General features: G+C 39.0%; 1 protein-coding gene across 1 annotated transcript; it reads right to left on the bottom strand.

Moving 5' to 3' along the window:
- Positions 1-23,772: 23,772 nt before the first annotated feature.
- On the bottom strand, positions 23,773-55,212 carry LOC143028343 (uncharacterized). Its single transcript, XM_076190283.1, has 3 exons — positions 55,059-55,212; positions 34,393-34,554; positions 23,773-25,517 (listed from the first exon to the last, which is right to left on the bottom strand). Exons 1-3 carry the CDS (start codon positions 55,065-55,067, stop codon positions 25,230-25,232), a joined length of 459 nt encoding a protein of 152 aa, XP_076046398.1. The 5' UTR covers positions 55,068-55,212; the 3' UTR covers positions 23,773-25,229.
- Between the last annotated feature and the right edge of the window lie 16,877 nt (positions 55,213-72,089).

The following is a 72,089-nucleotide window of genomic DNA, read 5'->3' as shown; positions in this document are numbered from 1 at the left end:
GCTGTTAGGTTCCTATGGCTTTGTAGTTCCCTCTTGGCCATCGCTCTCGTTGCAATGGCCAAGATCTCAGTTCGGCTCGGGAGGACACCGATTCCGCCTTCCATGTCCCTGTGGCCGCTCTTCTGGCCACCCTGTCTGCCGCTTCATTTCCCTGGATGCCGATGTGTCCCGGCACCCAGTTGAGGACGACTGATCTCCCTTGCTGACGGAGGGCCTTGAGCTGAAACAACAGTGAGGTCATTAGTTTTTTCTGGTCATTGTGATAAATTTTGGATATTAATTGCAACAGAGCTAAACTATCTGTGTGCACAACTACATTACGTTGGTGGGTGTTGAGAGCATGGGTCAATGCTAGACCCACTGCAACACCCTCTGCTTGCGTCGAGCAGCGAGTGCCCAACACCCTTACTCCCTGTTCCTCGTCCTTCGTGACAAACGCTGCACCTGCCACGTTGTGTACGGGATCCACGGAGCCGTCTGTAAAATAGACGACGCAGTTTTCCTGGGCGACAGATCTCATTGTGGCCTCCGCATCCGCCCGCAGGCGCGGCAGCGGCGTACCGCGTCGTGACGCCATCACACTGATTCTGGCCGGTGGATTCTCCCAGGGGGGAGACTGCACATAACCTTCCACCGGCACATCCCTCCTCTTCTGAAGGATAAGGTCATGCAGGTGAAGGTCCCTTATGCGGTGTGCAACCCTCGCTGACCACCTCTTCTGCGGGAAGAGATCCGGATCTTGCTGGAGGGCGCTGATTAGCCTTCGCCGCAGGAACGAGTCATGTTCTCTCTGAATGACTCTTATGGCGAAGGCTACCACCAATCCTGAGATCCTCACACTGATAGGCACCAGTCCCGCCTCTTGCTGCATATTGGCGACCAGAGTCCAGCGCGGCGCGCCCAATATTACGCGCAGCGCCTGGTTCTGTACTGTCTCCAAGTCAGCCAACCGTGTTGCGGATAGACCAGCCAGAGCACTGCTGGCATAGTCTATCACCGGTCGAATTGCGCTGACGTAGAATGTCCGGAGGACAGCGCAGTTGGCACCTGCCTCTCTGGTCGCCAAGGACTTCAAAACGTTAATCCGGCTGAGGACCCTTCCCCGGATGTATGCCACTTCAGTCCGGAAGGACAGCCTGGAGTCGAGCCAGACACCTAGGTACAGCTACACAGAAAACTATCGTTAGTAGGGGTGTCGAAACATTCGCTAATGAACATAACCTTATGATACCGAAGGGTTGGTATTTCTGGGGTTCGAATTGTTCGAATTCTTTCTGAATGAATATGAATCGAATAATAGTTCCGGAGTTCATATGGATTCACTATGACATGATAATCTTATTTCCGATGGAGACTTCAACTTGTCTCAAATAGTTTCGTTGTTTTGTGTCAAAATTATTAGCGTGATTTACTAACGATAGTTTTCTGTGCAGCTGTACATGTGCGTGCTGACCCACTCTACCTCATGTCCCTGCAGCAGAAGCCTGTCCCTTGGTGTCACGCTAGTGCCAAAACACATGGCTTTGGTCTTTGGTGGCGAGATCTTTTACATGCGGCGGAAGCCGGTATATATACTCGTGGGCAAGTTACCTGTGGTGCGTAATTAGATAATTGCACTGGGTTCGGTCGGGTCAAGCAGGGTCGCGCTGGCAGAGAGCGTCAGGTGGTGGTCATCAGTCACGTTCCCTGCCACGTGACTTGTCGCGGCGCCACGTGGTTGTACAGACCAGTGTCTATGTGAACTTTGCTTTATGAGGCCACGAGAGGTACATGCGAAGGGGTGACGTTGCTGGAGAATTAGAAGATTAAAATTTGTTGAAACTTATTGATAAAAAATGTTAGGCTTGGCAAAACAAATTTTGCGCTATTCCAGCCAAAAGTAGTACATGGTTCATAGAGGGTTTTGAATTGTACGGTACCAATTGTAAGCCTTGTCCCATGTTTTATATGGCACTAGAACAAGTGAGGTTAATTTTTTTTGTAGGTGTGTGGGTATATCCACAGCACTCTAAATAAACACATCCATGGTTCTGCAATCTTTGAAAGGGCACATGTACGTAATCCGTAGTTATTCAACATGCAATCAAAGAAATTCTGCCTCGTAGATTCAATCATCGGCGACAAAATGTCAACTGCGTCCGAGTGGGGATGAATATTGAGGCAACAGTGAAGAAATAGAAGTACCATGAAATTACTATAGGAGGTCTCTAGCTGAAAGAAAATCTTGACAAAACGAGAAGTAGATAAATAGTAGAGAAGGAAACTAGTGTTGGATTTGAGCCAATATGTTCTGGAATACAAGTAATATGCTCAATTAGTTGTTCCAGTTATTTTTAGGTTAGCAAAGTTGAAGGCTATCTCATCAGCTGGACCATTGAGGGAAACCAAAACAGTTGGTGAGGATTGAAATAGATTCAGATAAACGAGTGTGGGATATAAGGTCTTCTACCGAGGAATTCATAGAACAATTTGAATAGTCTTTGGTGATAGATAAGGTATATTGTGCACATAGGTATTTAGTAGAAGAAATTTTAATTTGAGCTAGGCTACATGGTCGAACATTAGGAATATTCGGGTTAGAAAACACGAGACAAGGTCATGACAAACATATGTGCAGCAGCCAGATTTGTATTAAAATGAAAATATAAAAACTATATATGTAAATAGATTTCGATAAAACCAAACTAATGTGTATGAGCAGAGAGGAGAGGAACGTAGAGGATGTGTTTTTCGAAGACAAGAGAATAGAGGAGGTAGAGAGTTTCAGATATCTAGGTGCAACAGTAACAAATAGAAACGAGATGAAGACAGAAATAAATATAAGAATCGCTTCAGCAAACAGATGTTATTTTAGCCTTGTACCAATATTAAAGAAGAAAAGCATATCAAGAAATACAAAATTAAGAATCTACAATACAATCCTACGACCTATAGTTTTATATGCAAGTGAGACACGGAGCTTAACAATACAAATGGAACAAAGACTACTGGTGTTTGAGAATACAATATTGAGGCGAATTACTGGACCAGTTTTTGATGAAAATGAGAATAGGTGGAGAGGGCGACACAATAATGAGCTGAGGGAAATAACTAAACAAGAGAAAATAACAGATGTTATAGGTAGAACAAAATTGAGATGGGCTGGGCATGTGGCACGTATGGAGGACCATAGAATTCCAAAACGAGTTATGATGGGTAGGATGCCTGGAAGAAGACCCAGAGGGAGACCCCGAATGAGATGGATAGATGGAGTGGATGCGGAGATGGACAGAAGAGGAATAGATAAAATAACCTGGATGGAAGCAGCACAGGACCGAAGGGTATGGAGAGGATTACTGTTGGCGGACCAGAATCTACACGAGGTTCAAGATCCAACGGAGTGAGTGTGAGTGAATATATGTGTGTGTGTGTGTGTATTTACCTAGTTGTATTTTACGGGAAGGGGAGCTATGCTCGTGGGGTCCCGTCTTCATATCTCATTTTATCTAAACTATTTTTAAATTCATGTATTGTTTTTGCATACACCACTTTCTCATCTAACTTGTTCCAACTGTCTATTACTCTGTGAGGAAAGCTGTTCTTTTTCAAGTCTCTTCTATAGCTGTCTTTTTTCATTTTCTTTCCGTGTCCTCTTGTATTTCTGTTATCCCATTTTATCAGATTCAGAGTCTCTATCAGTAATTTCTATGCCTTTCATGATTCTGTAAATAGCTATCAAATCTCCTCTCTCTCTTCTTTGCTCTAGTGTCTGTAGTTCAAGTTTTTCTAGTCTCTCTTCATATGATAGTTTTGAGAGCGTTGGTGCCAGTTTTGTAATTGCTCTTTGTATTCTTTCAAGTTTTTTTATACATTTTTTTGTACTTGGTGACCATATCGTTGCTGCATATTCCAATCTTGGTCTTATGAGGGTGAGTAGGATTTTCTTCACCATTTCTTCATCCAGGTATGTAAATGCAACTTTGATTGTTCTTATTAAATTATAAGTTTCTCCAAAAACCTTATTTATATGTTTCTCAGGTGACATATTATTCATAACAATGACTCCCAGGTCCTTTTCATTTTCTACTTTTTTTATTCCTTCTTCTCCCAATTTATATGCTCCTGTTATTCTGTTTTTGCTTTTTCCAAATTCCATTATACTACACTTTTTTGTATTGAACTCCATCTCCCACTTCCTACTCAATTCCTGTACTATATTTAGATCTCTCTGTAGTGATTCACAATCTTCTTCAGTTTCCACTCTTTTCAGTAGTTTTGCATCATCTGCAAAGAAGCTCATATAGCTTTCTATTCCTTCATCCATATCATTAATATATATAGCAAACATTATTGGGGCCAGTACTGTTCCCTGCGGAACACCGCTTATTACTTCATCCCATTTTGAGTGCTGGTTTCTTATCACTACTCTCATTTTTCTTTCTTGCAAAAAGTCTTCCATCCAATTTAGTAGTTTTCCCTGTATTCCTCCTTGAGTTTCTAATTTCTTAGGCAACTTCTTATGTGGTACTTTGTCAAAAGCTTTTTTTAGGTCTAGAAATGCACAGTCCGCCCATCCATCTCTTTCTTGTATTATATCTATTAGCCTTGAATAGAAAAATATTAAATTGGTGATGCATGATCGTCCTTGTCTGAATCCAAATTGCCTTGGATTTAACACGTTGTTTTTTTCTAAATATTTTACCCATCTACTTTTGATAATTCTTTCACAAATTTTTGCTATTGTACTTGTTAGAGAGACTGGTCTATAGTTTGTAGGTTCTTCTTTATTTCCTCCTTTATATATAGGTACTATATTTGCTTTTTTCCAATCTTCTGGAACTTTTCCTTCTTTCAAGGAACTGTTTATTATGCTATGTATTTTGTCTGCCAGTTCATTCCTGCATTCTTTCAGAATCCAGTTTGCTATATCATCTGGTCCATGCGATTTTCTGACATCAAGATTACTCAAGTGTGTCAATATTTCATTCTTTATTACTTCTATTTCTTCCATAGGGGGGACTTTCTCTTTCCATTCGATCTCTTCAGGTTGTATGTTCTCCCTTGTAAACACTGATTTAAAATGTTTGTTCATAATTTCCGCCATTTCCATTTCCTCAGTGTATTCAACTCCCTCTTGTCTTAATTTCTCCAAGTCTTGTTTGTTTTTCAGTTTATTGTTTACAAATCTGTAGAATAGTTTTGGTTGATCTTTACACTTTTCTATGACATCTTTTTCATATTTTCTCTTTTCCTCTCTGCACGTTTGTACATATTCATTTCTATAACCGGTATATATTTTCCATTTTTCAGGTCTTCTGTCTTTTTTCCATCTGGTCCAGGCTTTGTCTCTTTTGTCTTTTAGCTCCCTACAACTTTTGTTGTACCAGCATTTTACATATTCTTTTTCTTGTTTTTGTCTTGGGACATACTTTTCCACTCCTTTTTTGTAAATTTTTGTCAAAATATCCATTTCTCTTCCACTGATGTTTCTTCTTTGTATATTTCTTCCCAGTTTTCTTGTTGAAAGAATTCTCTTATTTTATCAAAGTTTGTTTTTTCATACATCATTCTTCCTTTTCTATATTGCTCATTTCTTTTCCTATATTTTTCTTCATTAAGTTCCAGTTCAATCAATATGTGGTCACTTTTACTTATTGGTGTTTTATATTCAATCTTTTCCACTATTCTAGGTTCAGATGTAATTATTAGGTCTAGTCTCGATGGTTCTTCTTCATTTCTATACCTAGTGTTCTCCTGTATCCATTGTGTCATTGTATGGTCAGTAATCATCTCAAGTAGAGCGTTTCCCCATGAGCCGTCTCCACCCTTTACTGTCATTTCTTCCCAGCAGATTTCTTTGCAATTAAAGTCGCCCATTATAACTATTCTTCCTCCATCTTCCATTATTTTATTTAATGTTATCTTTGTGTCCTCTAACATATTTTTATGTTCACTCTCCTCCCATGAGGCTGTTTTCGGTGGCACATAATTTATCACAAATTTTCTGCTCTTCTTATCTCTGTCTTCCACTTCTATCATAATCATCTCTACTGTATTCTTTCCATATATGACACCCTTCACGTTTATATCCTTCTTAGTCAGGAACATAACTCCACCCCCTTGCTTTTTCTCTCTGTTTCTAATCCAATAATTATATGCATCATGTCCTACACTGTTGGGTGGTAGTGGGCCTTTTAATTTTGTTTCTACAATTCCCATTATGTCCGGTTCTTTTTCTTTCAAATAATGATTCAGCTCATTCAATCCTGTTATTAATCCATCTATATTTGTGTAAGACACTCTTAGTTTTCTGTCACTTCCATTGTGTTCTCTGTTTCCCTTTTGTTTTTCTCTTGTATGTCGAACTGCCTTAGTTTCATATTCACTACTCTCCAATAGAATCTCTCTTTCTCTGACTCCGTTATGTTCTCGTTTTTTGTCTTAGCTTCAAGTCTTTTCTGCTTTTCTTCCTCTCTTTCCTCTTTATTCATTTCCCTTTTTATCCATACCTTTTTATATTGTTCACTTGTTGCTAGTTTCCCTGTTTTGGATAAGATATTCTCTGCCGTCGTTTGTGACCTGAATTTAATCTTAATTGGTCTGGTCTTATCTGTACTATACTTTCCGAGCCTGAATTTTTCCTCAATTTCCTTCATAATTTCTGGTTCATCTTCCTGAACTAATTTTAGTAAACTGCTTACTTTTTCATTTTCCTCATTGGTTCTTGAGGTTCTATCTGGGTTATGTTCCTCTTTCATTCCAAATATAACTCTATATTCTCCTTCTGTCTCATCACTTTAATAACTGAGTCTTCAGTTTGTTCTCTCATTTGCTGTTTAATTATATCAGTAAATGCAACTTTACTGTTTTCTTTTATCGACTTCCATCCCTCTCTGTTTTCTTTACTATTCTTCTTCAATTCCTCATTCTCCACCTTTACTTCTTTTAACTGTCTTTTCAGGTCTTCTATTTCATCAGTTAAGTTTTTGTTTGCCTTCTCTATTTCTTCAAATTTTTCAACCCTCCTTATAATATTGTTAAAATGACCGAACCTACGCTCCAAGTCCTCGATCATCTTATCTACCTTCTCTTCTAGTCTTGTCAGTCGGGGGGGGAGGGGGGTTTGTGTCCCCCCCACCCTCTTTAAATCCCTGGAAAAAATTCTCATCACTTTCTACTGTATTGCTCTTATCTATACTTCTAATCTTTACATTTTTATTAGACATTTCATCGTCGCTCAGCTGGTCGGGGGGCCTTTTGTTTACCTTTCGCCTGTCTGTCTGGGCCAAGTCTACTCCTTCCTCATTTCCCTCCATTTCCCTCAGTAATCCCTCCCCCTCTCCTCTTTCCCTACTTTCCTACTACCCCACGAGCAATTTCCCCCCCCCACCCTGTAAATACAATAGGCACTTCTCTTTGCGTTGGGATCCATAATACTTCAATTTTCTTCAGAACGTCTTCTAAGCCGTCCGTTCGTTGAAGTGTGTGTGTGTGTGTGTGTGTGTGTGTGTGTGTGTGTGTGTGTGTGTGTGTGTGTGTGTGTGTGTGTGTGTGTGTGTGTGGAAGTGCTAGTTCTTACTGCATTCCATCTGAGCTAGGCAGTAATTAAGCAGGGGACAGGGCCCTTCATCCACAAGGAGCCAAGATAAAAAGGGAAGTGCACAAGTACGCGATATTGCGTCAGAAAATTAAATATTATTTTTGTAAATTATCATACATGAACGTAATATGCGATTTTCTTGGCGGAAATAAAATTAAAAAATACCTTGCTACAAGCAAATATACTAACGAACGAAGTCGGTAGCATAGGATCGGGACGCCATCTTGTCGTTTGTCAAATGTCTGCCCGGTCCAGTTGAGGCCTGGTCACTGGCAGATCCAGAGGGGTAGGTGGGGGGGTGGGGGGTGAAGCCCTCCAAATTTTTGCCTATAACACCCCATTGTCAGAAAACGATTTGCTCGATTTTTTTTTTAACCGACCCTCCTTTTAATATATATCTAACGTATTTCGGATTTAATTGGCACTGAAGGCCGAACCAAACTTGAAAAGTATTCATATGACAGCGTTATGGTGGTGTTCGAGCGCAATTGGCTTTCGTCGGTGTGCGTGTGTATAAAGTTTTTTTTACCATTGCAATCTAATTTATTGACCATATCCTCTATATACCTTTGCAAATAGCTTCAAAATGTTTCTAGAATTGTTCACATTTCAAATCCCCCAGCTGATTCGGGTCGCTTCGCTCGCTTCCCACTCACTCATACATAGCTCAGCCCCCCCCCCCCAAAAAAAATATATATATATACACACATGCACACACACACACACACACACACACACACACACACTTTCAACGAACGGACGGCTTGACGAACGCTCTGAAGAAAAGTGAAGATTGTGGATCACAACGCAAAGAGAAGTGCCTTTTTGTATTTGCAGGGTGGGAGGAAATTGCTCGTGGGGTAGTGGGAAAGTAAGGAAAGAGGAGAGGGGGAGGGATTGCTGGGGAAATGGAAGGTAATGAGGAGGTGAAGGAAATGGCCCTGACGGGCCGCCGAAAGGTAGACAAACGACCCCAAGACGAGTTGGATGATGACGACATGTCTAATAGGAATGTGAAGATTAGAGGTATAGATAGGAGCAATATAGCAGAAAGTGATGAGAATATTTTCAAGGGATTTAAAGAGAGTGGGGGGGACACAAACCCCCCCCGACTGACAAGACTAGAGAAGAAGGTTGATAAGGTGATCGAGGACTTGGAGAGTAGGTTAGGTCATATGAACACCATTTTACAAAGGGTTGAAAGATTGGAAGAACTGGAAAAGGCGAATAAAAACTTAACTGATGAAATAGAAGAACTAAAAAGACAGTTAAGAGAGGTAAAGGGGGAGAATGAGGAATTGAAGAAGAATAGTAAAGAAAACAGAGAAACGATAGCTAAAGAAAGTAAAAATTGGAAGAAAACCCAAGAAGGAAATAAGATTTCATTCACTGACATAGTCAAACAGCAATTGAAAGAACATACTGAAGACTCAGTTATTAAAGTGATGAGACAAAAGGAGAATATAGTAAGGGATTTAGCAGACAAGAAGAAATGTATAATTATATTAGGAATGGAAGAGAAACACAACACAGATAGAACCACAAGAATCAAAGAGGAAAATGAAAAAGTAAGCCAATTACTAGAATCAGTTCAGGAAGATGAACCAGGAATTATGAAACAAATCGAAGAGAAATTTAGACTCGGAAAGTATAGCACAGACAAGACCAGACCAATTAAGATTAAATTCAAGTCACAAACAACGGCAGAGAATATCTTATCCAAAACAGGGAAACTAGCAACAAGTGAACAATACAAAAAGATATGGATAAAAAGAGAAATGAATAAAGAGGAAAGAGAGGAAGAAAAGCAGAAAAGACTGGAAGCTAAGACAAAAAACGAGAACAGAACGGAGTCAGAGAAAGAGAGATTCTATTGGAGAGTAGTGAACATGAAACTAAGGAAGTTCGACATACAAAAGAAAAACATAAGGGAAACAGAGAACACAATGGAAGTGGCAGAAAACTAAGAGTGTCTTACACAAATATAGATGGATTAATAACAGGATTGAATGAGCTGAATGATTATTTGAAAGAAAAAGAACCGGACATAATGGGAATTGTAGAAACAAAATTAAAAGGCCCACTACCACCCAACAGTGTAGGACATGATGCATACAATTATTGGATTAGAAACAGAGAGAAAAAGCAAGGGGGTGGAGTTATGTTCCTGACTAAGAAGGATATAAACGTGAAAGGTGTCATATATGGAAAGAATACAGTAGAGATGATTATGATAGAAGTGGAAGACAGAGATAAGAAGAGCAGAAAATTTGTGATCAATTATGTGCCTCCGAAAACAGCCTCATGGGAGGAGAGTGAATATAAAAGTATGCTAGAGGACACAAAGATAGCATTAACTAAAATAATGGAAGACGGAGGAAGAATAGTTATGATGGGCGACTTTAATTGCAAAGAAATCTGCTGCGAAGAAATGACAGTAAAGAGTGGTGATGACTCATGGGGAAATGCTCTACTTGAGATGATTACTGACCATTCAATGACACAATGGATACAAGAGAACACTAGGTATAGAAATGAAGAAGAACCATCGAGGCTAGACTTAATAATTACATCTGAACCTAGAATAGTGGACAAGATTGAATATAAAACACCAATAGGTAAAAGTGACCACATATTGATTGAACTGGAACTTAATGAAGAAAAATATATGAAAAGAAATGAACAATATAGAAAAGGAAGAATGATGTATGAAAAAACAAACTTTGATAAAATAAGAGAATTCTTCCAACAAGAAAACTGGGAAGAAATATACAAAGAAGAAACATCAGTGGAAGAGAAATGGAATATTTTGACAAAAATTTACAAAAAAGGAGTGGAAAAGTATGTCCCAAGACAAAAACAAGAAAAAGAATATGTAAAATGCTGGTACAACAAAAGTTGTAGGGAGTTAAAAGACAAAAGAGACAAAGCCTGGACCAGATGGAAAAAAGACAGAAGACCTGAAAAATGGAAAATATATACTGGTTATAGAAATGAATATGTACAAAAGTGCAGAGAGAAAAAAAGAAAATATGAAAAAGATGTTATAGAAAAGTGTAAAGATCAACCAAAACTATTCTACAGATTTGTAAACAATAAACTGAAAAACAAACAAGACTTGGAGAAATTGAGACAAGGAGGAGTTGAATACACTGAGGAAATGGAAATGGCAGAAATTATGAACAAACATTTTAAATCAGTGTTTACAAGGGAAAATATACAACCTGAAGAGATTGAGTGGAAAGAAAAAATCCCCCCTATGGAAGAAATAGAAGTAACAAAGAATGAAATATTGACACACTTGGGTAATTTTGATGTCAGAAAATCGCATGGGCCAGATGAAATAGCAAACTGGATTCTGAAAGAATGCAGGAATGAACTGGCAGACAAAATACATAGCATAATAAGCAGTTCCTTAAAAGAAGGAAAAGTTCCAGAAGATTGGAAAAAAGCAAATATAGTACCTATATATAAAGGAGGAAATAAAGAAGAACCTACCAACTATAGACCAGTCTCTCTAACAAGTACAATAGCAAAAATTTGTGAAAGAATTATCAAAAGTAGATGGGTAAAATACTTGGAAAAAAACAACGTACTAAATCCAAGGCAATTTGGATTCAGACAAGGACGGTCATGCGTCACCAATTTAATATGTTTCTATTCAAGGCTAAGAGATATAATACAAGAAAGAGATGGATGGGCTGATTGTGCATTTCTAGACCTAAAAAAAAGCTTTTGACAAAGTACCACATAAGAAGTTGCTTAAGAAATTAGAATATGAAGGAGGAATACAAGGTAAATTGCTAAATTGGATGGAAGACTTTTTGCAAGAAAGAAAAATGAGAGTAGTGATAAGAGATCAGCACTCAAAATGGAATGAAGTAATAAGCGGTGTCCCGCAGGGAACAGTTCTGGCCCCAATAATGTTTGCTATATATATTAATGATATGGATGAAGGAATAGAAAGCTATATGAGCTACTAAGCAGATGATGCAAAACTAATGAAAAGAGTGAAAACTGAAGAAGATTGTGAATCATTACAGAGAGATCTAAATAAAGTACAAGAATGGAGTAGGAAGTGGGAGATGGAGTTCAATACAAAAAAGTGTAGTATAATGGAATTTGGAAAAAGCAAAAACAGAATAACAGGATCATATAATTTGGGAGAAGAAGGAATAAAAAAAGTAGAAAATGAGAAGGACCTGGGAGTCATTGTTATGAATAATATGTCACCTGAGAAACATATAAATAAGATTTTTGGAGAAACTTATAATTTAATAAGAACAATCAAAGTGGCATTTACATACCTGGATGAAGAAATGGTGAGGAAAATCCTAATCACCCTGATAAGACCAAGATTAGAATATGCAGCAACGATATGGTCACCAAGTACAAAAAAATGTATAAAAAAACTTGAAAGAATACAAAGAGCAATCACAAAACTGGCACCAACACTCTCAAAACTATCATATGAAGAGAGACTACAAAAACTTAAACTACAGACACTAGAGCAAAGAAGAGAGAGAGGAGATTTGATAGCTATTTACAGAATCATGAAAGGCATAGAAATTACTGATAGAGAGAATCTGATAAAATGGGATGACAGAAATACAAGAGGACACGGAAAGAAAATAAAAAAAGACAGCTATAGAAGAGATTTGAAAAAGAACAGCTTTCCTCACAGAGTAATAGACAGTTGGAACAAGTTAGATGAGAAAGTGGTGTGTGCAAAAACAATACATGAATTTAAAAATAGTTTAGATAAAATGAGATATGAAGACGGGACCCTACGAGCATAGCTCCCCTTCCCGTAAAATACAACTAGGTAAATACAACTAGGTAAATACACACACACACACACACACACACACACACTTCAGCGAATGGACGGCTTGGATGACGTTCTGAAGAAAACTGAAGTCTGTGGATCCCAACGCAAAGAGAAGTGCCTAGTGTTTTTGCAGGGTGGAGGGGAAATTGCTCGTGGAGTAGTGGGAAAGTAGGGAAAGAGGAAAAGGGGAGGGATTACTGAGGGAAATGGAAGGAAATGAGGAGGGAGTAGACTTGGCCCAGCCAGACAAGCGAAAGGTAAACAAAAGAATTAGTGAGGATGAAATGTCTAATAAAAATGTAAAGATTAGAAGTATAGAGAGGAGCAATACAGAAGAAAGTGACGAGAATATGTTCCAGGGATTTAAAGAGGGTGGGGGGGACACAACCCCCCCCCCCCCACTGATAAGACTAGAGGAGAGAGTTGATAAGGTGATCGAGGACTTGGAACGTAAGTTAGGTAATGTAGACTCCATTTTCCAGAGAATTGAAAGGTTGTAACAACTAGAGAAGGCTAACAGAAACTTAACTGAAGAAATAGAGGACCTAAAAAGACAGTTAGGAAATGTAAAGGAGGAGAATGAGAAATTGAAGAAGAATAGTAATGAAAACAGAGAGAAAATAGCTACAGAAGCTAAAAATTGGAGAACAACCCAAGAAGGGAATAAGGTTTCATTCACTGACATAGTCAAACAGCAATTGAAAGAACATAATGAAGACTCAGTTATTAAAGTGATGAGACAGAAGGAGAATATAGTAAGAGAATTAGCTGACAAAAAGAAATGTATAATTATATTAGGAATGGAAGAGAAACATAACCCAGATAGAACCGCAAGAATCAAGGAGGAAAATGAAAGAGTAAGCAGTTTATTAAAATTAGTCCAGGAAGATGAACCAGAAATTATAAAAGAATTTGAGGAAAAATTCAGACTCGGAAAATATAGTACAGATAAGACCAGACAAATTAAGATTAAATTCAGGTCACAAACAACGGCAGAGAAAATTCTATCCAAGACAGGGAAACTAGCAACAAATGATCAATATAAAAAGGTATGGATAAAAAGAGAAATGAATAAGGAGGAAAGAGAGGCAGAAAAGCAGAAAAGACTTGAAGCTAAGGCAAAAAACGAGGAAAGAACGGAGTCAGAGAAAGAGAGATTCTATTGGAGAGTAGTGAACATGAAAATAAAGCAGTTCGACATACTAAAGAAAAACATAAGGGAAACAGAGAACACAATGGAAGTGGCAGAAAACTAAGAGTGTCTTACACAAATATAGATGGATTGATAACAGGATTGAATGAACTGAATGATTATTTGAAAGAAAAAGAACCGGACATAATGGGAATTGTAGAAACAAAATTAAAAGGCCCACTACCACCCAACAGTGTAGGACATGATACATACAATTATTGGATTAGAAACAGAGAGAAAAAACAAGGGGTGGAGTTATGTTCCTGACTAAGAAGGATATAAACGTGAAAGGTGTCATATATGGAAAGAATACAGTAGAGATGATTATGATAGAAGTGGAAGACCGAGATAAGAAGAGCAGAAAATTTGTGATCAATTATGTGCCTCCGAAAACAGCCTCATGGGAGGAGAGTGAACATAAAAGTATGTTAGAGGACACAAAGATAGCATTAACTAAAATAATGGAAGACGGAGGAAGAATAGTTATGATGGGCGACTTTAATTGCAAAGAAATCTGCTGCGAAGAAATGACAGTAAAGAGTGGTGATGACTCATGGGGAAATGCTCTACTTGAGATGATTACTGACCATTCAATGACACAATGGATACAAGAGAACACTAGGTATAGAAATGAAGAAGAACCATCGAGGCTAGACTTAATAATTACATCTGAACCTAGAATAGTGGACAAGATTGAATATAAAACACCAATAGGTAAAAGTGACCACATATTGATTGAACTGGAACTTAATGAAGAAAAATATATGAAAAGAAATGAACAATATAGAAAAGGAAGAATGATGTATGAAAAAACAAACTTTGATAAAATAAGAGAATTCTTCCAACAAGAAAACTGGGAAGAAATATACAAAGAAGAAACATCAGTGGAAGAGAAATGGAATATTTTGACAAAAATTTACAAAAAAGGAGTGGAAAAGTATGTCCCAAGACAAAAACAAGAAAAAGAATATGTAAAATGCTGGTACAACAAAAGTTGTAGGGAGCTAAAAGACAAAAGAGACAAAGCCTGGACCAGATGGAAAAAAGACAGAAGACCTGAAAAATGGAAAATATATACTGGTTATAGAAATGAATATGTACAAAAGTGCAGAGAGAAAAAAAGAAAATATGAAAAAGATGTTATAGAAAAGTGTAAAGATCAACCAAAACTATTCTACAGATTTGTAAACAATAAACTGAAAAACAAACAAGACTTGGAGAAATTAAGACAAGGAGGAGTTGAATACACTGAGGAAATGGAAATGGCAGAAATTATGAACAAACATTTTAAATCAGTGTTTACAAGGGAAAATATACAACCTGAAGAGATTGAGTGGAAGGAAAAAGTCCCCCCTATGGAAGAAATAGAAGTAACAAAGAATGAAATATTGACACACTTGGGTAATTTTGATGTCAGAAAATCGCATGGGCCAGATGAAATAGCAAACTGGATTCTGAAAGAATGCAGGAATGAACTGGCAGACAAAATACATAGCATAATAAGCAGTTCCTTAAAAGAAGGAAAAGTTCCAGAAGATTGGAAAAAAGCAAATATAGTACCTATATATAAAGGAGGAAATAAAGAAGAACCTACCAACTATAGACCAGTCTCTCTAACAAGTACAATAGCAAAAATATGTGAAAGAATTATCAAAAGTAGATGGGTAAAATACTTGGAAAAAAACAACGTACTAAATCCAAGGCAATTTGGATTCAGACAAGGACGATCATGCGTCACCAATTTAATATGTTTCTATTCAAGGCTAATAGATATAATACAAGAAAGAGATGGATGGGCTGATTGTGCATTTCTAGACCTAAAAAAAGCTTTTGACAAAGTACCACATAAGAAGTTGCTTAAGAAATTAGAATATGAAGGAGGAATACAAGGTAAATTGCTAAATTGGATGGAAGACTTTTTGCAAGAAAGAAAAATGAGAGTAGTGATAAGAGATCAGCACTCAAAATGGAATGAAGTAATAAGCGGTGTCCCGCAGGGAACAGTTCTGGCCCCAATAATGTTTGCTATATATATTAATGATATGGATGAAGGAATTGAAAGCTATATGAGCTTCTTTGCAGATGATGCAAAACTACTGAAAAGAGTGAAAACTGAAGAAGATTGTGAATCACTACAGAGAGACCTAAATAAAGTACAAGAATGGAGTAGGAAGTGGGAGATGGAGTTCAATACAAAAAAGTGTAGTATAATGGAATTTGGAAAAAGCAAAAACAGAATAACAGGATCATATAATTTAGGAGAAGAAGGAATAAAAAAAGTAGAAAATGAGAAGGACCTGGGTGTCATTGTTATGAATAATATGTCACCTGAGAAACATATAAATAAGATTTTTGGAGAAACTTATAATTTAATAAGAACAATCAAAGTGGCATTTACATACCTGGATGAAGAAATGGTGAGGAAAATCCTAATCACCCTGATAAGACCAAGATTGGAATATGCAGCAACGATATGGTCACCAAGTACAAAAAAATGTATAAAAAAACTTGAAAGAATACAAAGAGCAATTACAAAATTGGCACCAACACTCTCAAAACTATCATATGAAGAGAGACTACAAAAACTTAAACTACAGACACTAAAGCAAAGAAGAGAGAGAGGAGATTTGATAGCTATTTACAGAATCATGAAAGGCATAGAAATTACTGATAGAGAGAATCTGATAAAATGGGATGACAGAAATACAAGAGGACACGGAAAGAAAATAAAAAAAGACAGCTATAGAAGAGATTTGAAAAAGAACAGCTTTCCTCACAGAGCAATAGACAGTTGGAACAAGTTAGATGAGAAAGTGGTGTGTGCAAAAACAATACATGAATTTAAAAATAGTTTAGATAAAATGAGATATGAAGACGGGACCCCACGAGCATAGCTCCCCTTCCCGTAAAATACAACTAGGTAAATACAACTAGGTAAATACACACACGTCCGTTGGATGGACGGCGGAGATTGACGTCCTGAAGAAAAAGTGAAATTCTCGTGGATCTCAACGCAAAGGAAGTACCTATTGTATTTACAGGGGGGGATTGCTCGTGGTATAGTGGGAAAGTGAGGAAAAGGGAGAAGGGGAGGGATAACTGAGGGAAATGGAAGGAAATGAGGAAGGAGAGGACTTGGTCCAGGCAGGCAGACGCCATGTAAACAAAAGAGGGCCGGACCAATTTAGTGATGACGAAAGGTCTAACAAAAATGTAAAGATTAGAAACATAGATATGAGTAGCACAATAGAAGGTGAGGATGATAATTTCCATGGATTCAATGAGGGGGAGGCGGATACCAACCTCCCCCGACTGCAAGACTCGAAGAAAAACTTGAACAAATGACCGAACATTGGGAGAGTAGGTTCGGTAGAATGTCAAAAATGGCGGAAAGGGTTGAAAGATTGGAAGCACTAGAGAAGGCAAACAAAAACTTAACTAAGGAAATAGAAGAACTAAAAAGACAGTTAAAAGAAGTAAAAAAGGAGAATGAAGAATTAAAGAGGAATAGTAAGGACAACAAAGAGGGTTGGAAAAAATCCAAGAAAACAGTAAAGTTGCATTTACTGACATAATCAAACAACAAATGAAAGAACAAACTGAAGACTCAGTTATTAAAGTGATGAGACAGAAGGAGAATATAGTAAGAGACTTAGCAGATAAAAAGAAATGTGTAATTATATTAGGAATGGAAGAGAAACATAACCCAGATAGAACCTCAAGAATCAAAGAGGAAAATGAAAAAGTAAGCAGTTTACTACAATTAGTTCAGGAAGATGAGCCAGAAATAATGAAACAAATTGAAGAGAAGTTTAGGCTCGGAAAGTATAGTACAGATAAGACCAGACCAATTAAGATTAAATTCAGGTCACAAACGACGGCAGAGAATATCTTATCCAAAACAGGGAAACTAGCAACAAGTGAACAATATAAAAAGGTATGGATAAAAAGGGAAATGAATAAAGAGGAAAGAGAGGAGGAAAAAAAGAAAAGACTTGAAGCTAAGGAAAAAAACGAGACCAGAACAGAGTCAGAAAAAGAGAGATTCTATTGGAGAGTAGTGAATATGAAAGTAAGGAAATTCGACATACTAGAGAAAAACAAAAGGGAAACAGAGAACACAATGGAAGTGGCAGAAAACTAAGAGTGTCTTACACAAATATAGATGGATTAATAACAGGATTGAATGAGCTGAATGATTATCTGAAGGAAAAAGAACCGGACATAATGGGAATTGTAGAAACAAAATTAAAAGGTCCACTACCACCCAACAGTGTAGGACATGATGCATATAATTATTGGATTAGAAACAGAGAGACAAAGCAAGGGGGTGGAGTTATGTTCCTGACTAAGAAGGATATAAACGTGAGGTGTGTCACATATGGAAAGAATACAGTAGAGATGATTATGATCGAAGTGGAAGAAAGAGATAAGAAGAGCAGAAAGTTTGTGATAAATTATGTGCCTCCGAAAACAGCCTCATGGGAAGAAAGTGAACATAAATGTATGTTAGAGGACACAAAGATAACATTAAATAAGATAATGGAAGATGGAGGAAGAATAGTTATGATGGCCGACTTTAATTGCAAAGAAATCTGCTGGGAAGAGATGACAGTAAAGGGTGGAGACGACTCATGGGGAAACGCTCTACTTGAGATGATTACTGACCATACAATGACACAGTGGATACAGGAGAACACTAGGTATAGAAATGAAGAAGAACCATCGAGACTAGACCTAATAATTACATCTGAACCTAGAATAGTGGAAAAGATTGAATACAAAACACCAATAAGTAAAAGTGACCACATATTGATTGAACTGGAACTAAATGAGGAAAAATACATGAAAAGAAATGAACAATATAGAAAAGGAAGAATGATGTATGAAAAAACAAACTTTGATAAAATAAGAGAATTCTTTCAAAAAGAAAACTGGGAAGGAATATACAAAGAAGAAACAACAGTGGAAGAGAAATGGAATATTTTGACAAAAAATTATAAAAAAGGAATGGAAAAGTATGTTCCAAGACATAAACAAGAAAAAGAATATGTAAACTGCTGGTACAACAAAAGTTGTGGGGAGTTAAAAGACAAAAGAGACAAAGCTTGGACCAGATGGAAAAAAGACAGAAGGCCTGAAAAATGGAAAATATATACTTGTTATAGAAATGAATATGTACAAACGTGCAGAGAGGAGAAGAGAAAATATGAAAAAGATGTCATAGAAAAGTGTAAAGATCAACCAAAACTATTTTACAGATTTGTAAACAACAAACTGAAAAACAAACAAGATTTGGAGAAATTAAGACAAGGAGGAGTTGAATACACAGAGGAAATTGAAATGGCGGAAATTATGAACAAACATTTTAAATCAGTGTATACAAGGGAGAACATACAACCTGAAGAGATCGAATGGAAAGAGAAAGTCCCCCCCTATGAAAGAAATAGAAGTAACAAAGAATGAAATATTGAAACACTTGAGTAATCTTGATGTCAGAAAATCGCATGGACCAGATGAAATAGCAAACTGGATTTTGAAAAAATGCAGGAATGAACTGGCAGACAAAATACATAGCATACTAAACAGTTCCTTAAAAAAAGGAAAAGTTCCAGAAGATTGGAAAAAAGCAAATATAGTACCTATATATAAAGAAGGAAATAAAGAAGACCCTAACAACTATAGACCAGTCTATCTAACAAGTACAATAGCAAAAATTTGTGAAAGAATGGTCAAATGTAGATGGGTAAAATATTTAGAAAAAAACAACGTGCTAAATCCAAGGCAATTTGGATTCAGACAAGGACGATCATGCGTCACCAATTTAATATGTTTCTATTCAAGGCTAATAGATATAATACAAGAAAGAGATGGATGGGCTGATTGTGCATTTCTAGACCTAAAAAAAGCTTTTGACAAAGTACCACATAAGAAGTTGCTTAAGAAATTAGAAACTGAAGGAGGAATACAGGGCAAACTGCTTAATTGGATGGAAGACTTTTTGCAAGAAAGGAAAATGAGAGTAGTGATAAGAGACAAACACTCAAAATGGGATGAAGTAATAAGCGGTGTTCCACAAGGAGCAGTTCTGGCCCCAATAATGTTTGCTATATATATTAATGATATGGATGAAGGAATTGAAAGCTATATGAGCTTCTTTACAGATGATGCAAAACTATTGAAAAAAGTGAACACGGAAGAAGATTGTGAGTCACTACAGAGTGATCTAAATAAAGTACAGGAATGGAGTAGGAAGTGGGAGATGAAGTTCAATACAAAAAAAAAAAAAGTGTAGTATAATGGAATTTGGAAAAAGTAAAAACAGAATAACAGGATCATATAAATTGGGAGAAGAAGGAATAAAAAAAGTAGAAAATGAAAAGGACCTGGGAGTCATTGTTATGAATAATATGTCACCTGAGAAACATATAAATAAGGTTTTTGGAGAAACTTATAATCTAATAAGAACAATCAAAGTTGCATTTACATACCTGGATGAAGAAATGGTGAAGAAAATTCTAATCACCCTGATAAGACCAAGATTGGAATGTGCAGCAACGATATGGTCACCAAGTACAAAAAAATGTATAAAAAACTTGAAAGAATACAAAGAGCAATTACAAAATTGGCACCTACACTCTCAAAACTATCATATGAAGAGAGACTAGCAAAACTTGAACTACAGACACTAGAGCAAAGAAGAGAGAAAGGAGCGGCGGCCAACACCTTATCTTCTTGGAACGTCTTCTTCGTTATACCCTTGGTAGCCATTAGCCATTTCCATAGGTGCTTCTATCTACGCCTCTGTCTACGCTTCTTCGCCGTTTCGCCTCTTGGTATCGGCTTCGTCGCTATGGCCTCGCCATGGGCGCTTGAACTGATTCGCGAGAGGGCGCTTCGCGCCCTGCCCTTCGCTCGCGGCCAATCAATCGTCTCCGTTGCCGTGACGTCAGAGTTCTCGGCCAATCAGTCGTCTGCATTGCCGTGACGTCACCACTCTCGGCCAATCAATTGTCCCCGTTGCCGTGACGTCACCACGTATCGGTAGTCTGTATTGTACAGCCAATCACTCTTACGAAAATGTCCCCCAAACACCGTCTCCACTGAGGTCATTTCAGAATAATTTTGAATACGTTATATCTTTATTTATATGATATATATATATATATATATATATATATATATATATATATACATACATACATCACAAGACGAAAATGTAGTAGCACATTAAGTAAAATGTTTTAAATTACCCCCTGTCGGAGAAACAAAGCAAAACAAACAGACGAACTGTATATTTCGACCACTACTGCTGAAGAGGACCACAGTAGTGGTCGAAATATACAGTTCGTCTGTTTCTTTTGCTTTGTTTCTCTGACAGTGGGTAATTTAAAACATATATATATAATTCAGGGTTACATAATGTGCTCTTTTTTCTCATTTTTCCTTGCCTAGCTACGTTTCTCAGAATGTGGTGATGATCCATATAACATATTATAATGTTTGCCACTAAATGAATAGAAAAATTGACTGTCTTATCTAATCCTGTATATCAAGAGATCCACGAAGCTTCCAAGGTTGAGAAATACTGCAATAATATACTGTATATATTCCCGGTGGATATACAAGAATACTTTTTGTCAAGACTGCTTTCTGCTTGAGATTCTTTTGATCCTTATTTCGATAATTTTCTAACGCTTCCAGGTAGACGGTGAAGAGTTTTGACACAAAACCAGCAGTGAGAATCTTTCTAATGAGTATCTTATATTGACGAGTCCTTTTCTTCGTTTAAGTCATTGTGTTGCTTTTCTTTCATGATTATTCCCAATTTCTCTTTGTATTCTCTGATTTTATCAATGGAGCTGCTGGTGCCTAATGTTTTTGTTTTAGACCAGGGGTTCCCAAACTTTTCAGCTCATCGATCCCCTAGTAAAGTTTAAGATTTTCTATAGACCCCCAAACTATCAATTCATGAATTATGTCAGTTTATTATTATTACTATTGGTGTTGTTATTGTTATTAATGCTAATAATATTACTATTATAGTAATTATCCTTTTCACTATTGTTGTTATTACTATTATTATTATTATTATTGTTATTATTAGTTCTAGTTATCAATAGTGTTATCATCATTTTGATCCGTTATAAAAGGTCTAAATGACAATATTCATCAAAGCGACGGCGTTCCAATAATGATAGATACTTTCACATATACATAAACATGTTTTAGAATAAATATTTGTTATATATTCTTTATTCTATTACAATAAGTAATATTCAAGCCATTAATATTACACAAGCTCGTCATCTTGATGTTCATTCACGATGTGGTTGTGTGTATGCGAGATTCTCCCTACATGCACAGAATGGGAAGGATTTTCGACTCAGAGTGAACTGACATGGTTTTTCTTTAAGTTTAGATATTGGTTGGTTGATTATTCTCACTCTTTCAGTACGAGAAGAGAACAGGATCATTTCACGCTAACCATTTTATCTTAAAGACTGCCTTTCGACCCCATAGCAATCTACTGACCCCCTTTCAACCCCATGGATGGTTTCATCGACCCCCTAGCAATCTACTGACCCACTTTCGACCTCTTGGATGGTCTCATCGACCACTTTGGGAACCCCTGGGTTAGACGAATTTATCATCCTTTCATTTCTTCGAATTTATCATCCTTTCATTTCTTCATAACATGGCGTACCATTTGTCCGGCGCGACTTCGTTACCTACGAAATCTGTTTTAGCAACTTTTTTTTTTCTGCCAAGAAAATTGCATATTACGTTGATACATTATAAATGACAAAATTAATAATTAATTTTTTATCACTATATCGCGTCCATGTGCACAACTGAACATTTACTGAAGTTGGTGTTGGAATCTTCACCTATCTTTTAATTGGTCACCTTACTACAAATATTCTATTTTCAATCACTAGGCTGAGTGATGGTATCACTCAGTCTTTCTTTATCATATCTTCCACTACATGTATCAGTATTTCATATATTTTTGTCACTTTATTTAATATTACAAATCCCTCCCCCCCTTTTTTTTTTTTTACAATAATCATTACCTTGTTCCTATTCTGTATTAGTACAAAGATCCCTATAACCTCCACCATCTGCCACATTGATTTTTGTTTTCCTTCTTTGTACTTTATGCTTATCTATTTTCATTAATGTAATGGGACCCTCACCACGAATGTAGGACAAAACGTCCCCGGACAAAAGGTCCCGAAATCTGCACCCCTAGGACAAAATGTCCCCGATATTTAGGACAAAAGGTCCCCATTTTTTTCAACAAATATTGATTTTTATCAACTGTTTATACATTTTGGGACATAGTTAATTGTGGTTTTATAACAACCCTTAAATTCAGGAGAATCTCTATATATAAACACAAAGTACAATAATATTTGATATTTTATTAAATATCTTATACTCGACCCAACCCATAAATCTATGAGCCAATTGTGTAAGCAAACGTTTCAGAAATGTCAATTGTATTTAGCTAGATACAATGTCAATTGTATTTAGCTTTATTGAACTTATATTGTATGTCTATAAAAAAAAAAAAAATAAAGTTAAAAAACAAAAATTCACCACTCACTTTTGTTAACGAATTTCCAAAATAACTTGTAATCGTACTTATTGTTATTTTTACCTATGTGCATTACCTTGCATTTACTTGTTAAATTTCATTAGCCACTTTTCAGACCATTTTTTTAAATGTTCATTCCGCCAATTATGAGTACAATTACAGCACACAATAATATTATGCTTTATTGAACTTATATTGTATGCCTATATAAAAAAAATCAAGTTAAAAACCAAATATTCACCAAAAAAACATATAAAGGAATAAAGTAAAACATATCTGACAAATTTTTAGAAAAAAAAATTGGGGACATTTTGACCACCCACCTAGGCCGTTGGGGACATTTTGTCCCAGGGGTGCAGATTTCAGGACCTTTTGTCCGAGCACCCCTCACCACTGTATCCACTTCTGGGTTTCTCTTAGTCAACTGATCCCAAGATTAGAGCTCTTCCAATTTGTTCCTTTGACCTCATGATAGCCTTCAGTAGCCTCAACACTATTGTTAAAGTAACTTTACTTAATATCCACAAAACTGAGGTTAGCAACAATAGGATAATCAAATAATATGGTTACTAAAATTCAGATTTAATAACATTACAAATATGTATAAAATACAATAAACACAGGAACTCATACAATAGTAGTAAATGATGATTAGATAAGCCTACACTTGTGACTATGATTTGTTTTGGTAATACGATTTTATGACCATAGAGTTTATTGTCATGGGGAAAAAAAAAATATTGAGTACACATTTCATCTTAGAATTGCCTATTATTGGCCAGGATTTTTTTTTCTTTTATTAAAATTTCATAGTTTTCCAAATTTTTAATCACCAGGTTTTGGCAGATGCTGATAAATGGTTGTTTTAAAACTGTTTACAAAACCATTTCAGTTAATTGTATATAACTGTGATCAGAATCACATTATCCACAAGAAACATTTTATGGTTACCAAATTGATAAACAATGAAACCTCCTTATAGATTTCCCCTAGCAGGCACTGTTGTTCTTGTTTATACATTGGTCATCATCACACAGAGAAACAGTCACTTAGAATTGTAATATATATATATATATATATTTCAGCTTTCATCCTTCAATATGTAGCAAAAGCTTAGCTTTAAAATACAGGCTGGTTTAGATTATTTATATATTTTTTTCTCCTAATATCATAAGCAGTAGTTGAAAATGGGAAAGAATGCACCATCTACAATCCCAAAAACATCCATAAACAAGGAAAGGCTACTCAAGAGGAGAAGGAATGTATATATATATATATATAAATATATGTTAAAACCACTGTTGGAGTAGAAAAGACGATGGGGAATCTATATATTTTGATTGCAAACTGCAATAAAAATACATAGATTCCCCCATCTCCAGTATTTTCTACTCCAACAGTGGTTTTAACGTGATTGACAAATGTGTGATTACATTTTTCACCTGTAATATATATATATATATATATATATATATATATATATATATATATATATATATATATATAAATATATATATATATATATATATATGCAAGAACAATCTGAGCTAAACAAAGTTTTCCTCTTGATGGATTAAAGGATGCAGATCGACAGCTCTAATTGTGCTAGAGTATCTAACCTTCAGGACATCATCATCCTTTACATTTCAACCTGTGGCCTAAAATAGCTAGTCGACTGGGCATCATAAATACTGCCTGGTGAGTCTCAATTTTCAGAATTGGTCACAAGTGTTAAAAAAAAGGGAAAAAAAAAAAAAAAAAAAATATCAGCAAATAAATTATCAGAGACCTAATATAAGAAAAATAAATTTCACAAAGGAACTGGAATAAAACATTTTGCATGCTGGTGACAGATAACCTTGTTTATTTTTAGTATGATGAGCATAATAAATCAACTCTCACTGCTATGCTGCCCAGTGGAGGTCCCTCAAGTTTTTTTCCTTATACCAAGCACTCTTGCCCAAGAGTCACACTCAAACACTTGTAAAAGGCATTGTCCATCCCTTACACCTTATATACCTCTTCATGGGAAGAAGTGCACTCGATTTATCTCGGTTGAGGTATGCGAGATGTTCTTCGTGTCAGTATGTATGATGGTAGGATAAGGATACTCCACTTCCTGGTAGAGTGGAACCACTACTGTTGTGTTACTCACAGTTGTAGTAGATGCAGTGACACTGGTAGTTGGTAAGGTCTGATACTCGACATCATTCCTCCAGTAAAAGTTGTCTGGGTCTTGGTACTCTGTGGTTTTATACTGTGTAGTCTTGTACTTGGGTGTGCTATACCGTACATTAATCACCGTTGTCGACTGTGAAGAAGAGAAGTAGATTTATAAACCTAAACATGAAAGCCTTTTACATCATAATTTTATACTCAGTGGTACTGAAAGTACATCTCCTAGTTTTGGGACTCCCAAAACATTTATACTACTGTACTCTTGTTTGGAGGCTGCAGGTCTTCAGCAAGAGACCAGAGGCAACAGACTGAATGATTGATTGACTGGTTAAGATCACAGGTCACTGGTTTTTGTCTTTAAATTACCCTGATGTGACCACTTTACAGAAGACCCAAAGAACTTTACATGACACTGTCCTAGAATCACTCCAGACAGATCCACATAATTTCTTCATTGAGTGATTCATAGGATGACTTGGTGGCCATGACCGATTTCCTGGGTACTGTGGGGCTCCTGCAAACCAGAACTGGGTCAACGGATTGATTGACTGACATGATGTGAATTATTAGTTGACATGAGACAGGGATCCTTCATTCATGAGAAGCTAAGATGAGGGGGAAGAAATGGGAATGGGTGCATGCCTTGGCTGGCTACCTCTCTCATATGGATGAAAGAGACTCTTGGTATTTAAGGTAGAATTGTAGCACAATAAGTAGGCAGTAATTCCAGAACCATCTATTAATGGAAATACCACATGACTGGTGGTGAACTCTGAAATCCTAATATGAATCACAATCATGCCACTCTGTTAATGGCAATGATGTTCTTTAACCTCTTGAATACAATGATGCCTATATATGCATCATGAGCCATGAGTGGGGAAAGCAAGGATGCCAGCATCAACTTCCTGATTACATTTATATTGTAGTTGTTGCTGACCATATTCTTTGAACAGGTTTGATAATGAATTCTGTGGTTATATTTATTCAGAGTGAAAGAGAATGAGTATAATGGCAGTAGTTTTATATTTTGTAATGCAAGTATTGTGATGCATCATCATACATCAGGCAACCTGATGTACACACTAATATTTGACTAGTACTGAAGAGGCTAAAAGCCTCCAGTTAAAGACTTCCTGAGGTGTTCCTTTTAATTCCTTTACTTACTACCCATTCAAGTGCTTTATGCTTCACCTCTTGCTATTATATGGGTATTCTAATTATGTCCCTGTAGTTCAAGTTTTCTTGTGCAATTTCCTATGCATTCCATTAATCTATTTTATGATTAATCCTTTGCCTGGGGTCACAGATTAAATGTAGCAGCACTGCTGTGGATGTGCTATGTCTTGCTGCATTGCTTCTGACCCAGGGCAGTGGGTGAGATGCAGGAATGACCTGTCATCCAGTAGGAACCAAGAAAAGAGGGAGGGAAGGAGGGGTGGTGAATGGGAGTGGAGTGTGTGGGAATTAAATAGATGGGAGTGGATTTATGCCTTTTGAGATTGCCTATCTCCCTTGTAAGGGAGAAAAAGCCCTTGGTATATGTATGTATAATCTAATCCATTCATTTCATTCCTTGTACAGTGGCCGCGAAAAGTTTGGGCGCAAAATTATAGGCGCCCCAACTTTCCCCTAAACTCAAAACATGTGAAAAATACAATTTTCCACCCAAACTTTTCGCTATTTTTCAATGCTAGCGTTTGTACCCGTATTTAGCCGAGACAATACACACTATTTGGCAACTCTGTTTAGGCGCACTCGATGTCACATGGAGTCAGTTTCTAAACATCTCTCACGGAGAGTAGTCTTTTTTTTGCGGTGGTCTCTGTTTTTGTGCCTTGGTATCTCCGTAATGGGAAGTGGTAAAGAGCTGGAAAGAGACACAGTTGTTACAATCATAACCCTCTATAAGGAGGGTTATAAGTGTAAAGATATTGCTACTCGTGTGGGAATTGGAGTGCGTCAAGTGCAAAAGTGGACCAAGAAATTTCGAGACGAAGGAAGTGACATCATTCCTACTCCAAAGCATCGCTCTGGTCGGCCAAGGAAGATATCAAATCGTACTTCTATGGTTCTAACTGCCTCCTATGGTTATTAGGAGGCAGTTAGAACCGTAGAAGTACGATTTGATATCTTCCTTGGCCGACCAGAGCGATGCTTTGGAGTAGGAATGATGTCACTTCCTTCGTCTCGAAATTTCTTGGTCCACTTTTGCACTTGACGCACTCCAATTCCCACACGAGTAGCAATATCTTTACACTTATAACCCTCCTTATAGAGGGTTATGATTGTAACAACTGTGTCTCTTTCCAGCTCTTTACCACTTCCCATTACGGAGATATCAAGGCACAAAAACAGAGACCACCGCAAAAAAAAGACTACTCTCCGTGAGAGATGTTTAGAAACTGACTCCATGTGACATCGAGTGCGCCTAAACAGAGTTGCCAAATAGTGTGTATTGTCTCGGCTAAATATGGGTACAAACACTAGCATTGAAAAATAGCGAAAAGTTTGGGTGGAAAGTTGTATTTTTTGCATGTTTTGAGTTTAGGGGAAAGTTGGGGCGCCAATAATTTTGCGCCCAAACTTTTCGCGGCTACTGTATATTCCACTCTGTTTGATAGGGAATGTCACTGCAAAACTGGCACTGCCTAGGAATCAAACCCAGGATCTCTCACTTTCTGGGCAGGCGTGCACCACAATCACCTCCAGTGACCACCCGCACATCTCCCTTTCCTGGGTCCTGCATTAGGGGGCCAGTTCAGGGGTGTGCACCACTGTGGGATCATATTGTGCCATCTTGGATAGGGAGCATCAATGAAAAGCTGGCACCACCTGGGAACTGAACTCAGGACCTCTTACACTCTGGGTAGGTGTGCTTACTGATTACATCAGTCACCTACAGTGATCACTCGCACACACTCCATTGATCACATTCTCTGAGCACTTCTATTCTCATTTTCTGTGCAATGGAAAACACAATTTCTATTGTTCCTTCTTAATTGATCTATCTATAAGCCAACAGGCTTCTTCCCCCTTATAAGGGAAATAGCCAGCTAGGGCATGCACCCACCCCCACACATTCCTTTCCCATCCATCACCCATTTTCCCTCCTCAAGGATGAAGAACCATTCTTATCTCCTCCCCCCATGCCTGGGTCATAAGCATTACAACAAGGCAACATATCCACAGGAGGGCCAGCTGCTACATTGACATAGTGGCCCTCCCTCCTCTTTCTTCCATAGGATCTACTTTCTGATATATTTGGGACCAATAATGGGTTCTTGCAAGTGGTCATCCTGCAAAATGGATAGCAGAGAATCATCTCCATGCTATGTGTTCAGTAAGGAACTTCATTGGTGCCAGCATTTGCTATGAACCATTTGGGAATTGAACCCGGAACATCCCACTTGCCAGGTAGGCATGCTGACCAATTACACCATGGTCACTTCCAGTGACCACTCATACACTATCTATTTTCAAAACTTGTTAAACCCCTCACCTCCATGCAGAAGTGCAGCTCTAAGGGACTAACACTCAGGGTTTGGACTAAGACCAAACACACTATCAAGTCTTGACTGTATTTATTTTGCCCTATTAGCCTGCGACACAAACTCCCACATTAATATGACACAGACACCAGTCCCATGTTTCTTCCCAGAAAGATCTATGGTTGGCCTTCAGCTGTACACCCTCACCTTCTCAGAAAGGAATTGTTCAATAGTCTGAAAAAGCTTCACTACAAAGTGAACAATCCCAGCATGTATGGGATGGTATATATACTTATATACATTACAGTATTGAATGAAAAAAATAATATCACTAATAATGTTAGTAATAATAATAACGTCAATATTATTAATGATAATAAATGAAAAGTATTTTAAAGTCGATATGCACATTCAAATCCAAGTTTTCCATCTTTTAATGTTGTTATTACTATCATCCCTGTCTGGTGTATTGGATGCATGTCATATAGTGGGGATAAAAGCTGCTCAGTAGCATGCAGCTGATATTTAAGGGTCTATATGGGGTGTCCCTACAGAGCATAGCCACACATAATTTTGTCTGTGGTAGAACAAATCTCTATTCAGAGAAATAATGATACTTTATTATACTGCAATTATCCCTCCTTTATGCTATCCCCCCACTCATGTTACTGTACGGTACCACTTCTCTGAATATTAATTTTCTCATTTTGCCAAACATTGAGGCGAAAAAAAAAAAAAAAAAAAAAAAAAAAACTACTACTACTATGGTGTCTTTTAATCTGCGTGAATGTGGTACACATGAAAGTAAAAGGGATGAGATGGGCAGTATATCTGAGAAGAAAGATGGATGTGTTGGCACTGAGCGAAATCAAGTTGAAAGGGAGGGGCAAGTTTGAGTTTGGGAGTAGTTGGGAGGGTCTCAGGAGTGAAGGGATGGCTATACTAGTAAATGAAGATATAGGTAAATGTGTGGTGGAGTGGAAGATTTCTTCATGGTTAATGTAGCTGAAGGTGAAACTGGGAAGGAAGATGTGGGTTTTTGTAAGTGCATATGGGCCTGGTAGTGAGAAGAGTGTAGATGAAAGGAAGTGTTTTTGGATAGATTTAAACAAGTGCATAGAGGGTTTAGGGAGAAGTGTCAATGTATACTGGGAGACCTTAATGATGCTAGGGTAGGAAATGAACCAGCAGACAGAGTGGTTGGAAAGTGTGGAGTTCCAGGAAAAAATTGTAGTGGAGTGCTGATGGTAGAGATGTGTCTAGAAAGAGAGCTGCTGATAGCAAATACAGTGTTTAGGAAGAAAGTCAAGCATAAGTACACATGGGAGAGAGTGGTAGATAGGATGTTAATGGACTATATAGTGGTAACCAGGAGAAGAGGAGGAAGAGTTAAGGATGTACATGTTTTAAGGGGAGAGAGTGAGGAAATAACAGATAATTTTTTGGTGGACGGTAAGTTGAGAGTGGAGGATAGATGGAGAAAGAGGAAAAGGACAGAAGGTGGGGAGGTGCTTAAAGTAAACTGCTTAAATGAGAAAGAAAAGGAAAAGGAGTACAAGAAGTTGAGAGAGGAGTGGGAGGGACTAAAGAGTAAAGAAGAACTAGGAGTGGAGGAAGAATGGGGATGGTTCAAAGAGAGTCACAAAGTGTGCAAATATGGTGTGTGGAACAAGGATGGGAGAAAATAGAAGGAAGGGTAGTGAGTGGTGGGATAAGGAAGCAAAGAATGTTGTAGAAGAGAAGAAGCAAGCATTCATACATTGGTTACAAAATGGGACAAAAGAATCATATGAGAGGAACAAACAAAAGAAAAGAGAAGTAAAGCATAAGATACAGGAGGTAAAGAGGAGAGCAGATGTGAAATGAGGTAAGAGTATGACAAAATTTTGAAAGTAATAACAAGATGTTTTGGAAAGAAATTAAGAGAGGAAGAGGAGGTGAATCAGGTAGAGAAGGAAAGGTAAAAGGTGGAGATGAAGAGATGATAATGGAAGAAATGAAAGTAAGAGGAAGATGGGCAGAGTATTTTAGAGTTGCTAAATGTGAAGGAGGATAGGGAGGGAAAGGTAGCAGAGGGAGGTGCTAAGAAAATGAGTGATGAGAGGAAATTGGAGGAGAAATAAGGAAATATGAGGTGAAGGCAGTTGTTAAGATGATGAGAGCAGGTAAGGCACCTGGGTTGGATGGATATCATGCAGAATGTCTGAAAAGGGGAGGTGCAGTAATGGTGGAATGGCTGGTGAGGTTATTTAATGTTTGTTTAAGAGAGGGTAGAGTGCTGGAGGACTGAAGGAGTGCCTGTATAGTTTTAGAGGAACAGTTTGTTAAGTGTAGTTGGGAAGGCTTATGGGAGGGTTTTGATTGAAAAGATTGGGAGTAATTGGTGGGGAATAGTGTGGATTTAGGACAGGTAGGGGTTGAATGGATCAGATTTTCGTTAGAGATATGTGAGAAAGCTTTAGGAAAAGGTAAGGATGATTTTTGGGGCCTTTATGGATTTGGAAAAGGCTTATGACAAGGTAGGGTATTGCAAATATATGGGATAAGAGGGATATATATGGGATAAGCTGTTAAGAACAATCAAAAGTTTTTATGATAGTAGAGCCTGTGTTAGAGTCAGAGAGTGAGTGGTTTGAGGTAAAGGTGGGGCTTTGCCAGGGATGTGTTATGTCGCATTGGCTGTTCAATTTATACAGGGATGAGGTGGTACATGAGGTAAATGCAAGGGTAATTGGGTACGGGATTGGAGATGGTTAAAGAAAATGGAGAAAAATGGGAGATAAACCAGTTGTTGTTTGCTGATGACACTGCGCTTGTGGAAAGATCAGAGGAGGGAGTGAGGAGATGTCCCAAGAGAATGGAAGCTAGCTAATGTTATTCCCATATTCAAAAAAGGTGACAAAAAGAAACAAAGTAACTACAGGCCTATAAGTTTGACTTCAATCACAAGAGAAATTATGGAAACTATCATCAGAGATGCTATCGAGCATCATTTAGACGGAAATGTTCTTTTGTGACTAACTTACTCGAATTCTACCGCAATGTCATCTCAAATTATGACAAGAAACCATATAGATTTAATATATCTATACATACATATACCAAGGTCTTTTTCCCCCTTACAAAGGAGGTAGCCAAAAAACAAAGGCATAAAAATCACTCCCACCCATTCCATCCCCCAATACACTCCACCCTCTACCCTCCCTCTTATCTTGCCACCTCCTGGATGACGGGTTGTCCCTGCGTCCTGTCCACGAGTGGAGTTCCTCAGGGTTCCGTTCTTGGCCCACTTCTATTCATAGTATATATAAATGGTATAGACCATGGACTAAAATCTATTGTTTCCAAATTTGCTGATGATACAAAACTGTGCAGAGTGGCAAATGATCACTTAAACCAATTAGATATTCAAGAAGATTTAGATAAATTACAGCAATGGTCTCAAAAATGGCCAATGAAATTTAACAAAAGTAAATGCAAGGTAATGCACATAGGTAAAAATAACAATAAGTACGATTACAAGTTTTTTGGAAAATCGTTAACAAAAGTGGATAATGAAAAGGATCTTGGCATAATTATCAGTAACAATCTCAAATCATCTAAGCAGTGTATTTCAGCCTCTGAGAAAGCAAGTAAGATTCTTGGACTGACTGCACGATCTTTTGACTTCAAAAGTCCATCACTCATAAGCAAGCTATATAAATTGTTAGTTTGTCCACATGGTCACCAAATCTCATTAAAGACATTGACAGATTGGAAAAAGTACAATGACTAGCCACAAAACTGATTTAAAATATCAAGAATAAATCATAGAAAAATTGACTAAAACATATGAATCTGTTTTCCCTAAAAAAGCATAGACTCAGAAGTGACTTGATACAGGTCTTTAAGATTCTAAAGGGAATTGACATCAAAAGTGACAACATTTTCACACTGAATGAGAATCAGACAGGAAACAATGGTCTCAAACTATCAGGAAATAGATCTAATTTGGAAGTGGGTAGAAACAACTTTGCTAACCATGTAGTTAATGAATGGAATAAACTTCCTGCAGAGGCAGTGCAATGTAGTTCAGTTCGAAGCTTTAAGAATCATCTAGATAAGCACTTGTTTTGTTATTATTTGTCTGTATTATTATTATTTGGTTGATTCTCATTTATTATTAGTTATGTCAATTTATTATTATTTACCTGTTTGTTTACTATTTAACTATATCTATGCATTTATTCATTATTATTATTTACATTATTATATTTTTTATGTGTTCATTTATTTATCATTATATATATATATATATATATATATATATATATATATATATATATATATATATATATATACTTTTTGCATTCAGCCTAGATATGGACCAAAAGGTCTCCTGTCAGCACGCTCTGCCTTTATAATCTTTTGTAGTTAGTGACAGAGTTAGGGACGGTGTGCAAAAGAAGGAAGTTGAAGATGTGGGTAAAAGGTGATGATATGTATAAGGGGAGAAAGTGACAGTAGATTGGAAGTGAGTATTAAGGGAGAGAGACTGGAGGAAGTAGACAGTGTTAGGTACTTGGGTGCAAATGTGGCAGGAAAAGGAGGAAGAAGTGGAGGTAGAATGTAGGCTGAGTGAAGCAAGTAAATACTTTGGGGGATTAAGAGTGTAATGAGAAATAGACATGGATTGAATGCTAAGAGGAAATTGTATGGAGTGATTGTACCAATAGCACTATATGGGGGCAGAAACATGAAATATAAGTGAAGAGTTTGAATGTGTTTGAGATGAGGTGTCTGAGAAGTATGATATGGGTTACTAGGTTGGTTAGAGTGAAAAACAAGGAGGTGAGGAGGAGAACAGGGGTGGAAAGGGAGTTGGGAGATAGGGTTGATGAAAGATTATTGGGATGATTTGGACACATGGAAAGAATGAGTGAAGAAAGATTAGTAAAATATATGTGGAAGGCAGAGGTGGAAGGAGTGAACATGAGAGGGTGACAAAGGATGACATGGATGGGGTAAATGGGGCATTGGGAAAGAGGAGAATGTCTGTTGGGGAAGGACTGGAGAAGACAGAAGATAGGGGTGAATGGAGAATGGTTGTGTATGGATGATGGTGTGATGCTTGGAAGGGAGTTGGGTAGGGTTGGGGGGGGGGGAGTATGCATGTAAAATAATTTGAAGCAGCCCGAAGAGATTTCTCCCGGTCTTGTCTTCTCTTTTTCTGCATGAGGGGATGGAGAGGAGGGGGGGGGGGTCGCCATATAAACGAAGCGGCCTTGCTGTGGAAGTGTTGTGTTTTCCGACACTGCTTCTGACCTAGGGCAGTGGGCTAGATGCAGGGAACCATGATAAGAGAGATGGAATGGGTGAGTGGATTTTATGCCTTTGTTTTTTGGCTACCTCCTATGTAAGAAGGAAAAAGCCTTTGGTATATGAATGCATTACTATCATAATTATTTCATTATAATAACTAATACCCACAGCTACTGTTACTACATTTATCATTTAGCAACTACTCCCTGGCCTCACCTCTATGTCACCGTAGTAGAGGGGTGTGGTATGCGTGTTGTAAATGGGGTCCCTCGTCGTTTGGGAGGTCGTGCTCATGGACGATTCAAGGACAGGCGGATTTGACAGCTCGGACGCCCACGTAAACCCCGCCACGAGGAACGCCACAGCTGTCGTCCAAATCTGTTAAAAACATAAAATTAACTGTTTGACTGGGTAACGGATTAAGGAATGATGGCGGACAGGGTGTTGCCATTTATTATTATTTTTTGTTATATTCATTAATAATAATATTGATAATAATAATAACAGAACAATAATAATTATAATTACTGTCACTACCATCAGTGATTATTGTTATTGTTAATCATCATAACCGTTACTATTACTTCTGTACTTTATGATTATATATTGTTATTATCATCAAAAACTGCGACGTAGTTCACTGAAATACGAGGGTGGAGTTCCAAAAATGCCTTCTAAAGAGAATGAATATTGGAGTTCTCATTTATGCTACAACTGCTAATTATCACAGGATGTAAAATTAAAATGAATTGTCTGACAGACGACATAATAAAAAATGTACCACTGCAAAGACGCTGTTACACAATATTGGGCATTAAATTAAATACACATTAAATTTACGTTTCTCCATCCCTTGACAGACTTCAAAATGAACCATAACCGAATTCAAAATTATATATGGCAGTTGGACAAAAAGAGACAATTTACCATGCGACTATACGCATGCGTGTATTTTTCGCAAGTCAAGTATATTAAAAAATGACAAAACTTACACACACAAACATGTGACTGTGTGGGCACACACGTGCCTGTCATACCGAATGGGAAAATCTAGGGCCTGAAGAGGGAGAAAAGTCTGTATGTGCATACACGCGCGCGCAGAGATAAATACAACACACACACACACACACACACACATATATATATATTATATATATTTATACATATACACACACATACATACAATGGCCGTACCCTCGTGGAGGATTGCCTCCCCCTATCAGAATTTATTTATCTATTCATTTTTTAAACTCCCACATTGTCTGGTAACTACTCCAATAACCCTCCCACAAATTACAGCCAAGTCCTTTCACTGGGTACTGCTAGATTGTATTTAGAAGAAAACAACGTACTTCGAAAGGGATTATAAATGATGAGACATATCACCATATAATGTATGGTAGGAGAAATAATGTTCTTACATATGAAAACCACAGCCCCCCTTAAAATATTTAAATGTATGCACATTGCATAACAAACAGCTTTGCTATATGTTACGTTCTAATATGTTACAGCTTGACTGGAGTACAGGGTTGCATACCTGTCGAATTTTGGGAGTGACTCCTTACCCTCCAGGCTCCAGCCTTTCGTGTGTTTATTGCCCCCTTCCCCAGGCATTTGGGCCAGCCTACGGCCATACACACTATCCAGGCACCCCGACGACATAAGTTTTACAAAGTCAACATTCTAAGGACTTTACTAGAATCCTTACGGACCAGAGGCACCCAGAATTATTTTATGATGAAAAACTATTTCTTTGTCGCGGCTCGTCCCGCTTAAATTCTTCTTATCGGCTTAAGAAACCTGCACAGCGAAGCTATAGCGATAATCCCATACCACACTCCTGGTCATATGGCCATTTCCCGAAGGTTGAGTGTGGTTTGAATTTTCCGCCAAAATCATCGGAAATTTAAAATTCCCGGCTCTGTGCAGGCATGCGCATTGTCGACCCCACCTCCCCCTCCCTTCTTACCCGGCTAGCTCGAGCCGGGCGTCGCGTCACTTCAATGAGAAATGAAGGCTTCGCCTGTGGGAGGAGGGAGGGACCCTAAATCTGTGCAGGTTTCTTAAACCGATAAGAAGAATTTAAGCGGCACGAGCCGCGACAAAGAAATATTATCGGCTGAAAGAAACCTGCACAGCGAAGCTATGCATGAGACGAGGACAGGTGGGAGGAGAGGTGAAGCCTGAATCAAACCGTTATTACGTGTGTCTTTCCTATGGGAGACTTATTCATTTTATCACTCAGTAGAGGGGAGAAAGAAACGTCAAGTACCCACGCCGAAGAATGTGACATGCACAACATTGCACTGTTCACACAATGCGTAAATTATACGAAATTTGTATCCTGTTCAACGGTTCCTGGCCCCTCCCCACTCCTCGGTCGCCCTTTGCCCCCTCCACTTTTTTGAGATGAGAGGGGTGGAGCCGTTTCCATGGCGACACATGGGACAGGGGCGACCGAGTGGTAGAGACACCGTGTCCCCAAGGGAGTCGTCGATGTCCAGTCCCTAGGTCCCGCACCCGCTCCACAGAGTGGGTGTGGAGAAACTCCAGCGATGCCACAAAGTCCCTGATGCTGTGGGCGTGCGGGGCATGGCCCGGGTCGGCTCTCTCCCAAAAAGCGGAAGGGCAGGTGCGCCCGGGACCTCGGGGTTAGGGGAATCCTAAATTTCGAGTTGTAGAAGAGATGATCCTCAGAAATCTCTTCCGTGTGGTCCACGTAGTCTTCGAACGCACGGACCGGGCGCAGTGGATGTGGGCGTCCTCCCTCCCGGAAGGATTGTATTCTGAGAGGGCCGATCATGTCGTCCGCTCGGCCGTTCCTGGCCAGGAATGTTGGTGATGGAGAGAGGGTTAGGGCCGAGCTGTCCTCCTCCAGTTTGGAGACGGACGGGTGGCGGGTGATTGCCGCCAGCTGTGAAGCCCTGTAGTCCGTAGTCAAGGCGAGCAGAAAGGCGACGCGTCGAGGGAAGTGTTCTTCCTCCATAATGGCCCTTTCGAACGCCAGGTACTGCAGAACACGATGCAAGGACCAGGCCAGGACCGGTTGATGTCTCGGCTCTCTCGAGGCGCTGATCCCCTTCATTAGGAGGGTTCACGCCCTCTGTGGCACTCGGATGTTCATGCCAAAGCGTAGCGGATCAGTGAGGGCTGTATAGTGAGGCAAGATAGTCGCCGGTGCCCTGTTGGTGGAGGTAGCCAGCCAAGTCAGGAAGTCCGGGACCATGCTGGCGGAGATGGTCACCATCGCGCGTCTCCGAAGGCAGTTCCGGAATCTCCGTCAGCAGGACCCACACTGCCGCACTGAGGACGGAAGGTGAGCTCTGAGCATCTTGTCTGCTGCCTCTGTAGAGAAGAGTTGGCTGAGAGCTCCCCGTAGAAACTCCAATTATCAAGTTGGAGTGACGCTTGGAGAGGCGCGGTAAGGCTGTTGGCTAGGCAGGCTGACCCCAGTAGAAGGGGAGAAGGGCCCCATCTCATTAGCTCCCCGAACCACGGCTGGGTTGGCCAGTAGGGAGCTATCAGGAGGACCTGACCCTTGAAGGATCTGAGGGTCTGCATCACCTTCAGGAGGACTAGTGTCGCTGGAGGAGGAAAATGAATACGTACCTCCAGCTGTTCCAGTCCTCCGTGAAGGCGTCTGGGCCTCCTGTGCGTGTCCTTTGGATGCAGGTGAGGTAAAGGGGGAGCTGGGTCGTGTTTGGGGAGGCAAACAGGTCCACCTCTGGGGTGCCGTAGCGGAGGGAGAACGACTCGAACACTTGTGGGTGTAGTTGCTACACTACGTAGATCTCTTGAAACCTGGATAGAGCGACCGGCGTAGGGCCCCCGACCGAAGCCAGGGACGCAACAACCTGTGGAGTGCTGAGGGTATCGACCCGGGCAGGTCACGCGGGAGAAGCAGTATGCTCCTGTCGACCTCCCGTACCAGCCGTCGGCGCCCCAAGCGGCTCAGTGGAAGGGCCGGGGTCGCGAAGTTGAGGCACCCCCCCCCCCGCCACCGAAGGAGGGAGGACGTGTGAGAGAAGCACGCTCTTTTGGCGCAGGGGAGCACCCGAAGGACGCTGACTGTGTCCCACTCAATCCCGAGCCAATAAAGTCTCTGTGTGGGAGCAAGGGCAGACCCGTCCCAGTCCACCCCGAACTCCACGTCCGCCAACACACTCAGAGCCACTGAGATGTCGGCCGATACACCCTCCCCGGTGGGCAAATACATCAACTAGCCGTCTAGGAACATGAGTGTGGAGACGCTTGCTTCCGTCCAACGTACGCCTACCACTCTCACTAGTTTCGTGAAGATCCTCGGGGTAAGCGAGAAACCGAAAGGGAGTATGCGAGGCCAAGTTCGTTTCCGAGCGACCTCGTCCGTGGGCGTTAGTCAAGAGGCTTCGTCCTGGGTGAAGACGTTCCCTGAGCGTCTCCCACGAAGACGGGCCTGGACCCTCGGTATGTATCCAACTCACCCCAAGTCTTCCCGCGGGAAGTCCTCGAAGCCCGTGGCGAGCGTCTTCATCCAATAGTGTGCTATGGCAATTTGTGACGTCTCATCACCCACAAGCGGACTTCTATATGTTTAATACCTAGTGACATCATGTGATTATACTGTGACGTCACCGGATTGATCATGGCGCCATAGGATCGTCTCGTGACGTCACAGGGACACAAATTGACGTCATAGGACATGGTGACGTCAATTTATCACATAATGACGTCATCTTATCATACCGTGACATCACTGAGTCACAGTGAGCGTTGAAATAAATTTTGACATGGTAAAATTCTGGACCATCATGACTGTAGATTAAATTAAGTTGAATAGGAAAAGTCATGTTCATTTCGACCTAAGTCACAGTGAGCGTCGAAATTAATTTTAACATGGTAAAATTCTCGACCATCATGACTGTAGATTAAATTAAGTTGAATAGGAAAAGTCATGTTCATGTTGACCTGAGTCACAGTGGGCGTTGAATTAGTTTAACATGGTAAAATTCTTGACCATCATGACTACAGATTAGCTTAAGTTGAATAGGAAAAGTCATGTTCATTTCGACCTAAGTCACAGTGAGCGTCGAAATTAATTTTAACATGGTAAAGTTCTTGACCATCATGACTATAGATTAGCTTAAGTTGAATAGGAAAAGTCATGTCCATTTCGACCTGAGTCACAGTGCGCGTCGAAATTAATTTTAACATGGTAAAATTCTCGACCATCATGACTGTAGATTAGCTTAAGTTGAATAGGAAAAGTCATGGTCATTTCGATCTGAGTTACAGTGAGCGTTGAAATTAATTTCAACATGGTAAAATTCTTGACCATCATGACTATATTTTAGCTTAAGTTGAATAGGAGAAGTCATGTCCATTTCGACCTGTGTTTTTTTTTTTTTTTTTTTTAAGGTCAAGGCATTTTATTTATGTAATACCTAGCACTTTGCGCCAACTTAAACTGTACTATTTAAAACTGATTTTCCTCTTCTCATTACACTAAATGATTGTAGTTTCTTTGAACTAATTTATACTCATTTTAACTAACACTAGACTCCCTAAGTCTAAAGTTCTTTTGTGTTTTACTTGGGGGTGGAACATCAGGTAAGTCATCTTTAAACTCAAGCCAAGTGAAGTTGATAAGAGGTTGGCTGTGGCTCATGAGAAGGGCTGGGTGGTGATTTTTTTTTTTTTTTTTTTTTTTTTTTTTTTTGTTAAGAAAACTGGAAGGGGGGTGGTGCCGTGATGGGTTTGAAAAACATTGAAACAAGGAGGTATGGGGGTGCCGAGGCCAGATGATCCTTGGGGAGCCACCCTCCGTATCATAAGACACGTCCCCTTGTCCTCCAAGAGGCCCGGGTTCTTACCACGGACGACTTGAGGACGTATGGGGAACGGAGTACGAGTGGAAAAGGTCAAAGTCTACGCCTAGGGCCTGACAAAGAAAGTTATAAGGCGTTAAAGGACCATTATTGGTCGAAGGTATGGGGCTGCCGAGGCCTGATGACCCTCGGGGCGTCACCCTCCGTATCATAGGACACGTCCCCTTGTCCTCCGAGAGGCCCGGATTCTTACCACGGACGACTCGAAGACGTATGGGGAACGGATTACGAGTGGAAAAGGTCAAAGTCTACGCCTAGGGCCTCACAAAGGGAGCCATTAAGGCGTTAGAGGACCATTATTGGTCGGATGTATGGGGCTGCCGAGAGGCCTGATGACCCTCGGGGGCACCCCCTCCGTACCATAGGACACGTCCCCCTGTCTTCCGAGAGGCCCGGGTTCTTACCGCGGACGACCCGAAGACGTATGGGGAACGGATTACGATCGTATAAGGTCAAAGTCTACGCCTAGGGCCTGACGAAGCTAGCTATGATGGTGTTAGAGGACCATTGATGTCCGGAGGTTTGGGGCTGCCGAGAGGCCTGATGACCCTGGGGGGCGCCACACTCCGTACCATAAGACACGTCCCCCTGTCTTCAAAGAGGCCCGGGTTCTTACCACGGACGGCCTGGAGACGGGGACGTATTGCGATCGTATATGGTCAAAGTCTACGCCTAGGGCCTGATACAAACCGTGAGGCAATAGAGGACCGATGATGGTCGGAGGTATGGCGCTGCCGAGAGGCCTGATGACCCTGGGGGGCGCCACACTCCGTACCATAGGACACGTCCCCCTGTCTTCAAAGAGGCCCGGGTTCTTACCACGGACGGCCTGGAGACGGGGACGTATTGCGATCGTATATGGTCAAAGTCTACGCCTAGGGCCTGATACAAACCGTGAGACAATAGAGGACCGATGATGGTCAGAGGTATGGCGCTGCCGAGAGGCCTGATGACCCTGGGGGGCGCCACACTCCGTACCATAAGACACGTCCCCTGTCCTCCGAGAGGACCCGGGTTGTTTACCAGGGACGGCTCGAAGACGGGGACGGATTGTGCTCGTATAAAATCAAAGTCGAAGAATGGGACAAACCAGCAGCCAAGCGGAAAGCGATAAAACTAACAGACGATTAACCAGCAGGAAACGGGACCGCCTGCTCCCATGTGGGCAGCGAGTTAACCACTCCGTCCCGTTTCCGCGATCTAAGTGACGCGACGCCCGGCTCGAGCTAGCCGGGTAAGAAGGGAGGGGATAGGGAGGGGGAGGTGGGGTCGACAATGCGCATGCCTGCACAGAGCCGGGAATTTTAAATTTCCGATGATTTTGGCGGAAAATTCAAACCACACTCAACCTTCGGGAAATGGCCATATGACCAGGAGTGTGGTATGGGATTATCGCTATAGCTTCGCTGTGCAGGTTTCTTTCAGCCGATAAAATGTTCATTCAAAGATCACATTTCATTTCTGCAATCATCCTTTAATATCTCCAAACTATCCATCTTTTCGGCGCGATATTATTTCCAAATCGCTCTCCGCAGGTCAGGAAAAAACAATAGAAAAATGAAGCAAGATGTTCTGAGAAGTAAAACTTCATCAAACCAACAATGTTCAGCTTCTGCATCTGGCATCATCGGAGGTTGCAAATTACGAATTTATTCCGTAAATTTGATCATTTGTATTATCATTATTTTTATTGGTTTAAATTAAAATAAAAAGAATGAAAGGCGGTAATTTGAACGTTCGCTTGTAAGTACATTTCTGGGTTGAAATATTGTGTTTGGTGAAATTATTTGTCAGTTAATTATGGCGTATTTGTTCTTAGTAATGTGAGTGCAAATGTCATTTTGCAAATATGTAGCGAAATGCTGGCGGATTATGTTAATGTATATGTTACGTACAATACTGCTGAGGTTTGTGTTTATGTTGAGTATACTGCGATGCGTGTCAGGTAATGATAAGCGGGTGGGCTGAACTTGCAAAGATTCTAAGCTTAGATGCTTTGATATTATTAACATTTTATTTTGTGATGTCTGTAGACTTCGTTAGTTTTCTCATTTGTTTTATGTGATATTGTGGGTACATTGTTTCGAGTAGTTCTCATAAATTGTTTGTGTGTTAAGGTCACATCTTACGTGTCTTTTGCGCCAGGGTGGCTTGGCACGGGAGCGAAAAACCGCGCACTTTTTACCCGTCAGTTTTCAAACGGTGACTCATTGCCGTGGGTGAATATTGCACGGTACTCGGTTCATCCCTGGCATTTGTCTTTCTGTAGGTGATATTTCACTTGCCTGAGGCACACGTTATGCTTGTACGTTTCTGTCAGTTGACTAACGTCTTCACGACGCCAGTAGAGCTGCGACTACTGTGACACGACTGAGGCGCCTCACCAGTCCACCTCTGCTGGGAGGACAGACGTACAAGTTTAGTGTTGGCGCGTCTCAATGTGAGTTGCGGGGACCTCCGGGGTCAATTTCCCACGATTTGAGGAGCAATTTTATGATAACTTTAGTTTCTCATGTCTAAAAACTGTACCTCCGACTGTTCTGCGTTCAGTTTCTTGTGTGTACATGTGTGCAAAATGTACGAATCCCCCGTCCCCATCACTTACGCGTAGGTGATGGTCAAGTCACTCATGTATTTACCTATAGTCAGCGCAAGGAGAATTGGCCGATAAGGCGGGGCTAGGAGATTTCCCGGTGTTGCCACATGTGGGCATCCATGGCGAGAACGTGCATGTGGATGCAATGTTTTCTGAATGCAGTATGAGGGGGGCGGGGCCAGAGATTAGATGTAGCGGCAACGTCGCTCTCTCATGCACATATGCCATATCTAGACTTAAAGAAACGAAACCTTTGTATAGAAAACATTGCTTTGATTTTAACCTCAGTGGTGGTGTGTGACAAAAAATTATAATATGATCATATGAGGCCAGATCTCAGTGCAACGGGTATAGTTGTATTTTACGGGACGAGAGCTATGCTCGTAGTAACCCGTTTTCATATCTCCGTGTCCAGTTTGTTCTTAAAATCTTGTATAGTTTTGGCACTCACTGTTTCCCCGTTTAGTTTGTTCCAGACATCAATTACTCTGTCTGGGAAGCTATTCTTTTTCAAATCTCTTCTGTAATTGTCAGTCTTTAGCTTCTCGTGTCCTGTTTCTCTTCTGTCCCATTTTAATAAGTCGTCTCTATCAAGAACTTCCATACCTTTCATAATTCTGTAAATGGTCAACAAATCACCTTATTCTCTCCTCTGTTCCAGTGTTGATAGATGTAATTTATCCAATATTTGTTCGTGTGTCAAATTTGAGAGTGCAGATGCCATTTTTGTCGCTGCTCTTTGAATTATTTCTAATCTTATGTTGTTGTTTTTTTGTACGAGGTGCCCACAGTGTCGCAGCATACTCCAATTTAGGTCTTATCAGTGCAACCACTATTTACTTTACCATTTCTTCATCCATGCAGTCGAAGGCCACTTCAATTGATCTTAATAGGTTAAAGGTCTCTCCAACTAATTTATTGACATATTATCATGTGCCAAGTCACTTGAGACAATCACTCCCAGGTCCCTTTCTGAGTCGACTTTTTTTTTTTACTTCCTTGGTACCAATTTTATATTGACCCAATATTCCATTTTTGCTTTTTCCAAATTCCATTATATACTACATTTCTTGTTGAAGTTCACTTCACACTTCTGACTCCATTCCCACATTGTCTAGATCTTGTAGCGATCTGCAGTCTTCTACTTCAGTAATTTGGCATCATCACGTGGGGGAGGCTATATGTAAGTCAACAGATGACGTTAGTATTCCTTTCTTGGAAAACTGTTAATAAGAATTTGGACCGTTCGAGACCACAAAAAGTCTGAAGACGACCTGACGCAGGGCCGTAGCCAGGATTTTTTTTTTGGGTGGGGGGTGGGGGGAGGGGGAGGGGCTGCCACGGTACTGTGCCCACACACACACAGCGCAGTGGTAGCGTTCACGGCCGGGTTCGAATCCCGCCCAGGGCTGAAATAATTTTAGTATCGCTGCGCTGCGAGTCGTTACTCCAAATCTCGTGGGCGGGGAGTTGTGTGCGTGTGTAAAGTCACAGCATAACCCATAGATCGGTCATATACGATCTCTGAGCTCTTCCAGGAGGGAGATAGCTGTCGGTCACGATTCCAACACGTGATCCAAGACCATGGTGAATCACACACACACACACTACCAGCGAAATTGAGATGGAATGTTAAAGTGACCACGGTGACTGCCAGGCATATATATGATGATTGGTGGCTTCCCCTCCTCCCCCACGGCAACCACTACCTATGGCAGATAATTTTATAGACATGTCTGCGAGTATATTTTGCTAGTCTTCCTCTCCCCTTCAATCAAACTATTTTTCTATTCTCTTTGCTATATAAGCATATTTTATTGTAACTTATCATAGATAAAAACAATTTGTAATTCATGAATCTTTGAAACTTTTGCCTGTAAATATGAAGCTTTGCATCCAAATCCGACAAATCTTCTTCACTCGATGTGAAGTCACTTTCGTATCGCTGGTCATGTCCAAGAATGTAAACAACAAACCTTACGTCATCGGTTGCCTTAGCGGCGGTAAATGTTACTGACGTTGAAAAGTTGGTGCTACCCCGCTACCCCGCACTTGTCCATCAAACATGTGACCTAACCCAAATACATCAAAAACATGACCGGTCCACGTGACCTGACCATATAAAAGGAAGCAAATCGAGCTCCTAAATCAGATTCCTCCTCTGCCTTTATAAAATCGTTAACATCGATTGAGGGCACTTCAAAATGTTGCTAAAGGAGTTTTACAGAAGAGTCATTCTGACAGAAGAAGCAGCACTCACCCTTTTAAGAGAGCACAATCTCTTGGATACAGTTCAAGAAGCAGACCCATGCCATAAATGCGGTTCTGTCATGGAGGAAAAAAGAAAGCCTAACAGAGGAAGATAATTCAAGCCTGTGTTATGTTGCCCTCGAAATGGGTGGCAATCTACATGGTCTGTTCGCACAGGGGTTTTTTTCCCATTATACGGGCAGGAACAACAAATTGCACTGCAACCTGAGCCTGTGTAAAATATTAGAATTAATATTTCTCTTTGTATTGGATATACCAATCTCCACAGTAACGACTCTCACAGGAAAATCTGCCAATAATGTAAATGACTGGTTCAACATGTGCCGAGAAGTGTGTACAGCTACAGTTTCTCATCAACGAGGTAAGATGGTCGGAACAACAGATAACCCCATCCAAATTGATGAGGCAAGATTTGCTGGTCGACGGAAGCACAACCGAGGAAGGATGTTGAATGGAGGCAACGCTCATTTCTGCTGGAAGGTGATGAGAAATAATTCCAATAGTCTATTTGTGTCATTCTTAGATGATTCAAACTTACATTCCTTTTAAGGACAGACGTCCTCCAAATCAGTCTCGCCCAAAGTGGCTCGACAAAGAAACTGAAAAAAGTATTGCTAAAAAGAGACAGGCTTATAAGAAATATAAGTGCTCGGGTGCATCTAATGACTATGAAAGTTATGTATCAATACAGAGATTTAAAAAAGACAAAAAGAAAAAGACAATACGAAATGAACATCGCTGATAAATCCAGAGAATCCCAAAGAATTCTATAGTTACATTAGAGATAAAAAGGTTGTTAGGAATCACATTGGTCCACTATTATCTGCTGACGGTCAACTTGAATATTCAAATGAAGGAATGTGTAATATCTTAAACAATTATTTTAGCTCGGTATTCGTAAACGAAACACCTCAAAGTGAATTCCAAACTGAAACCTGTGAAAAGTCTGGGGTAAACTTACTCACTACGGTAAATATAACAAAAGAAAAAATTAAAAGGTGTATAGACAAACTCAAAGTTAATAAAACACCAGGGCCTGACGGTTGGCATCCAAGAATCTTAAAGGAAATGAAAAATGAGATTGTTTTTCCATTAGAAATTATTTTCAAGAAATCCATCATATCCGGAGATGTCCCAAGAGAATGGAAGCTAGGTAACGTTACTCCCATATTCAAAAAAGGTGACAAAAAGAAACCAAATAACTATAGGCCTATAAGTTTGACTTCGATCGTAGGAAAAATAATGGAAACTATCATCAGAGATGATATCGAATATCATTTAGAAAGTAACCGTTTGATAAATGATAGCCAGCATGGTTTCAGACGGAAACGTTCTTGCGTGACTAACTTACTCGAATTCTACAACACAGTTATCTCGAATTATGACAAAAGAAACAATATAGATTTAATATATCTAGACTTTGCAAAAGCTTTTGATACCGTCCCACACGAAAGACTACTTACTAAATTAGCTTTGCATGGAATAAGTGGTAGCCTATTAGGTTGGACTAGTAATTGGTTGAAAGGTCGAAAACAGAGAGTTGTTTTAAATGGAAAAACTTCTGGATGGAAAAATGTTGCAAGTGGAATTCCTCAGGGTTCCGTTCTTGGGCCACTTCTATTCATAGTATATATAAATGATATAGACAATGGACTAAAATCTACTGTTTCCAAATTTGCTGATGATACAAAACTGTGCGGAGTGGCAAATGATCACTCAAACCAATTAGATATTCAAGAAGATTTAGATCAATTACAGCAATGGTCTGAAAAGTGGCTAATGAAATTTAACACAAGTAAATGCAAGGTAATGCACATAGGTAAAAATAACAGTAAGTACGATTACAAGTTATTTGGAAATTCGTTAACAAAAGTGGATAGTGAAAAAGATCTCGGCGTAATTATCAGTAACGACCTCAAATCATCCAAGCAGTGTATTTCAGCCTCTGAGAAAGCAAATAAGATTCTGGGATTGATTGCGCGATCTTTTGATTTCAAAAGTCCATCACTCATTAACAAGCTATATAAATCGTTAGTTCGTCCACATTTGGAATATGCTGTTTCCGTATGGTCACCGAATCTCATTAAAGACATTGACAGACTGGAAAAAGTACAACGGCGAGCCACAAAACTGATTCCAAATATCAAAAATAAATCATACGAAAATCGACTTAAGCACATGAATCTGTTTTCCCTAAAAAAAGCGTAGACTCAGAGGTGACTTGATACAGGTCTTTAAGATTTTAAAGGGAATTGACAACATCAAAAGTGACCAAATTTTCACATTGAATGAGAATCAGACAAGAAACAATGGTCTCAAACTGTCCGGAAATAGATTCAATTTGGAAGTAGGTAGAAACAACTTTGCCAACCGTGTAGTTAATGAATGGAATAAACTTCCTGCACAGGTAGTGCAATGTAGTTCAGTTCGAAGCTTTAAGAATCATTTAGATAAATACCTAAGTAAGATGCTGTAATGATTATAATTTATGTTATATTATTTGTTTTTGTTTTGTTATAATTTGTCTGTCTGATTTTCATTTATTATTAGTTATATGTCAATTTATAATCATTTACTATTTACCTTTTTGTTTGTTATTCAACTATACCTATGCATTTATTTATGTATTTTATTTGTTATTTTTACATTATTATAGTTTTAATTTATTATTAATATGATTTTTTTTCTTTTTTTTTGCATCCGACCTAGATATGGATCAAAAGGTCTCCTGTCGGCATGCTCCGCCTTTGTAATCCTTTGTAATCCTTTGATGTACGAAGCGTGTATCGCTACAATAAATGTATGGAAATATAAGATAACATGTTTATTTTTACCTTTCTTCCTTTAATATGAATGTAATTAGAAATCCAACTATCTATATAACTCATTCCTAGGATATGTACAAATTATGTGTTTATCGCTAAAATAAATGTATGGAAATGTGTGATATCCATGAGGGATGGATAATGCGATTATAGGACAACTGGTCCCCGGTCAACTGTTCCTCGGTCAACTGCTCCCCAATACTGCTCCCCTAGGACAACTGGTCCCCGCATGACAAGCTGAGTGGTCAACTCGTCCTCAATTTTTTTTCTAAAAACTGTCCAAATGTGTTCTTTATTATTCGTATATATGTTTTCTTGATGCTTTGGTGGTTTTTAACTTTATTTTTTTTATTTATGTTACTAAGCATAAGATTATTCAATAAAGTGCTGCACATAATATATTGTGGTATTTTGATTATTGTTATTTTGAGTAATATATAATACATGTGTATTACCTGTGTATTGTTTAATAAAGTGCTGTACATAATATGTTATGGTATTTTGATTCTTGTTAAATATCTCAAAACTATTGTTTAAATGAAAAAAAAAAAAAAAATAGTTGACCGTTCACGGGATAATGCACCGGTAGACTTCACGCTATAGTACTAACGGGAGGTAGAACTCACGCTAAAAGTTGGTCTGCTACCAGGCACTTTTAAGATCATGTTATTTGGATAAAGACTATAAAATGCTAGAAGCATGAATTTTAGTGTTCTAACAAAAAATAAATAAATAAATAAATAAAGAAATCCAAAACCTCCTCAGTTGACCTTTAAGCAGATTGGGCCGGGAAGAACGCATCCACACATAAAATACACAAACGCACATGTGTACACAGAGAACCCCATCCAAATTGATGAAATGCAATTATGAAATCAAGGTTGCCAGTCAAGCAAAACCCAACCCAAAGGGTTTCTTTCACCTCTATAGAACAAAAAGTTTAGAAAGTATAGGACCAATTAAAAACGATGAAAATGTCATGATAGAATCTGAAGAAAAAATGAGTGAGGAGTTTACTAATGGTAAAGTACCTGACTGCGATCCGATTTTCAGAGGGGATGAAGAAAGTAGTCTAACTAATATCAGCATTAGTAAAGAAGAAGTAGTCAAGCAGATTGACAGACTTAAAGCTACAAAATCTCCGGGTCCAGACGATTTTTTTTCCAAGAATGCTTAAAGAATGTAAATTTGAAATCTGCGACCAATTAACTGAAATATTCAATAAATCGGTAGACACTGGTTCTGTTCCAACTGCTTGGAGGCAGGCAAACGTTGTTCCTGTTTTTAAGAAGGGAGATAGATCGTCTATATGCAACTTCAGGCCAATCAGTTTGACATCGGTTATAGGAAAAATGCTTGAATCAATAATAGTAAATAGACTCAGAGAACACATCGAGGGGCATAATTTAATTCGTGATCCACAGCATGGTTTCTCCAAGGGTAAGTCATGTGTGACTTATCTTCTATCCTTTTACACTAAAGTATATAAGGCGTCAGACAACAATGAAAATTACTATGTTATTTACCTTGACTTTAGCAAAGCGTTCGACAAAGTGCCACACCAGAGACTACTAAATAAAATCAAAGCCCATGGCATAGGAGGAAAAGTGTTAGAATGGATTAGAGCTTGGATTAGTAACAGAAAACAGCGGGTCACCATAAATGGAATAAAATCTAGGTGGGGAAATGTTACTAGCGGGGTCCCCCTGGGCTCGGTTTTGGGTCCCTTGTTGTTCATTATGTATATAAACGACTTAGACGATGGGTTAAATAGTGATGTTAGTAAGTTTGCGGACGACACTAAAATAGGACGCCTAATTAGGTCAGGAGACGACGCCCAGATTCTGCAGGATGATCTTAATAAACTGTTAACATGGTCGGTGAAATGGCAAATGAACTTCAATATCTCTAAGTGTAGCGTGTTAAACGTAGGGCTACACAACCCCGAAAATAGATACAGCTTAGATAACACGTTTTTAGAAAAATCTGAGTGCGAGAGGGACTTGGGAGTTCTGGTGAGTCCGGACCTTAAAACCAGGAAGCAGTGCATTAGCGCCAGAAATAAAGCTAATAGAGCATTAGGCTTCATTGCTAGGACGGTAACGAATAGAAGTGCAGAGGTAATTATTAAACTCTATCTAGCGATAGTTAGACCCATCCTTGACTATGCGGTACATTTTTGGTCTCCTTCCTACAGAATGGACATAAATTCACTAGAATCAGTACAGAGAAGAATGACCAAAATGATACAAGGACTCGAAAATTTGCCTTATGAAGAGAGGCTTAGGCACCTAAACTTACACTCTCTGGAAAGACGCAGAGTGCGGGGTGATCTAATAGAAGTGTTCAAGTGGATCAAAGGCTATAACAAGGGTGATGCAAACAAGGTCATCATAATAAAACAACAGGGCAGGACTCGCAGTAATGGGTATAAACTGGACAAATTTATATTTAAGAAGGAAATAGGCAAGAATTGGTTTACTAATAGGGTGGTCGATGAATGGAATAAACTTAGTAACCATGTAGTAAGCGCTGAAACTATCAGTTGTTTTAAAAAAAGATTAGACAACTTTATGGATGGGGATGACAGGTGGTGATGGATACGGAGCTGCCTAGTGTAGGCCTTATGGTCTTTTGCAGTCTCCTTTATTCTTATGTTCTTATGAACCACACACACACATAGATGTACACATACTTCTTACATAAGGTGTCCTCATTTTTAATGAACAAAAACAAAAAAAGTAAAAACAATGTTGATTTAATGGGACCTTTCGCAGTGAGCAAATTGATACCAGACACCACCAGATTTTGTAATTCTTGCCGGAAAATAAATACTTTTTTGGGCAAGTTTTATAAGCTTACAGAGGTGTATCGTTGTACATTATTGTGTCTGAAATTTAAGTCAATTAATTTCATGATTGCAAACGGCATATAGCATTGTTTGAGCCTCTATTTATAATCACAGATGATATTCGTAAAACAGCCTATAATTGTATCAAGCCAAGCAATTTGTCATTTTCTACCTACTTCAATGGACGTATACTGATATATACTTTCATTTGAATGCACCAAGCAATAGGCAAATCCATGTAATGTATCGAAAATATAATTTTGCATCGAAGACTTAATTTTTTCGGTACGATAAACTTTGTCTTAAGTTATATATATTTTTTAATCTGACGTGCAGTTTGCCACGGCACACGTAAAATTAGTCATATTTGTTTGAAAATAGCTCCCAGATCTAAGAGGCTATTATTTACAAAAAATGTCGTTAACTTCGTATGTCCGCCACCACTGTTATTTTTTATCTCACTGATTATCTTCATATACAGGACGTGACAGTGATATCCATTATTTTTCAACACTCTCAGATAAAATGCACAAACCGAAATCAACATCATCTTATTTTTACTGCTCATAGTTACTTCAGTAAAAATAATTACCTATTTTTAGTTTTACTTTATAATTAAATTAACAAAGCTTTATCACACACCAGTAAGTAAAAATTATAACATTATGAATCATGTTTTTAATTTTAAATACATTTATGCAGCAATTTATGGCGTATCTTTTTTTAAATATCGGTTTCCAAATTAGCTAAGTCACCCCTTTGCCTCGTGAAATCCGAGACAATTGAAAATTCTAGCGCTAATAGGAATCTACGAGCCTGACTGCGAAAGGTCCCATTGACTACCAATGAAAATCTCAATGATTTTTTTTTACAAAATTGAATGACTTAGTCCCTTCAATAAAATTCACTGTTGAGATTGAAGATAATTCAAGCATTTCCTTTTTGGATTGTAAAGTTTATAGACGTGGTAAGAAATTTAAATAGTGTTTACCATAAATCTACTAATGTAAATTCATATATTCATTATTATTCTGCTCACCATATTAGAGTTAAGAAATCAACATTTTCTTCTATGTTCCTCCGTAGATTACATATTTGCAACCCTGAATTTATTGATGATGAGATATGCAAGATTTATGAAATTGGAAACCAGTTAAAATACCCAAGACACTTTATGGATAATTGTTTGAAACATGCAAAAAGGGCATTTTATAATACTGAAAGAAAAAAATAACAACACAAACCTGTCGATACTTCCATACAATGAAAATATGATAGAGATTCCAAATATCTTAAAATATTTTAATGTTAATGTTGTCTTTAGAAATAATACCACTTAAAAATCTACTGGTAAAAAACTCCCCAAATGACTTTAAGGGACGTGTTTATAAAATACCATGATTTAATTGTAATAAATATTATGTTGGGTAAACAAGGAAAGATTTAGAAGAATAAAACAGCATAAGCACAGCATTAAGACAGGCCAATATTCTAATGTCCTGTTTACTTATGTAAGGGATTTTGATCATCCGATCGACTGGGAAAAAAAAAAATTGTACCATGTCAAACTGGATTGAAAGAAATATTATAGAATCCTGTATCATCAAACATGATTATGAACAACTCCTCAATAACAAATCTAGGTCTATACAAACTTGACTTATTTATTGTTAAGAGTATATACGATAATTACTGTAAGGAATGAGGTCACCCACCCCTACCCTTCAAGACTTGACCTAACCTGAAATAATTAGCTTAAATGGTAACCCTTTCCATGTGTCAAACCTCTCGTGTGTTTATATACATCTCATCTTATTCTGTACTTATTTATTCTATTGTAATCCTTGAAGATGTGAAAATATCACAAAAGCGCTCGGATTCCAAGAATTTTTCTCTTCCCTACACACACACATATATATATATATATATATATATATATATATATATATATATATATATATATATATATATATATATATATATTGCTTCCCTGAGACAAACCTGACTAGTAAATTAATTTTGTTTGGCTGGTATTTTTCTTCATCCAAGTAATCCCATAAACAGGTGCGTCTTTCCTGAAAACCGTATTTCTTAATCCATCATCTCTTTAGCTTCTGTCCCTGGGCATCTACCTCTTTCGTTCCATACTAAGACACTTTCTATTTTGTTCACCCATTTCAATTGTCAACCATCTTATTCTTACAGTGAGGTCAATAACTTAGCCATGCTAACCTACTTTCACCGATTCTTGTGACATAAATGAAAGGTGTCTAAGTGATAAAAACCATCACAAGAATATGAGAAGAGCGAGGAAGGATGGGGTAAGTGTCGTGCTTCTTATTCATCACTATCAAGCATAACGCCCAATACTGACTCACGCGTCTCGCAAAAATGTTTATGTATGTAAAGCTACCACACTCGACACTTTTCCTCCCCGACTGTGCGTTCGTTTGACTGCGTTTGGCTTCGACTGCCGCACACATGCATTACATCCATAACCACAAACTAGCCCCCAGACCAAAAAGAATTCACAATTAAACGTAATATGATTTAGCTTATTACGTATCGAAGATTTTTTTGAGATTCGAGGATTATACGAAGAATTTATTGTACTTGAACTCTAAACAGGTGAAACGAACAAGGCAGTGGCAGATGCTGATAACGTGCGCCCAATGATACAAATTTTGGCTGTCGATAGTCCGTTGTTGCTTACTTTGTCTGCTTTGATCACCACTTCTTCCTGTTGCACCACATAAATCCCACTTGCTCAATCTCTTCCATAACAGGAGACTAACACTTAGTCATTATTATTATGAATAATGAAATCGTCCAGCTTTCACCACATCTATCAAATACGTCACAACGTTCATGGGAATGTTCGTTACGGTGATGATTCATAGATAATAATTGGATAATCTTAACAACGATTAAACAACGACAAAACAAACATATATTAATTGTCAGGATTATTATCGACATAATGGTGAAAATGGCAGGTGAAATATAAATGAACGTTTTCATGAAAACTGGGTGCCAGAACTTAATATCAACAATGATGCAATAATAATAATCACAATATAAAGGCTGCTTTTCAAAAATTTCCCCGATTTCACGTTGTAGGAAACAAGATGGAGAATTGTAAATCTCCTTGTTCAGCCGCCGCCATAGTGCTGCCTAACACTCATGAGGAACACATTGGCGGTGTTCTTGTCCCAAAAGGTAACACACTTGTTCCATATACCACATTTTCTCGTTATTCCCCATCCTCAATTTCATGCCCAGCCCTTTGTCGTTTACATTGACCCACATTTCTTTCACCCAACTTGCCATCTTCATTTATAAAATGCAATGTTACTTGGTCCGTAGGGGTGTCATTAATCTATGAAGTCATCACCCTATAGTCCTTCACGGATGATGAAAATAATAACAATAATAATATATGCAATAATGAAAAAGGCATTTTCCCCTTACAGGAAGGTGGGGAAGAATCAAACACGCCCCCTCCCCACCCACACCTTAGCACTACAGTACGTGGGTGGAAAGCCACCAGAGATTACAAATTAAACAATATGTAGTTTGTAGTCCTTTACAGAGTTCTATTGTCTTGCATGCACGAAACTGGTAAACTAGTCCATATATCTTGTATGTATTTGTGTTTATCGTTATATTTTTCCTTCAATTTCTTTCCATGGCTTCGTGATGTCCTACCGTCCCAAACCAAGTGGCATTTTCATTAGCTTATGTGTGCCGTCTTTATTCAGTTTGTCACCAATTACATTTATCAATATTTTCCTTATCATATTAATTAATACACCCCTTAATACATTTAATACATTCCTTAAAACCTTAATACACATCCTTAAAATATGTATCAATACATCCCTTAAAACCTTAATACACACCCTTTAAAATATTTATCAATACATCCCTTTAAAATATTTATCAACACAACTTTATATATTAATCAACACTACATCCCTGAATATTCTCACCAAGCCTGCATTCCCACATGCTTTCTATTTACTTTCTTTCCAGTTGACACAGGACACCATGCTGCATTGCGGGTAACTTTAACGCAAGACAAATGGCGTACTTTATAAATCTTATTTTGGTCAACAAAAGAATAATCTTGCGGTGAAGGAACGGACAGGAACGTGGTGTAAGAAGGGCATAAGTGATAAGTTGATTGTAGAAGGTCAACATGTAATTTGAGATTTTCAAATTCAATTTCGTGATTTCTTACATTGAAGTGAGTCCCCTCGTATTGCATGTTACCGTTATCTTATTTCTATTGTCTTTAATATGGCCAATAGTGTCCACTCCAAGGCGGAAATTCCTTACGAAGTTCACATTACAAGTGACCATACAAGCAAGCAAACTTCTGCCACCTTTACATAGTTTCATAACAATTCCATTCACTAAAAGTATGACAAGAAATAAACACAATTTCGAAAAGACTTGGTACTTACATGGAACATTGTGTCTCGGAGCTTCTCTACTGCGCACCTTACAAGGACTTTACCCGACTGACTGTGACTAGTCGAGTCTGGGTGGAGGGGAGACGGCACGTCGTGACGTCATCAACCTCTCCTTGATACGCGTTGCCACAAGTTGATGTCTATGGAACTGATTTAATCTTCCTAGTCAAATACCTGGGTTCTTCAAAACAATCAACACTTTACCACGTTTTTAAATATTAAATTATCTACCAGAAAACAACATTTGATAACATATCAACGACTAATATAGTTGGGAAGTGAATACCAAATGTCAACATTCGGTAAGTATGCTTACGATGTGTTCCCCGTATCCGTTCAGTGACGTTGAGTGTTGAGAAGTGACTTCAAAGCATGGTGCAACATTAAATCATTGCACCTCGCAGTCCTTCAGTTGCACACAATCACTGCAATAAGAACAAAATTACATAAGAGTACACTAAAATACTACATTTTGTTTAAACTGGAAGACGGCTACACGCAACTGAAGTCACAAGCAGCCTCTTCCAGAACTTTTTCTGTGAGAATTTGGGAAAAAGTTGGAAAATCTTCAACAACTGATTTACCTGAAAGAGACAAAATTTGCAACAATGGCTGACAAAACCCGATATAGTCACTTGGTTCCCAATAAACCTTGTAATGATATGAATATCATAAAAATGACAATAATAATTACAACACTAACAGCAATAATAATAATGATAATAATAATAATGATAATAATAATAATAATAATAATAATAATAACAACAGTAATATAATGATAATAATAAAAGTAATAATAATGATAACGATAGTAATAACTATAATATCCCTTTCACACGACACGCACACAAACTCACATGGAGACATACATACACCTATTTACATAAAGGCATATTTCTGGAAATATAGAGTAAATTGAATTAATATTTGAACATTGATGACAGACAGTATCCTACGAGTTTAGCTTTTATCTTATATATCACAATTAGGTAAACACACACACACACACACACACACACACACACACACACACACACACACATACACACACACACACAATACAGTAGAAGAAAAAGTGCTGCCCGGCACGGAAGGGGTGAGAGTTGGGAGAATTTCCTCGGAAAGGAAAAGCCAGCGGCAATTCACATGCTCCAGGAAAATATCTCGCCGAAGAGGTGGTAAAGGAGAGAGAGAGAGAGAGAGAGAGAGAGAGAGAGAGAGAAAGAGAGAGAGAGGTGGGGAGAGTGAAAGAGAGAGGGGGAGAGGGAGAGAGAGTGGGGGGAGGGTGAAAAAGAGTGATAGATAAATAGACAGAGAGAGAGAAGAGGAAAGGGGGAGGGAAGGAGAGAGTGAAATAGAAGAGGAAGGGTGAAAAAGAGGGTAATATATAGATAGAGAGAGGAAGGGTGAAAAAAGAGCGATAGATAAATAGAGAGACGTGCATATAAACATGAATATATCGGTAACATCCAGAGCTCATTGTCACCTAATTGGATTCGCGCGCCGGCGTCAAGCCAGAGCCAAATATTCAGACACGAACAAGACACGCTTGGAGAACAACTGTGGCTTGTGATGACGACAAACTTGATACGAGTCGGGTGATCATATTACGCTGTCACTGGATCAAAAATCGGCTTTTTTTTCTTTCTTCTTTCTTCCTTTTTTTCTCTTCTTCCTCTCCTTCTTTCCTATCCTTCTCCTTCCTATTACAATTTCCTTCTTCAGTTTATTTCCTTTTTCATTTTACCTTTCAACGTGGACATCGTGGTGTGAATATGATATTAATGATGATGATAATAATTATAACAGTAACGACAATATGACTGATAAGCAAAGGAAGAAGACGAACGCGAAAATAAGACGAAGTACATGAAAAGGGAAGGATGAAAGACAATTAATGAAAAATGACAGAAAAGGGGAAGTATTATATCAAAAGGCAATATTACTATGAACGACATAACCTTTACATAAACTAGGCAGATTCGGTAAGTTATACCTATTCTGTATACGTCAATATTGAAATGATAATACCAAATTTTCTTTTAATCGAAATACAGTAAACAAAAATGACAAAATATATTTCACTTTTAATTTTGGAGAACGGGGTAAAAACCGTTGTCACGAAAACCCGCAGGTTGGCGAAAAGAGATGATGTGGACATGACGTGTTTCTGAAATGCACGGGGCATTATTTCGATTGACGGCGTTTTTCTTCATAAAAGTAGCCTCTAAATTTTATTTAAAGAATATAAATATGTAAAGATAAAAATAAGAATAAATATATAAAAGTCATAATTGGAAGAACTTTAGTGAGTCTATTCAGCTATTCTAGTACAGTAAGTCTATTCGGTTAAATCCGTAACTTGGTGGTGTTTGAACAAATTCACTAACACCAGAATTACGTACATATTGTCTGCATTGATGTGTTTCTATAATATAGAAATACTCCGACGGCAATGTTTGCGTTTCTCTTTGTTTATTGATATTATTATTTTTATATCGATCACATATCTGTCATCCACTTCCCGCCACTATTGTGTACTGAATGGCATTGAAAGTCGAGTACGGAGTTTGATGATGACATCTTGCTGAAATTGTAATGCGGCGCCTTGCAGCAGTGAGGCTTCTGTGAAAGGAGTCATCTGGCAAAGCCCATGGCCGAAAGTAATGCAAGTCGTGTCATATATCTCACAAAAGCAAGACATTTTGTTGCAAAACTTTATTGCTCGACACGAACCTTCTTACTGGCTTTTGGTTCTCTAGGCCACTGCTCCGTCTAAATTGTGCGAAAGCTCACACGCAGACGTTTTAAAACTATTTCACAAAAGAAAAATACGTTGACACACAAGGTTTGCAAAATAGAATTAGATTTCAAATTAATCGTTCTCATTATTTCAAGATTAATTCACATTAAAAAAATATATTTGAAATTATGTGCATTCAGTGGTCAATGGCCATGCAAAGAAAAAATACAATATAAAATGAAAACAATATATATTTAAGATAAAATATAAACGTTGGAAAATTGTGTGGCTGATGAAAGTGGTCACTGTCATTTCAGCAATGGTGCGCAGATTGCAAAGAATAATAATAATAATAAAAAAAAAAAAAAAAAAAAAAAATGCACAAGCAAATTTTTGCGCTCCCTCCAGGCAAAACATGCTTCGGTAGCAAGTCAAGGCTAGCCAGTTGTTTGCAATCAGTCCAGTCTACTTATCTCATTAATGACTTCAATAATTCAGTACTGTTGATAGTACTTTTTAACTTTTCCGAACTTCTGTTTTGTTATTTTTCTCTATTGTTCTAATACATTGAGATATGGTTCTCTGTTCACCCAATGATAACACTGGGTTAAAAAAAAAAATAAGTTGTCTATGTTTTTTCAACTGAATTGGGACCATTTTGCACCGTTGAATAAAAAAATGACATCCAATTTTCTCGATCAGGTCAGGTTTTTATGCTAATTTGATTTTGAAAAATCCGATCTTCTCACTAAATTTATTAAATGTTACAAACTTCAATTTCTTTAAATTGAATAATAGACATTGATAAAGGTACGTACGTGTAAACTGAACGTTACGTCGCCATTGTACAAAATTCAGGGCATAAACTTCCGTTTCTTCGAACCCCTCGAGTGCTCAGCAGCAGGGATATCTCTCTTCAGAGTCCAACAGTAATCAGTCATCATGACTGCATCCCAGCGTCCCTGATACCAGGTCTCCATCTCTTTTATGTCCTGATGGAATCTCTCCCCCTGCTCATCACTCATTGGTCCCAGATTCTCAGGAATCCGATCCATATGTGAGAATAAGTAATGCATTTTGATGCTCATGTTGCATCCAAGGTTTCTGAAAGCAGTCAGCATATTGGTGACAAGTTCTGCATAGTTCCTGGCCTTGTTTTTGCCAAGAAAGTTCTTCACGACCAATGCTTCCAGTTCCAAACTCATGATCTCTGATGAGCTGACGGATTTGAGGACCATCAAAGATGCCAGCTTTCAACTTCTCTATAGTTAATCCTGGAAAAGCATGACACAAGTAAGTGAAGCAGCCACCATCCTTGTCTAGAGCTTTGATGAAATGTTTAATCAAGTCGAGTTTGATGTGCAGCGGTGGGAAGAGTATGTTGTCTCTGTCTACCAAAAGATTGTTGATGACGTTCCTTGCTCTGCAAGGCACCAATTCCTCCCGCACAGGCCAATCCAATTTGTGTAATGCTGAGCAGTGTCCCTACTATCCCATATGCACAGAAAGCATGACTTGGAGAAGCCGGACTGTTGTCCCAACAAAAAATTCACCATCTTCAGGTCAACACAAATAACTAAATAAGCCACTCATGCTGATCATAACAAATTTTCTCCACTGTATAATTCACCGTTTCATACTTCTCCTTCATTGAAAAAAGGAACTTTTGATGTCTGTTGCGGTAAAAGGTGATACGAACACTGTCAGAGGGGAGGTTCTTTTCTTTCAATCTGGATGCCAATAGTTCGGCAGAGGACTTTGACAAGCTGAGATCGCGAACTAGATCATTTAGCTCTTTCTTGGAAAAAGGATGTGGAGCATCATCGTTAAGCACCACTTCATCTTCATCATCTGAAACACTGGAGGAATCTTCGCCACTGATGTCAGAAGTTCTCCAAAGACAGGACCAGGTACTGGAATTTCATCACATTGAGCTACAAGACGACGAGCTGATTCAAGATCAGGGTACTTGAGGCTGCTTCGGTTTTTTCTGTTTTTTCCAGTCACACCAATAGCGCAGAAGTAGCATTCCGTGACATGGTTTGTCGGCTCCATCCAAACCATGAAAAATCCAAACTTCAGACAACTCTTCTTGCCTTTGATCCACTGACGCAGATACTCGGTGCATGACTTGCATACCATGTGTGCCACCCAAGCTTTATCCTGGTCACCAAGTTTAATACCAAAATAAGAATGGTAAGCACGATTTATGAAACTTGTGACTTGATTTCTGTAGGTACAATGGTGTATTCACCGCAGATGTAGCAGAATACGTCAGGCTTATTTTTGCAAGATCTTCTAGTCGAAGCTATTTCATTCACCTGTAATAAAAAACAAAACAAAACAAGTAGTCATAAGTTAGCACATGCAAAATCTTCAGAATTCGTTTATTGCAAGAAATATGAAAGAATTTTGCATCATATCACGTGAAAATACACGCACATGTAAATAAAAACGCCAAAAAAACGTAGCTTACTTCAGAAAGTTGACCTGATTGAGCAAAATCAACGTGATTTTTGGATTCAGCACATCAAAATGAAACTAATTCAGTTAAAAAATAATAAATTTGGTGTTGACCAGTGTAATTATCATAATTGACTAATTCTTATCTACCATATTTCTTACACACACTTCTTTATTTTTTAATACTCTCACTACATTTGTCGGCATTATTGTTATTACATTTATTCATTTATTTATCTTTACTGTTCCGAGTTCCATTTAGTTTCTTCATTTTGGCCGTTTTTTCACCCTACCATTGTCATTATATTATTCTTTAATTTTATTTTACGTAATCTGGCTATTTGTATTACCTGATATTCTACTATTTTTCATGATTATATTTGGTGTCTACAATGATCGAAATACATTTTTAAATTGTATGTGTATTGAGCTCTCATGTTTTGTACTTTTGTAGTATTATGGACTAATTAAGCCAAGCGGTCGTTTTTAGTATTAGCTATGGTTATATTTTGATAAAGCCCCTGTGTGGTACACTTTTGATTTAATTACAATTTATGAACATATGAGCTAAGTCTAAGATAATAGGGAAACAGATGGTGAATAGGAGCGGAATTGGTTGGAGTAGGTGAGTGCCGTCTATGACTTGGCTCAGGGCTGCCGTTTCGTAGAATTTTGTACCAAAACGTAGAAAAATAGCGGTATGTGGCAACTGTGCGAGGATTTTTTTTCTACATATCAGCGGGCTGTTCAAAACATCTAAAAATTCAAGTTGTTGTTTAAAAATCATACAACTAGTTATCAAATAATAAATGGTACATTAAAATATATGACTTTTATTGGTAATTATGTTACTTATAAAATATTGTACCCCCAAAAGATACGTTTTTACGGTGTAGAAAAAATTCTACGCTAAAGTTTCAGCTTTGTGCGATAATAATATAAAAAAAGAACTTTTATATTTTACTGAATATTTTGGGGCATGAGGGGCTTGTATACATTCAAGAATAGAAAAAGAACTAGAACAAACATTTTGTCAAAATTTGACAAGAATATCTTGCTATGAAAGTCGGCACACACCCGAGGAAAATGTATGCCTCGGTATGGCAACACTCTCCCATTCTACACGGTAGTGTAGAAAATGCGGCAACCCTGACTTAGCTACCACCCTTTAGGGTGAAAAGCCCTTGGTATGTAGATACATATAGATAATCTATTAAACTGCAATTGAATTAAATCATAGAAAGGCTCCTCTGTTCTAATAAACTATGCATGAATGGGAGTACTAGTGTTGAAGGCCAATTTTTTATAACTTTATTGAGGAATGTGGAGATAATCCACTCATAAGCTACATCACTCAATCAAGTATGTTTTGTCTATAACCATATAGCTGATTCCATCATTTATGTATGAAGCTGCCATAACAATGCAGTGCTTGAGAACCTGTAAACCAAAAAGAGAATATGATTTGTGTCTGTTGAGCTGGGGAGGGAGAAGGCAAGAGATAGGGGTGTGCAGAGAATGGTTGTGAGCGCAATATAAATTGATGCAGCCTGAAGGAATTTCTCCTTGTCATCTCTGTTTACACAAAAAGAATCAAGGAAGGAGGGTTGCAGTGTAAATAAAGTGACAGGCCTTGCTGTAGATGTCCTTAGTCTTCCTGCATTTCTTCTGACCTAGACAGTGGGGAGGGGACAGGGATGATCCTTCGTCCACAATGAGCTAAGATAAAAGGGAAACAAATGGTTGATGGATGGGTGGGGGTGGGTGCAAGACTTGGCTGGCTACCTCCCCTATAAAGGGAAAGAAGCTTATTGGTGTGTAGATAGATCAATAGATAGACCTACTCACCACTTGCAGGCAACTGGTTATCTATATACCAAGGGCTTCTTCTCCCTTATAAGGGAGGTAGCCAAGTTAGAGGTAAGCATTCACAACCACCCATTCCCCTCCCATCCTCCATCTTTGTTTCTCTCTTATCTTAGCTCTTTGTGGATGAAGGGTCATCCCTGTCTCCTGCCTATTGCCCTGGTCAGAAGCAGGCAACAAGCACCTGTTGTTGGTGAGGCCAGTGACACACAACCACTGAAGGCAGTGGTTGCTGGTGTTGTTTCTATCAACACTGATCATGTCAGGCAATACTATGTTGCTGCTACTTCTTTGAGGAAGAAATGTTAACTTTGTGGTGGTGCTTTTCACCCTAAACAAATGGCCAGCTAAAGACAGCAAGTGTTTAGCATGCTTAAAAGTTGGCCACTGGACTAAAGTTTGTTGTTCTAGCCCAAAATAAATGATGCTATCGAATATAGTTTGCTTTGTGCCCCACTAGCTTTCCTACCATATTTATCAGCATCAACTGTTACTATTATCGTAAATGGTTATAAGACGTCTACATTGGTGAACTCAGCAAGCTGTGGAAGTTGTATAAATTCAAAGCTCAGTGAGCTTTTGGACATGTTTCACATTCTATACAAATTATCAAGTTAGCTGTGGCAACCAAACAAATCACTATGCATGGTGTTTGTTGTGTGAAGTTGCTTCTGAATGGTAGGAGATACAAGGGTATACACACCTTGATTCTTGGTCTTGAGTTCTAGCAGTGCCACTGCTCAGTGCAGTTCCAGTTCACTGGTCTTGAACCAAATTTGCATGTAGGTCCTGGCAACATGAACTCAACATATTGTCAAACAATGGCTGATTTTCCTATACTGCTGCTGTTGGCAAACTTGAAGCTTAATCCAGGGCCATTATCATCACATCTCACCCGTACAGCGAAGACAAGGAATTCACTGCTGATGAAGTGTGTAATTTGTTGGTAGAAAGGGTGAGTAAACCCAACATATCCCCATAGAGAGCACAGGTGGTTGTAGTCAGGAGCAAAAGTGACCACAAGAAATGAAAAGGTGCAGATTACTTAAATACTGTGAACCTATATACAGACATCAAGGACTACTATTACACAGGACGTTCACACCCAGATTCCTGGCTCCGCTAGTGGAGGCCAGTCCAGTGTGCCATGAGCAGTGGTGTAAGGTTGTGTTGCTTCGTCTTTCGCGCGTGGCTGCATTTAGAAGTGGATAGTGTTTGTTTACATAGGTTCTTGCTGATTTTATTTGTTTGTTTGGTTATTCATAGGTTCTTTCTTGCTGATTTTGTGTATTCAAAATGCCGAATAGGTGTGGTGTTGTGAACTGCAACGTTAATTATAACAAGGATAACCGGTGCTGAGTGTTTTGACTGCCAAAAGACCGTTATGAAAGACAGAATTGGCTTGATGTGCTACAACCACGTAAGAGCTTTGTTGTTGATTATGACAGATTTTTCATTTGTGAGAAACATTGGGGTGCTAACCCTCCTTCTATCAAATTGCCTGGTGGTTCTAAGCGACCTGCGATCCCTCCCAGTGTCTTCAGTGTGCCTACTTCATGTCTGCCATCTTCAAAACCTGTAATTTGCCCTGCAAAGGCCAAAGACAAGCAACTGAGGCATTTTCTTCAGAGAGATACGATTACTTCATTTGATGCTTTTAGACCTGAACGTGACCTCCAGAAGCAGTACAAGAACTTAATTATTTCAAGATCAGAAGAAAGGTTAACGTGTATGTTCATGACAGAAAATTTCAGTGAGTGCAGCCTGCCTGTGATTGTCGAAAACACGCCCACGTTGTGTAGCCCACTGATCTGCCATGTATTTAAGAAGGGCATTAGTGTACCACTGGGTAAGACACTTCATCCCAACAATGGTTTGAGGTTGTATGGTCAGTTTGCCGAAGCTGCGCTTAGCAATTAACTATGACATCCTGTTTGACAAAATGATTGAGATTGTTGTCACTCTTCTTCAAACCCACACGTCAGCCTGTGTGAACACCGAGAATGAGGAGAAGCTGGTATTTTTGACACGTCAATTGGAACTTTTGTCACAGAAACAGTTTTCCATGAATGATTATTGTTTTGCTCTTGAATCATAACCCAAATGTAGTTATGAACAGCTCAGAGACATTTTGGTGCTGCCAAGCAAATGCAAGCTGGAGTACATCACTTCATCTATTGACAAGGATCAGGTGATGAGGGAAACATTTGCCAAAGTGAAGACACTGCGGTAGAAGAATGTATTTCTCTTGATAGATGATGCACAGATTCAGCCAACTGTTGCATTTTCTGGTGGGGTTCTAAGTAGCATGGCAGTGAACAAGCCAGACTGCAAGGCCACTTCTATGCAATGTATTATGATGAGGTCGCTGCACAGAGGGCATAGTATTATGATTTCTGTGACACCCGTCCACAAACTCACAGTAGCATACCAGCTTGAGCGTGTGAAGGAGGCGGCAGTTGCTGTTGAGAGGGCAAGTGGGCGTGTCATTGGTTCTATCACAGACAACCACAAGATAAACCAGCAGTACTGTAAGCTGTTTGATTTTCCGGGTGATTGCCGTGCCACAGCCAAGCATCCTCTTGACAAAGAGCGTGTCTGGTTTCTCCTTTTTGACACAGTGCATCTTCTGAAGTGCATCCATGACTACTGGATCAGTGAAAAGTGCCAGAAGATCAGTCTTGACAATAAAACAACAGCATCATTTGCTGATGTCAAGGGACTGTATGAGTCAGACAAAGGCAGTATTCTGAAGACCACTCCCCTCACTAAATTTGCTGTCATCCCCTCACAACTCCAACTACAAAATGTGCAGCATGTCTTGAAGGTCTTCAATGAAAAGGTTGTGGCTTCATTGAAGCTCAGAGGATGTCATGACTGCTACGTTCATCCAAATCATCCTCAACTGGTGGAATTTTGTGAATGTATCTGGGAAGGGGCAAGATCAGCGCATGAACGATCCATATCGAGCTGTTCAGGATCCCCAGTCAACCAGCCTGCAGACTTTCCTGTTGATTTTCCAAGAGGCTTCTTCAGGACATGGAGCAAATCGAATCAAGTGTTTCACCCATGACATCAAGAATGCACTAATGCAGATTATGCAGGGACTGATTGCTGTTTGCCGCTACTTGTTCAGAAACGCTGACTTCCATTACGTCCTGCTGCGTGAGATCCAGAGTGACCGACTTGAAGGGGAGTTCTCAGTCTACCGTCAATCAACTGGGGCAAACATGACCACTGGGGATGTGTTCTATGCATGCAAGCTGCACCTCATGAGATATGCTGCCGTAAATCTCCAGTCCATCGATGTCCACCCTGTGTTGAAAGAATATACCTGCTTGGGGACTGCAATTGACCTAGAGGATGCAGCCTCTATTGAGAGGTGCACCACAGATGTGACACTGACTGTGAATGAAGAGTGCAGTATGGCCTATGTGGGGGGGTGGCTTGAGACAAAGTGTGCGGACTATGTGGTCTTCAGCGCCGAGGAACCTCTTGTGACCAGTGATGTTAAGGACTTTATCGAGACAGTGTCCAGAGGTTCCCTGACAACTCCACATGTGTGCACTTTGTTCTTGTCAGATGTGGACTGTGTTTCATCAAAGAAGTCCGTCACCGTTCCTGCTGCCAGAAAAGACTGATGGAGATCTTGTCGACACTGGCCACCTTCATTGGGATTGACACTGACTGTCCCAAGATGTTCCATCGTCTGGCAAATGTTCTTCTGAATGGACTCTGCAACCTAGAAAAAGACCAGCAGAAGAATGCAGTCCTTCTCCAGACCTCTGTAAAGAAGGCCCAGCTCACTGATTAATCGCTTCAGTCTAGTAAGCTTTTGCTTCTATGTCTGTTTATTTGTGTGAATGTTTGCTTGTTTACATCACAAAGGTTTAACTATAATCCATTTTGTAAAATGTAAAAATGTAAAATGTAAAAATGTAAAGTGTGCACTAACTTCATACAATAATACCTGTTAAGTCTGGCTAAAATTGGTATTTCAAAGCATAACAGTGCCTTAAAAATAATTTCTTATTTCACTATAAAAGTTTATATTAACTTATACTGCATTGAATAAGTCAATAGTTGATATATTTATCCTATATACAATGTTAGGTTTCTAGTTTTGATATATTTGTCCAATATAAAATGTTAGGTTACAAAGAAAGCAATGGCCTCCGCTAGCTGAGCCAGGAATCTGGGTGTGCACATCCTGTATTATAGTAGTCCTTGACAGACATCAATGCTTATTCATTGCCTAAGATTGACAACATAATGAGCTTTACAGTATTTTCCACTTTTTATTTAAAACATGCTTATTGCACAGTAGCCATCAATGATGCTGATAAACTACTGTTCAAGGCCAATGGATGAATATATCAATTTACATGCATTCCATTTGGTATTGCAAATAGTGTTGCTAGTTTTCAACATACATTAGATTTATCTATCCAAGAAGAAGGGCTGGGGAATGCAGTTGCCTATCTGGACAATATTAAATTACTGGAAGAGATCAAATGATTGTTTGGGTTTCATTGACAGTCTCCTACAGGAAACTCTGTACCATTGTGATATTGACAAAATCTGGTCCTGTATTCCTGCAGCAGTTGATGTGTTGTTCCAAAGATAGCCCTCTGATTCAGAGGGTGGAATTTGAGAATGCAAACCCCATTATGCACATATCAGGTACCCTGATGGTTGCATGTCTTGAGTGTGTTATCTTGCATCTTGCCCATCCCAGCAGCCTGAAGTCAGTTGACAGACACACTGAGGAACAAGTGAACCTTGGTGGTCCTACAGTAAACTCCTCAGGCCAAGAATCAGACTTAAAAAATTGTGATGTCCCTGAAACCAATGAAGTCTCTGACTTGTCAAAGGTGCATGTCCTGTGGATGGAATTTCCTCCTCATTCCTTTTACACCAAAGTATATAAGGCGTCAGATAACAATGATAATTATGATGTTATTTATCTTGACTTTAGCAAAGCATTCGACAAGGTGCCACACCAGAGACTACTCAATAAAATCAAAGCCCATGGCATAGGAGGAAAAGTGTTAGAATGGATTAGAGCTTGGATTAGTAACAGAAAACAGCAGGCCACCATAAATGGAGTAAAATCTAGGTGGGGCAATGTTACTAGTGGGTCCCCCAGGGCTCGGTTTTGGGTCCCTTGTTGTTCATTGTGTACAAAAATGACTTAGACGATGGGATAAATAGTGATGTTAGTAAGTTTGCGGACGACACTAAAATAGGACGCCTAATTGGGTCAGGAGATGATGCAGAGATTCTGCAGGATGATCTTAACAAATTGTTCACATGGTCAGTGAAATGGCAAATGAACTTCAATATCTCTAAGTGTAGTGTGTTAAATGTAGGGCTACACAACCCTGAAAATAGATATAGCTTAGATAACACACTTTTAGAGAAAACTGAATGTGAGAGAGAATTGGGAGCTCTAGAGTCCGGACCTTAAAACCAGGAAACAGTGCATTAGGGCCAGAAATAAAGCTAACAGGGCATTAGGTTTCATTGCTAGGATGGTAACGAATAGAAGTGCAGAGGTAATTATTAAACTCTATCTAGCGATAGTTAGACCCATCCTTGACTATGCAGTACAGTTTTGGTCTCCGTCCTACAGAATGGACATAAATTCACTGGAATCAGTACAGAGAAGAATGACCAAAATGATACATGGATTCGGAAATTTGCCTTACGAAGAGAGGCTTAGGCACCTTAACTTACACTCTCTGGAAAGACGCAGAGTGCTGGGTGATCTAATAGAGGTATTCAAGTGGATCAAAGGCTTTAACAAAGGTGATGCAAACAAGGTCATCATATTAAAACAACAGGGCAGGGCTCGTAGTAATGGTTATAAACTGGACAAATTTAGATTTAAAAAGAAAATAGGCAAGAATTGGTTTACTTATAGGGTGGTCGATGAATGGAATGAACTTAGTAACCATGTAGTAAGCGCTGAAACTATCAGTTGTTTCAAGAAAATATTAGACAACTTTATGGATGGGGATGACAGGTGGTGATGGATACGGAGCTGCCTAGTGTAGGCCTTATGGTCTCTTGCAGTCTCCTTCATTCTTATGCTCTCATTCCCATGATGCATCTGATGGACTTCAGCATGCTTGGCCATCTGCCCCTGTTGTTTTTCCCAAGACTGTCAAGCTGAGCAGTCCTGTCTCCCTGAGGAACAAGGCTGGAATGAGGTTTTCCCATAAACTGAGTGCATATTGTGTTGTTGGCATGCATGATTGTGTACAATGCAGTCTTCCATAATGTCTTGTATAGTATGGGACGGTGTTATATCCTGGGCAGTTGTCTGCAATACAGTCATCTAGTCTCTTCTGGTAGCTTAGAAGGCTGGATGGTGGCAGCATCACAGTCTGGCCAGGTGGACTCTGTCCTTTTAGGGGAGAGAAGATTCAGAGGGATGGATATCAGGTGGTCTGGTATGCAGCAATGTATTGTCTTTCAGTTTGTTGATGGAGCAGTGAGTGATATGATTATGGATTTGCTTCTGGAGGCTGGTGTCTGGTAGTTGTAGAGGAGGAGAGGAGAGTATTTGTGTGTTATTTTGATGTCTCTTGGCATGTGTAGGTGCTCTGCTATGTAGTGTAGTGGATGTGCTTTGTTTGTGGAGGCTTAATTTTTCTGTGCCTTTCATGTCAAGGTGATCCTTGACATTGAGGACTTTCATCTCATGGTGTAAATGGTCTGTAGGCATTGTATTTGTGCACCCTGTAATTGTCCTTAGGGTTTTGTTTTGTATGGTCTGAAGGGTGTCGTGGTATGTCTTACTGAGATTAGGGGCCCATGTGGGGCTTGCACAATTCATTACTGAGCATATGCAGTTTGTATACAGTAGTATTAGTTTCTTTGTTTTGTCTAAATGTTGTTCTTACAATTGATTTAAGCACATCAAATCTAGATACGCATTTAGTCCTTATGTTTGTAATGTGTTGTTTGAATGACATGGATGCATTTTATGTTACACCAAGAATTTTGGGTGTATGTGTGTGTAGTATGAGAGTGTTGTTGATATAGAGGTGTAGTATGTATTTGTGTTCCACTGCCCTATTGATAAGGAGTATGGTTGTAGATTTGGTTGGGGCTATTTTGAGTATTTTTGGGGCTATTTTGAGTATTTGTAGTGAACCATATATTAAGTGTACTGAAGTATGATTATAGTATTTTTGCAGCTTTATGTGCATTACATTGTGTGCATGTAATTGTTATGTTGTTTGCATAAGAAGAGATCTGTATTTCTGAGGTGTTGGGTGTGGGTATATCATGCATTTATAAATTAAAGTAGAACTGATCCCTGTGGTAATCTGTTCTTAAAGTTTCTGGTGTGTGATGATTAGTGATTATATTATACATGGGCATTTCTACCTGCCAGATAATTGGCCAGCCATCTTTTGGTATTATTGAGCATGTCTGTTTTATGTATTTTGTGTGTGTGATTGTGACGGGGGATGGCAGCGAAAGCTTTACTGATGTCTAGTATTATGAGAAGTGTTCTGTGTGGGGCTTATCTGAATTGATGCCATCAAAAACTCTTTGTGTGAGGTTTATCAGAAGAGTGTTTGTGGAGTGTAGTGATCTAAAACCATGAGTTGTAGTATGAGGCATTCTATGACTTTGGAGGGGTGCAGAAGTGTGATTGGGCAGTGTCATACTGGAACTGTTGGGTTTTGTTGGATTTGGGAATGGTGATGAATTTCCCATGCTTCCAGATTTCAGGTATAGTGTTGTGTGAATAAATATAATTTGTAATGTTGGTGAGTGTGTGCATGCCATATGGTCTAGTGTGTTTTAGGTGGATGTTATATTATCTGATCCACAGGCAGATGAGTGCTTGAGGTTATGGATTATGTTTTGTGTGTGGCTGTTTATGAAGGGTATGTAGTCTGGGTCTGTGGAGAAATCTCTTACATTGAATGTGTTGGTTGTCAGGGTGATGGGTGAGATGGCTTCTCTATGCAAAATGATTAATGAGTGTGCTTGCTTGTTGTCTGCTTGAGGCTAAGTTGACTTTTGTTGTGGCTATGCTGTGTGAGTGTGTGTTGTGTTACTTTTGGATGGTGTAAAGCTTTTGAGTGTCTTGTAGTTTTCTGGTGTTTGTTTTGTGATTAACTTTGCCAAGTTTGTGTTTTTTGTTCATGTATTTTGTTGTTAATCTCACTAATGCTTGTATTTGTTCTGCTATATTCTGAGGGATAGGTGTGAGGGTATTATGTTTAAGTTTATTGCATTGTCTGATGAGGCCTTGTTGTAGGTTGCTGTATGGGGTTGGGGTACTGGTGGGGAGTGATTAGGATCTGGGTCAGGAGGGGGAAGAGAAGCATTTGAGGAGAAGGGTGGGGTGAGAGGGGATAGCAAGGGTGGGGATGTGGGCAAGGGTACAGGCTGGGGATGGGATTTTGGGAGTGAAGTTTTGTGTGGGCAAATAGAACAGGTCCAGGTGTTTGTGTATTGTTTTATGTCAGCAAGTGAGGTGAGCCCAGTTTTTGCATGAGGCATGGGTTTGGAGCATGTTGGATGTGTGTAATTTGTGGTGGGCCCAGGAATGCTCTCTACACCTATGGCTAATAGTAGAAAAGGGATGATCTCTAGAGAATCATCCCACAGTGGAGAAAAAATGTGAAGGTGTATTGTCATAAAAAAGGGTTATGGTACTTGCCAGGGTAATTGAGCCTGCTCCCAGGAATCAGTACCACCTGCATAGAGCTGGTGGCAGGGGTATAATGTGGCTTGTTGTCCCCGAACTTTGGGATTTGGGGGTGGTCCCATGACAAAGACTCTGCCACACCAGGACCTCTGCCCCTGTCCTTCAGTGTAGTGAGATTGCAGGTCTCTCACTCACTACATCACAATGGTGAAGTGTAACATTTTACGGCAGCAGAGACACATGGTGTTTAGTGTCATTTACATTTTCTTAATCCATGTTGTCTGTGTATTAAGCTTCAGTTTGGTATACTGTACTTGTGAATTTATTACAACTACTGTTAAATTTACTTAATTTAGTTGTCATAATCCCCAAATCATAACCTTTTCTGAACCCTTTCTAAGTCTAGCTTTATTTCTTCTACTCAATGATTGTGTGACACTGATCAATGAAGCAACATACATATGTGGTGTATGCTCCCAGTTGATGATGATGATGAAGATGCAGATTGGTGACATGACAACAGATATCAAGTACTGAAGACACAATCACCACACAGGACATACAGTTCTACATTGTCCTGCTCCTGCATGAACTCACTCCCAACAACAAAATCCCTTCTGTGAATGACGTACAGACCACACCAGTGCTTTCTAAGGAGTTGTAGGCCTCCTGCAAGAGATCTATGGCAACAGGTTTTCTGACTTGACAGGTGTTCTGTGGCTACATATTTTTACTATTCCAGTACCCTCTAATTTTATTTTAATTTGGTCCATTTATCAATTAGTCAATTCATTTGCCAACCTGGGTCTCCTGCAGGAGACCCAGGAAACTAGTTATAGCCACCAGTCCAGCTCATAGATAGTTCTGTGAAGACTTTGTAAAAGTAGATTTGTCTGTAGAGAGTTCAGGACAAGTGAATGATAACATGTTGTATGTCTGTATTGTAACTGTCTCAGGCAATTGGTATGATACCAAGATTCTGTGCTGGTACCATTTTAGTGCCGAGTGATTACCTGATTTGTGCATCTTGGGAGAGACTTCTCCTTTAGTTCTAAGGTTGTCTGGTGAAGTAGACTTTGCTGATCTAATCAGTGTTTGTTTTATGATCAGTGAGTACATGTGTTTTCTGAATGTATTACAAGGTATGGGGGATAGGTTGTAAATGTTTGAGTAGTATGTTGCTGGGTTGGTTTCTTGTTGCATCTTGTGGGTTGTACTCAAGTGATGTGATGTGAAACACGAGCAGGTTCAAGGCTTGAACATAGAA

The sequence above is a fragment of the Oratosquilla oratoria genome, chromosome 9 (genome assembly GCF_046742065.1).
Source record: "Oratosquilla oratoria isolate Oo_2021 chromosome 9, ASM4674206v1, whole genome shotgun sequence".
Taxonomy (NCBI): Eukaryota; Metazoa; Arthropoda; class Malacostraca; order Stomatopoda; family Squillidae; genus Oratosquilla; species Oratosquilla oratoria.
Note: the sequence above shows the minus strand (reverse complement) of the source record. Positions and strands in the feature narration are given on the sequence as shown.

What these genes read in the sequence shown, in the direction of transcription:
- LOC143028343 (XM_076190283.1), bottom strand. An exon ending in TCTACTACGGTGACATAGAG is followed by an intron (nt 25,518 to 34,392) that starts GTGAGGCCAGGG and finishes TCTTCTTCACAG; the next exon opens with TCGACAACGGTGATTAATGT.